At 39.5% G+C, this 71,659-nt stretch overlaps 3 protein-coding genes across 4 annotated transcripts; 1 reads left to right on the forward strand and 2 right to left on the reverse strand.

Moving 5' to 3' along the window:
- The first annotated feature begins 2,698 nt into the window (after positions 1-2,698).
- Positions 2,699-19,083, forward strand: gldc (glycine dehydrogenase (decarboxylating)). The gene is made up of 25 exons (XM_085178961.1): positions 2,699-3,119; positions 3,298-3,376; positions 6,245-6,380; positions 6,789-6,953; positions 7,135-7,212; positions 7,687-7,834; positions 7,990-8,186; positions 8,284-8,380; positions 8,464-8,569; positions 8,827-8,966; positions 9,872-9,952; positions 10,101-10,198; positions 10,881-10,965; positions 11,079-11,120; positions 11,215-11,357; positions 12,000-12,075; positions 13,768-13,893; positions 14,252-14,401; positions 16,101-16,213; positions 16,366-16,507; positions 17,009-17,120; positions 17,235-17,330; positions 17,455-17,627; positions 17,722-17,802; positions 18,372-19,083. Exons 1-25 carry the CDS (start codon positions 2,832-2,834, stop codon positions 18,510-18,512), a joined length of 3,093 nt encoding a protein of 1,030 aa, XP_085035087.1. The 5' UTR covers positions 2,699-2,831; the 3' UTR covers positions 18,513-19,083.
- LOC146506422 (monocarboxylate transporter 13) lies at positions 18,580-30,340 on the reverse strand. Of its 2 annotated transcripts, XM_085178968.1 has the most exons (5): positions 30,087-30,233; positions 28,984-29,214; positions 28,765-28,908; positions 27,553-28,335; positions 18,580-26,313 (listed from the first exon to the last, which is right to left on the reverse strand). In XM_085178968.1, exons 2-5 carry the CDS (start codon positions 29,183-29,185, stop codon positions 26,111-26,113), a joined length of 1,332 nt encoding a protein of 443 aa, XP_085035094.1. In that variant the 5' UTR covers positions 29,186-29,214; positions 30,087-30,233; the 3' UTR covers positions 18,580-26,110. The 2 variants fall into 2 exon arrangements, with proteins under 2 accessions (XP_085035094.1, XP_085035095.1); XM_085178969.1 differs by lacking the exon at positions 28,765-28,908 and having other exon boundaries at positions 30,087-30,340.
- Positions 30,341-31,307: 967 nt separating this feature from the next.
- On the reverse strand, positions 31,308-58,056 carry jak2b (Janus kinase 2b). The gene is made up of 24 exons (XM_085178960.1): positions 57,534-58,056; positions 54,292-54,528; positions 53,675-53,798; positions 53,450-53,567; positions 50,712-50,857; positions 49,484-49,775; positions 48,821-48,940; positions 48,500-48,657; positions 46,347-46,458; positions 45,805-45,991; positions 42,984-43,108; positions 42,644-42,775; positions 41,816-41,903; positions 40,407-40,534; positions 40,050-40,188; positions 39,701-39,852; positions 39,409-39,559; positions 38,747-38,883; positions 38,433-38,622; positions 38,071-38,195; positions 37,795-37,967; positions 37,560-37,677; positions 33,834-33,947; positions 31,308-32,127 (listed from the first exon to the last, which is right to left on the reverse strand). The coding sequence occupies exons 2-24, from the start codon at positions 54,521-54,523 to the stop codon at positions 32,020-32,022; spliced, it is 3,369 nt and encodes a 1,122-aa protein (XP_085035086.1). The 5' UTR covers positions 54,524-54,528; positions 57,534-58,056; the 3' UTR covers positions 31,308-32,019.
- Between the last annotated feature and the right edge of the window lie 13,603 nt (positions 58,057-71,659).

The following is a 71,659-nucleotide window of genomic DNA, read 5'->3' on the forward strand; positions in this document are numbered from 1 at the left end:
CACTCGTGAGGTTTGGTGTTTGGTTTCTAAGGGGTTGCATTATTAACAGGATGATGCATCATTAAAGAGCTCCCGCGGTAAGCATTTCAATGATTATGAGGCTCACTATTACACAATACAGGTCATGTGGATCACAATGACTTAGATATAATAAATATAGCATTGGTTTGTTACTATTGGTGTTTTTTTGAATCATTGGCTCTGTAGTGGTATTTCATATGGTACAAATGTCTCAAATGTTCAAGGTGAGGTGACCTTTAGACATCTAGAAATTTTTTAATTAAACTGCTACTTGTCCTGGCAGACGTCCACCAGATTTTGCCCAACATCAATAGATTTCTGGTTGTCGGGGCCTGGGGCTTGCTCGGGCCACTTCGGGGGTGGGGTGCCCTCGGCTTCTCGGCCTGGGGCTCCGTCACTCTGGCACAGCTGGCTGCCGGCGGAGCTCACGGGCACGTCACTGCAACCCCCCCTGGCTTCTGCTCCGCGGCTGCTGAGTGACCCCTCATCTGGGACTCTCCTCAGCTCTTTTTGGGATAGTAGCGCGGCTGCCTCTCTGTCGGTCTTCCTTGGTCTCTTATGTTCTGAGGGCCTCTGGATGTCTGGAGTTTTGATCTCCTCCATTCCTGCTTCATGCCCTGGTGGACAGGGCTGTGGCTCCCCACACCCTCTAGCAGATCATTACATGAAGGAACCTTTTAAAAACAAGCGCGTTCACGCTCACAGGTGTACACACGGGTGCTCACACACACAAACTACACCCTTTTTGGCTCCTATCTCAAAGCACACTGTGTGCTGTCGATCTTGCATGCTGCACAATAATGTTTCATATTTCGTATTTACTTTTTTCTTTCTCAACAGGTGATCCAGGTGATTGATATATGTATTTTTTTTTGTCTGCTTATTTTGTTGGTTTTTGTTTTTTGCCCTTTACCCCGTCTCTCTTCTCTGCTGTTTTTCGTTCCCTCTTTCTTTCTCCCTTTTCTTTTCCTCATTCAAGTCTGTCCCGTATCTAACAAATGAAAATAAAAAATAAAATAAACAATAAAAGATGAATCAAATAGATCATTACAGCAAGGCTGGGATGGTCCATTTGGTAAAGTAAATCCGTTGGGCATCTTTCTTCGCCTTTAGACAATAATTCTAAAAGAACCAAACGGGACAGGCAAAAAATAAAAAATAAAGTAAATAATAGATTTCTGGTGTTTGGTAGTAACTGCTGTTGTGAGTTGGTGTTTTTATTCAGCCTATGACTCATATTAAGCTGGGATGATATTCATACTACTAGTTAAGGTACAAAAAAGAAACAGTAATTTAGAGTTCAGGGTTAGCGTCGGGGAATTTAGCAGTGCAGCTGTCGGGACTGTTGCCTCGAGGCAAGAGGGCTTGAAACGGAATTTAACAAGTTCCCTTTCAGAATTGGCTGTAGTTGTGGGTGTGAGACTGTGTGTCTGTCTGGTATTTGGTGGGAGCTTTTATGGCGTGTGATATCCCTGTGACATCCTGCCAACCTGTGTAGAATGAACCTGCCTCTTTCTTAGAAAGGGCTGGCACAAGCTCACATGTAAACTGCTCAGCATTAATAAACTATGATTCACCATCAAGTTGCTACTTGATGAAAGCTAATACATCCTGTGACTATGAAACAGTGGTGTTTAATTCTTTTGGAATTTTAGAGGTCTAGAAAGTTATTTAGCAAAAATACATTATGCACAACTGATAACTGTTGTTATCGTTTTAAGATTATTTGATCAATTTTTAATCAGATGTTTGTAAATCTGAGTTTCTGCCAAATGTTTTTTCACTAGATCTTCACTGAGTCTTGTAGTGAAACTCAATTCAGTGGGAGCTTAGCAGCACATTAGCATAACACTAGAAACCTTGAAGGCATTGTTTCACCTTGTATTTAGATATTATTTAGATTAAGGAAAATGAAGGGGGGGAAAAAATCCAGATTTTACCTGGAAAGTTTACCCTAGTTTATCTCAGATATGCTTTCATCCACATCTACCAGTCACCATGATGCTTGCCAAGTGTGTCTTAACTATTAACTTTTGTTTTCTTCTTTCCAACACCCATTTCCTTGTGCTGTAAAATTGTAACATGCAAACAAAATTAAACCAAAGGTCTCCTTATTTGTCCTTAACCTGTTATTAGAAAAACACTTTTCAATGACACCTTTGTTTTAGTGCAGGCAGTATTGTACAAGTTAAATCACATACAGTCACGTGATAAACTTTTCCCCAAACTCTATGTAGTTTTGTAAGAAAGTAACCTCCATGATTCAGTAGCTTGTAGAACCACAGTTAACAACAATAACTTAAAGTTAATCTTTTCTTCTTTGCATGTTAAGTTGTTTTAGTACAGATTATGTTTATCTTTCTTTAAACAACGATTTATTGGCATGTTTTCATCTCACAGGTTATGGCTTTGTTTGTGAAACTGGAAAACACAAATAACGTGTGTTTAATGTTCAGGTGTAACCACTTGCACTCACAGCACGCCCTGTTCCTATTTTGTCTGCATTCTTGGCAGGTCAACTGATGAAATAATTCTGGATCCATACCCAACCTTATTATTCTTGCTCAATTGAAGATTATGGGCACGTGAAAAGTTGAGCAGCTGGTTAGCCGGGGCTCGTCACCGCGTCACGCAGCGTCTCCGCTCTGATTGGTCCGCTCTTGTGCAACTGTGCAGCCGTATAAACTCAGCAGTTTGAAGGAGTTGGCTGTATCTTCTGCACCGGTCTCAGTGGGTGGAAAGTCTACTGAGTTAAGGGAGGGAAAGGCTTCACCAGTTTCTGCACGCTTGTCTCGCAGTGTGATTTAGAGATGCAGAGCTGCGCCAAGTCCTGGGGGGTCTTTTTGGCCAAGTCGGTGAATCCCGGCGCACCGCGCAGGCATTTGAGCGATCAGAGCCGCGTGGTTTGGAAACTTCAGTGCAAGATCCGAAACAGCTGCGCATCCCTAACAACATCAGCCCGGGCTCTGAGGACCTCTGCAGCCGTCTCCTCCAGGCAGATAGAAGGGATTTTACCCAGACATGATGATTTTGCTGAGCGCCACATCGGTCCAGGTGAGAAGGAGAAGAGAGACATGCTGGATGTTCTGGGACTCGAGGTAAGATTTACGTCGCTGTTTCCCTCCCTCTATGAAATGGGCGCAAAAAAAAAAATCTTCCTTTCATTTAAATTAAGACAAGTTTCAGCACAAAAACATCTGCACTGAGTGGCGTGTTTATGTCACTGGGTAGCGGTTTACGCGCCTTTGTTCATTAAACTTCCCCTTTTTCCCACAGTCAGTCGACCAGTTGATTGAAAACACAGTACCATCTTCTATCCGTCTGCAGAGGAGCTTGAAGATGGATGATCCAGTCTGTAAGTTTGGCCTGATGTGCACGTATGTGTTAGTGAAACAGTAGCTGAATCTCTTCCTGTTATTATAGCGCTGCAAGCTGCTGCCTAAATCTCTCTCGATGCGCCACCAATCTCAATTTCAAATTGTAAATGTAATTCAAATAAGTGTGTGTGTGTGTGGAGGGGGAATGAGTGTTAACCTCATATTGTGCAGCTTTATTTCAAATTTTAATTTATTTTTTTAAAAAACATGTCGAGCTTTTCCCACACCCAACGGGCGCTCAATGAAGCCAAGTGAGAGGCTGAAATGTAGGTTGCCCTTCTATTGTGTGGCGCGGAGCGCTCTCCCCTGTTAAGTCTTCCTTTGAACATATTTGGAGTTGTTTTTGCGAAACTCGGCGAGCGGCACCAATCTCCTGTTGGGAAGCCGATGCTCATAGGATGGCAACTGGAGTGTAAAGTTTAGCCTTGAGCTCCGGTCCCAAGTCCAGTTCAATCTGGTTACAGCGTTCACGTTACGTTACATCACAGCCGGGGATCCTAATAAGGTGGTTTCATGATGCTGCATGGATGTTTTTTTTTCTTGCTCCTATACAACACGGATAGCCTACATTTCAGCAGCAGACACAGACTGCTGTGTTTAATCCTATACAGCAGTCAATCTTTTTAACGCTTTTTAAGCTGCGGCTTTTTCAGCTCTAAGCTGATGGCTTCCTGTGTGAATTAACGTGTATTTTCATGTGGAGCTGTATTTTTGCTCAGTTTGTTTTGTGAAGTGGGCCTGTCACTATCAAATGTGCAAAAATAGGGCTGGAGAGACAGGAGATTAAAAACATTACATATATAAATAAAAAAGCAGCATAAGTTACCATGGTTTCACAGATATGGTTCACCCTGCTAAGAATGACCTTCTTAATACAGAAAATCCAGAGTCAATGCTGAAGTTACCTGGATGACATGAAATCCTGCTTCACAGTACAGACCTCAGGTCATCAAATTAGACAGATACAACCCCTGATGAACATGATATATCACACAATGTCTTTAGATGTTTAGCGAAAACTAAAATGCAGAAGCAGTTAGTGACAAACAAAGTGTAATTTAACTACCTTTAGCAGCGATAACTTTTTAGTAATTGTTTCAATCTCTCGCCTCATTGTGGAGGAATTTGGGCTCACTCTTCTTTACGGCATTGCTTCAAGTTGTTGAGGTTTCATTTATGCACAGCTCTGAAGGTGCTTCCATTCAGCATATCAATCAGGTTGAGGTCTGGACTTTGACTAGGCCATTGCAACACCTTGATTCCCCCCTACCTGTTTCTTTTTTCCTTTAGAGATTCTGTTGTAGATTTTCTGCTGTGCTTGGGATCATTGTCCTGTTGTATGACCCAGTTGAAGTTGAAGGTCGAATCTGACTGCAAGGTGCCCGGGTCATGTGGCTGCAAAAACATGTCCTAATTTCTTTAAGACATGTATGTAAAACCGAAAGAGAGAGTACTTTGCTTTTACCATGACTGTATGCTTATGAACTTGGATAAGCATAAAAATGATTATTGATGCTCAATCAATTATGAGGAAAAAAAAAAGGGGGGGGGGGCATGCAATCCGGCAATCAAAACAGACCAATGTGTATTGGCTAAAAGTCTTAATTGGGGTCAATAAATGGTGAACTTGAATCGCACCCAACTTAATGCCAGGCTATTGAAATGAGGCATGTCTAAAACCTTTACACTTGCAATGAATGATGACTGAGCTCTTTATGCAGAGTCAAAAGAGCTAAGTCATGACACTTTTATTAAATTTAACATTTATAGTAATAAAAGGATCTTTATAAGAGGTTTCTAATGCTCAGGTACTCTAATGTGTCTATTAGCCAGAGTGACTCTGACCTGCCTGTATGTCAGCCCCTCCTGACACTGTCAGTTTTCATAATGCAACAAGCCATGCTGAAGGAACAAACTGGAGGCCGTGCTGGTTTTCTGCTTGTTCAGCTTTGAAGGGCTTCAGTTTGCAAAGCCAGCAAAGGATTCTCTCTTCAACAATAGACCTCCTGGATGGTTGTGAATCAGCTTTTTTTGCTGCCCTGTAGAACTCTGGGACCATGGGAAAGCAGTCCTCCAACTGAAACGAACTCCGGTTTGCACGTCTCATCAACTCACCCTGAGCGTCATCCCCAAATGTACTTTTATTTATAGTTTATCCTGAATTTCCAAATACTTCTGCCCCCCCATCTTTCAAAGAAGCTGTAAATATTCACTTGTATACTGGCTGTGGTCCCTCACGCCACCACCACTAGAGGTGTCCTCCTCTCACCAAAACAGGAGTAGCCAGGACTCTTGGTTCAAACGGGTGGTATTGTCCATTCCTTGGAGTTGCTAGGCAGCCAGAAAGGCCAGAGGAATCTCAGAGGCTGGTTGTGTCCTGGCAGAGCTCCCTTACAGGACTGGGAAATGAAGCTTAATGAAATTGAGGAAGTAACAATATGTACTAGATTTTGGGGCCAGTTTTTAGGGAACATAAGATCTATTTCTCTCAGTATTAAAATTGTATGTTATTAGTGATATGAAAAAGATGGTTGAGGCTCTCAGTAGAAAACAGATTAGCATTGGATTTCACTGACTATTTTTTATTTTTTTAACCTGACTGCTCACTATAATTTTCTTCATCTTGTTACACAATCAGTGGCTCACGTGAGGGTTGCAATGCTGTTCACCAGACCTTCAGACAGGTCTTGTTGTTGTTTAGCAGCAGATGTAATGACAGATGTATCACATGATGTAATCTAAGTAGAACTGTTTTAACACTTACCAACATCCTGTTTTTCTCACTTATGACTCAGTGACTGTTGTTTGGAATAAGTTTAAACAGCTGCCTTTTAAATATTTTGCAGGTGAGAATGAAGTTCTGGAGACTCTCCAAAAGATTGCATCAAAAAACAAAGTATGGAGGTCCTACATCGGCATGGGTTACTACAACTGCTCCGTACCGCCGCCCATCCAGCGCAACCTCCTGGAGAATGCAGGCTGGTGAGTGCCGTCAGGCTACCTTGGATCAGAAGAAATGTGACAAGTGGTGTGAGCTGGTTTCTTCTGTGGACAATTAATGATATTTATTCCTAAATTTGGGATACTAATTTGAAGCTTAACTGTCATGGTGCAGAGTAACGTGCCCTCAATAAGAAGTCTTGTGATTTGATTTCACTTGGGGTCTTGTGAGAACTGCATTGCTCCAACGTTTTGCTGAACAAAATTTTCTTTCACACAGTTCCAAGTCAGCTATTCCGACCCACATTTTCTCTAAATTCTTAGGGTCAGAGAAGACATACAATGGCCTCCCCTGACCAGTCTTGGGTCCATAAATGCCATCGACTTTGTGCTATTGTTCTTCTGTCCAGTCTCGCTCTGTTGAATCATTGTTTTGGGTTTTGTTCACAGGGTCACTCAGTACACCCCTTACCAGCCCGAGGTCGCTCAGGGTCGCCTGGAGTCTCTTCTCAACTACCAGACCATGATCTGTGACATCACAGGCATGCCTGTGGCTAATGCCTCTCTGCTTGATGAGGGAACGGCTGCTGCTGAGGCCATGCAGCTCTGTCACAGGTATTTACATGCTGACCTGTTTAGAGAAACGTGCTCAGTTGATCTTGAATCTAGTCTTGTGAAGTTATATTTTGGCCACTAGAATGGATCGTAGTCTGTGCCACCTGTTGTAGATTCAAGATGTAGTGTGTGTATTAAACCTGCCTTACAGTGGTCTGTTATTGATATTTGCTTCTCACAGACAAAACAAAAGAAGAACCTTCTACGTTGACCCACGCTGCCATCCCCAGACTATTGCTGTAGTGCAGACCAGAGCTAAGTATGCATCATAGACAGTCAATGTATGAGGTCTCCAGTAACAGTAAATCATAAAAAAGAATCTAAATATATTTAATATTAAAATTAGATTGAAGTAAAAAAGATATTGCAAAGGTGTTGTTCTAGGCAACTTTATTTTTTTTTAAATTCCTTGAGGTGTATTCTGTTGTGCCATCATATATCCTCCTCGGGGTTCTGTCTTTGTCCATCGCTAACGATGATTGTCTACGTCAATGTTGTGTGACTTTGACACACAACACAAAGTTTGCTCATCCAAGTGTTCAGACCTGAACGGCGAGATTGAAATGTAGCTGCAGGGGTACTCGAAGTGGTCCAGAACTGCACAAAAATACTACCTTGAAGGGGAATTTAAATTGGGGGTATTGATTTATTTGTATTTTTTTATTTGGGCACAAGTTTGATTGCATCCTGTGTCTGTATTTTGATCATTCAAGTTTTGACTGCTGTGTTGCAGCTATATTGGGGTAAAAACGATTCTAAAGCTGCCTCATGAGATGGACTTCAGTGGACAAGATGTGAGCGGTGTGCTGTTTCAATATCCAGACACTGATGGCAGAGTGGAAGACTTCACTGCGCTTGTAGATCGAGCACACAAGGGCGGGGTAAGAAAGCTTTAACCACAAAAAAAAAATGTAAAAGCTCCCCAAAAGAACCGTGGGAGCAGGGCATATAATTAGGCTTAAGAATGATCTTAATAACAAATGGGAACAGCTTTGTTCATTTCCACTGCTGAGATTGGTTTTTATCTCCTGTCCAGGCCCTGGCTTGCTGTGCCACAGACCTATTAGCACTGTGTGTGCTACGTCCACCTGGAGAATTTGGTGTTGATATCACACTGGGCAGTTCCCAGCGGTTTGGGGTTCCTCTTTGCTACGGCGGTCCACATGCCGCCTTTTTTGCGGTTAGAGAAAACCTGGTCCGGATGATGCCTGGCAGAATGGTTGGAGTCACCAAGTGAGAAGCGACCTTCAGGGTTCAAGATTGCTAATCTTCATTTCTGAGTAAACTGATGACAGTGGTAAGATGGTTGAATGCTATGCTGTTGTTGCAGAGATGCAGCTGGTAAAGAAGTGTATCGTCTTGCACTGCAGACCAGAGAGCAGCACATCCGCAGAGATAAGGCAACCAGCAACATTTGCACTGCGCAGGTACGATCCAGGTTTATATGCGTCCTTCATTTTGGTGAAATGCATTACTCTAAATTAATTACAAACAATTACTGTTTTCCTAGGCTCTGTTGGCCAATATGGCTGCTATGTATGCACTGTATCATGGCCCCCAGGGACTAAAACACATTGCGAAGAGGACACATGGTGCTGCTTTGATCCTTGCAGAAGGTATATTAATATATATGCAACATTGCAGTAAAACTTCAGTCCTCACTCAAATTGAGAAATTGTTTGTTATTTAAAAAAAATATGCTTTCCTCCTTGTGGACTGCGAATTTCTCATTTTACTTTGTGCACATTCTCAGTAATGAGTGATTAAAGACTGGATAGAGACAAATATGTCACCAAATTTCTGTTCTTTGTCTTTATCCAAACTTCTCCCCGTAAACATGCCGTGCACAGTTAATTCGTACATTTTCTTTCAGGTCTGAAGAGAGCGGGACACCGGCTGCAGAGCGAAATGTTCTTTGACACACTAAAGATCAGCTGTAGCGTGGCTGCCAAAGATATCCTGGAGAGAGCTGAGCAGAGGAAGATAAACCTGCGAGTCTACGCCGATGGAGTGGTGAGGATCAAAAAATGTTTTTGGGGAAAGCGCTGGACTGATTAAGGTGGTCTAAGCCTGCAGAAGTGGAGCGACTTGCAGTTTTTGGGTAATGCTTTGTGTTTGGTGCACTGCAAAAAAGGAGTGGACATTAATGCTGCCTCATGTATATGCAGAAACCTTTTTTTTTTTTTTTTTTTTTTTTTTTTTTTTTTTTTTTTTTTTTTTTTTTTTTTCCCCTGCAGTAGTTTTCAGGCTGAAATGGGAGGGGATAGGGGATCTTTGCCCAGAAGCAACTGACTGTTGTAGCTCCTGGAAAACTCTGAATATGGCTTATAGGGATGAAGGGAAGTTTAGCACATTAGATCTAAAACTGGATAAGATGAAAAATCCTCTAATTGGACATGTGGGAAAAATGTTGGGTGCAAAAGAGAATTCTTGAGACAATCAAGAAGCAGTGAATCCAATTTAAACTTTGTAAGAGTGGATGTGACTTCTTAGTTAGTGTAACACACTTCCTCACTCATACAGGAATAGCCAAAATATAGGAGTGCATAACAGCAGGTTCATTGGTTTAAACCTGTTGACACATCTACAAATGATGCATGTAATGTATAATGAATGGATCGATACATAAATCATTTGGCATTCCTGAGATCAGTGTCAATGTTTCCTAATTAACTTTTCTGCAGTACAAATTTTCAATTTCAGAATTTCACTGAGCTGGAATTGCAATTAGCAAGCCAATTAACAAACCCACTGTTTGTTATAGATAAGCTGTCAGAACAAGTACTAGCCTCAAGTTTTCACCTTTTTTTTATTTTTATTTTTTTATTTTTTTGAGGGTTTTTTTACTGTTTAGGGTGAAAGACTCGAGTCGCTGGAACACTTTAAAAAAATCCTCTTTTCGTCTTCTCTTTGAACAGCTGGGCGTCTCTCTCGATGAAACGGTGACTGAGAGGGATTTGGATGACTTGCTCTGGGTCTTTGGCTGTGAATCTTCTGCTGTATGTTGATGGTTACTCTCATTGCTTGTTTGTGCTGTCTAAGTTATTCATTTCTTAATATGTTACTGGTTTTTAATTTAAGCAGTTATTGTTTTATGGTTGTGGAGATTGGTAAGAGAATGACTTGGCTTTAATTTGAACCTTTCAGGAGCTGATAGCAGAAAAGATGGGCGAGCGGGTGAAGGGGATCATGGGAAGTCCTTTTAAGAGGACAAGCAAATACCTTACACACCAGGTCTTCAACAGGTCTGTTCCCAGTTTAAGGACTGTACTGTACTGTTCCCAAGAAAGAAGGAGAAATTTGTGTGTTTGTAGCATTTTAGCTGTAATAACCTTTGATTAACTGCACAATAAGAACTTTAATGGTGTTGCAGTCATATCTTACAACACCAGTAGTTCCATAAATGCAGTCTTGTATCCAGGCTTCCTGTGTCTGAGCCCTATGTTTATTCTTTGACATGATCCTTGACATAAAGAGGGTAAAACTTTTAGTTAACCTTAGGTAGTGTGTGCACAGATCAGCCACAACATTTGGACCATCTCCCTAATATTGAGCTATTAGAGTATTGTTAGCAGTGGGGTGGGGCACTTTGGATTGACCATATTCTAAGGGTGTAACAAATCCAAAGACGATACCCATGTCGAACTGTTACTGCCTCATCAATGAAAGCTGTAATGCATGAGAATTTTGATCCTTACTTTTGTAATTTATCCCTTTTTAAAGAGATTGTGGTATGAACTGAACTCGACGTGTCGCTTGATGTGTTTGGGATGTGGAAATTTGGAGATTCGGTGCTTTATGGTATTTGTGATGTTTCTGGAGCAGTCTTGGTCAGCTGCTGCATGTCCAAGATCCAAAACATAGCATTATTGCCATGCGAGCCCTCTGTTAAGTGTTCTTGTCTCTGCTTTTTGTTTTTCCCTTCAGTTACCATTCTGAGACCAACATTGTGAGATATATGAAGCGTCTGGAGAATAAGGACCTCTCCTTAGTCCACAGCATGATACCCCTGGTGAGGCTACCATAAGTCAAGGCAGAGGTTCAGGTTCACAGATAGTTGAAATTTATAGCATGCTTTATACTAGTGTGATAAAGTAGTGAAAAAAAAAAAGTTTTTATTTTTAGGGCTCCTGTACCATGAAGCTAAACAGCTCATCAGAGCTCATGGTGAGTAAAAACGGGAACTAGTTTTTCAGTTTTCTTCAGGTGTAACATGAAATGCTTTTGAGTAATTATGTCTCACTGCTGTATCCTCTGACAGCCCATCACATGGAGGGAGTTTGCCAACATCCATCCTTTCGTGCCCCTGGATCAGGCAGAGGGCTACCAGAAACTCTTCAGACAGCTGGAGAAAGACCTCTGTGAGGTGACGGGCTATGACAAGATCTCGTTCCAGCCAAACAGGTGAGGGCACAAAATTGTGTACTTGTTGGTGCACAGACCGTATCAGTTGGGTGGGCATGATATTTAGTAAAGACGGGAGCATGTTCCTTTTTAGGATGATTACTTTGATGGTTCCGTGCAGTGCAATCAAATTATCCCGAACCCTCCTTCTGGATTAAAGAACCTCTGCAGAAGGAAGGAAATGCTCAAAGCAACCACTTAGCAGTACAGTTTTCCTTTACAAACATTTGTGAAAGAACCGTTATTTCAGAGAGATCACTGAATTGGAGAGTGGTGCTGAACGTAGGATGGGCATGGCGCCTTTGCAACACAAAAGTTTGCGAAATTTCTTCCCTTTTAGATTTTCCACAGTCAACTTTTAAAGGGGAACCACAGCAACATTATGAAAGCGGTGCATAGCTGGTTTCACACTTGCAGGATTAACTTGCAGGATATTACAGCTGATAAGCGACACACCCACCTCTGCTCTCTGTCACTGCTTATCAGTGTGTTCATGGTGGAGCATGCTACATTGGCCAAGAATGCACCTAGCTTCATCCCATCTTTCCCTCCTCTTTTGGTAATGTCTGTAGACTGGTCTTTGGACTTTGATGAGGCTGTGTGTGTTCTATGCATGACTATGGTGTCTGCCTTATTTTTCAGTGGTGCTCAGGGAGAATATGCAGGCCTGGCTGCCATAAAAGCCTACCTGAACTCAAAGGGGGAGAGTTCAAGAAGTGTAAGTGTCCTGGAAAGAGCAAAAGTCTAACAGGATTGCAGTCATGGTTAATTATGTTATTTTATCCAACCCAAAATTATTTTAAGCTAGAGTCTCTAGTCTCTGCAAGAAAATGGAATCATTTTTTTAATTTAAACTTGTGTAACTCTGAGGAAGAGCCTCATCTTCTGAAAACTGTCTCGAGTTAAAATGATCCACTGAACTTTAAAAAAATACCTGGAGGTACACAAACTTTGAGTTTCTAAGTTTCAATTCAAGTGCTTAAAAATATACACTGTTTAGCCACAACATTAAAGTTGCTGCCCTGGCATTGTGCAGTTCTTCTTTTTTTGGGTGACGTAAAGGCGGGTGGAATGCACAATGCTTGGCAAGTGTTTTTCTATCAGCTCAGAGGAATCCTTTTGCAACTGGCACTAGGATGGCAGATTCTTTGGATCCTGTGGGGTCCAGGGTGACATGTCCATGGATCAGGCTTGGTCTGTGCACGCAGAGCTTGAATTTTTGAGAGCAGTTGCTTCTGACGTTTTCCTTTTTCCTGAGCAGTTTTTGCAGTGTCCTAGTAACTATGCTCCTGCCATTGGGAGAGCTATTGCCTTTTGAGGTGTGCTTGGTCTGCAACAATATATAAGCAGATGGTATGCATCAAAGCAACATTCACATGAATGCCAAAGGTTTCTGAGCAGAACTTCATATGGCAACTAAGTTATCAATGTTTAGCTGTTGGTGCATTTAATGTTGTATCTAATCAGGTGACATTGAGAAGACTTTGCTGACTTGTAAAGACTATTTACTATCAGTATTATCCTTCCTGATACTGACAGGCTAACAGAGTATTAGCACATACGCCCTACAGAGTAACCCCCTATCAGTGACAGGGTTATTGTTGTAAATTGAAACATCTGTGATGTTAAAGCATTCTCAACAGTAGCTCCTAAAGTATCCTGACATTCTTATTGATTGTTGAAGGATGATGAGATGCTACCCAAAATTAAAGACTAGCGTATTGAAGTATTTTCTCTTCTGTCATTTTATTTATTTTTATTGCTTCCTAATAAGTAAATCTTAGTAGGCTGATTCCTGGAACTAGTCAAGGTCCAAACTGGCATCTGTTTGTGCAAACAAGGAGCTGAAAATGCTGTGATCCCATAGGCTAGCTGTTTTTTAAGACTCCATATTTGGAGGTTTTAAGACTTTGTCAAGTGAGAGTTCCTGGAGTGACAGCACAGCACTGTTTTTCAGGTCAGTCATATGTCTTTTTTGGCTAACACACGGATCCATGTGCCCTGGTTTGCCTGTGAAACTGGGTTGCAAAATGCCAGACGTGTCACCCTAATAAGGAATAAAAATCAGTTAATGACCTGCAGGCAGGTTACTTATTAGTAGCAGAGATCAAGGAGAGCTGCAGTTTCCTCCCACTGAGACCTTAAAAGTTTTTTGTATAAATTAAATTGTAAAAGTAGCTTAAGCCACCAGTCTCACTAATTTAATTATATCTATTTTTGTTTTTATTTAATTGAGCTTCACTTTGGATCTGAAATATCTATGGCTTTAATTGGCTCGGTTTCTCTTGTTGCATAACCTGCAGTCACGGCAGTTTAGGCGTGACTTTGGATTATGGTTAGGACAATGACTCAAGCTGCATTTTGCTTGTTCTGCTTTGTAAACCTGAGGCAATTTTTCCCATTGCCTCAGGTTTGTCTAATCCCCAAGTCTGCACACGGGACCAACCCAGCAAGCGCTCAGATGGCAGGAATGAAGGTTCAAGTGGTGGAGGTGGATAAGGATGGCAACATCGATCTGTCTCACCTGAAGACCCTGGTGAGAAAACGGACGCTGTTGTACAAGATTTGTGTTGTCTGCAAATATTAACAGGTTTATCCAAGACACACATGTCCAGTTTCATAGGTGGATTTGAAGGGAATCTATTTTTTGGAGTGTTTTTGCTCTGCATGACTCACAGCTCAAAATAATCCTCATTTATTGTAAACTCATGCAATCCTTCACTCTGTGAAACAAGCGCTTTTGGTGCCTCTGGACTTAAGTCGATCCTCACTTTAATCCAAGTGTGTTCATGAAGGACTGGAACTTTGACTTCATGTAGATGATGTGACACAGCTTTTTTTTTTTTTTTTTTTTTTTTTTTTTTTTTTTTTTTTTTACATGTTTATCTTTCCAGGTGGACAAACACAAGGCAAACCTGGCAGCCATGATGATCACCTACCCCTCCACCTTTGGTGTGTTTGAAGAGCATATCGGAGACGTTTGTGACCTTATTCACAAAAACGGTGGCCAAGTGTACCTGGATGGCGCCAACATGAATGCCCAGGTAATGCAATAAGTACAGTGGGATGCAAAAGTTTGGGCAACCTTGTTAATAGTCATTATTTTCCTGTATAAATCGTTGGTTGTTACAATAGAAATGTTAGTTAAATAAGTATGTATGTATGTGACACACACAGTGATATTTGAGAAGTAAATTGAAGTTTATTGGTTTTACAGAAAGTGTGCAATAATTGTTTAAACAAAATCAGGCAGGTGCATAAATTTGGGCACCACAAAAAAGAAATGAACTAAATATTTAGTAGATCCGCCTTTTGCAGAAATTGCAGCCTCTAAACGCTTCCTGTCGGTTCCAATGAGAGTCTGGATTGTGGTTGAAGGTATTTTGGATCATTCCTCTTTACAAAACATCTCTAATTCATTCAGGTTTGATGGCTTCCGAGCATGGACAGCTCTCTTTAACTCACACCACAGATTTTCAATAATATTCAGGTCTGGGGACTGAGATAGCCATTCCAGAACATTGTACTTGTTCCTCTGCATGAATGCCTTAGTGGATTTTGAGCAGTTTTTCGGGTCGTTGTCTTGTTGAAAGATCCAGCCCTGGCGCAGCTTCAGCTTTGTCACAGATTCCTGGACATTGGTCTCCAGAATCTGCTGATACTGAGTGGAATCCATGTGTCCCTCAACTTTGACAAGATTCCCAGTCCCTGCACTGGCCACACAGCCCCACAGCATGATGGAGCCACCACCATATTTTACTGTAGGTAGCAGGTGTTTTTCTTGGAATGCTGTGTTTTTTTTCCTCCATGCATAACGCCCCTTGTTAGTTTCATCAGTCCACAGCACCTTATTCCACAATGAAGCTGGCTTGTCCAAATGTGCTTTAGCAAACCTCAAGCGGCTCTGTTTGTGCTGTGGGCGGAGAAAAGGCTTCCTCTGCATCACTCTCGCATACAGGATCTCCTTGTGTAAAGTGCGCCGAATGGTTGAACGATGCACAGCGACTCCATCTGCTGCAAGATGATGTTGTAGGTCTTTGGTGCTGGTCTGTGGGTTGACTCTAACTGTTCTCACCATTCGTCGCTTCTGTGTATCAGAGATTGTTCTTCATCTGCCACTTTGAGCCTTAACTTGAACTGAGCCTGTGGTCTTCCATTTTCTCAATATGTTCCTAACTGTGGAAACAGACAGCTTAAATCTCTGAGACAGCTTTCTGTATCCTTCCCCTAAATCATGATGGTGAACAATCTTTGTCTCCAGGTCATTTGAGAGTTGTTTTGAGACCCTCATGTTGCTACTCTTCAGAGAAAATTAAAAGAGGGAAACTTACAATTGATCCCCTTAAATACTTAAATTGACCCCCAATTTGAGTTCCAATAATTGGTTCTAAAGGTTTTGGAATCAATACAAGTGCCCAAATTTTGTTTAAACAGTTTAAACAATTATTGCACACTTTCTGTAAATCCAATAAACTTCATTTCACTTCTCAAATATCACTGTGTGTGTCTCCTATATGATATATTTAACTGACATTTTTTTATTGTAACAACCAACGATTATACAGAAAAATAATGACTATTAACAAGGTTGCCCAAACTTTAGCATCCCACTGTATCTGTTTTTTGTAAAAGGGTAAAGACTGAGCTTATATCATTTTTTTTTTTTTTTTTTCTTGTTTTTGCAAGTTTTTCTGTAGAATATTTAATTTAAATAAAAAAACTTGTTCTTGCTCTGCCTTGAAGGTGGGCTTGTGTCGTCCTGGAGATTATGGGTCTGATGTTTCTCACCTAAACCTGCACAAAACCTTCTGCATCCCTCACGGTGGAGGAGGGCCTGGCATGGGGCCAATTGGAGTGTAAGTCAGTGGATATAAAGGGAAAAATGGTGAATAGTTTGATGTGAATTTGTTTATTTAAAAAAAAAAAACACTTTTTTTTTTTTTTTTTCCTTCTTGTTCTTAATTTGTGATGATTCTCTGACCCGACAGTATATTCTATTTCTTATCAGGAAGGCGCACCTTGCCCCCTTCTTACCGAGCCACCCGGTGGTTTCCATGCAGTCAGTGAACATCAGCAGCTCACTGGGCACCATCAGCGCAGCTCCCTGGGGCTCCAGTGCCATCCTGCCAATCTCCTGGGCTTACATTAAGGTCAGCACAGATAAATAGAGTTGAGACCACATTGAAACATATTGGTAAGCTCGTTTCCACTAATCTGTTGGCATGTTTGAAACTGTTACTTAACCGTGTGTGATTTTTAAAGTCTACAGTCACAAGTCATTGAAAACTTCCTGGGCTCTGTTTTTGTCACATGAGTAGTTGGTCACCTGGCTCTGACTTCAACTTAAGACAACATGAACAAAAGTGTTAATTTGTGATAAACATCCTGGGAAAGAAAGTCATTAACTTTAACAATGTAACATAGCTGATACATTTTGAAGCAGCAGCCCACCACCCAAACCCCACCCTGTTTACCAGGAGGTGGAGGAAATATGCACATTATATAAAAAGAAAAGCAAAAAAAAGGGGCAGTTGTTGGACAGAGTGCTAATACTGCTAATAAAGAAAAATGTTATATTAAAGCTGTAATAAAATTTTCTATTATTACAGCTTTTTGAAGCCCAGATGCTTTAATTCTGTTTTGGTGTTTAGATGATGGGATCCAGGGGACTGCGGCACGCTACAGAAGTGGCCATCCTTAATGCCAACTACATGGCCAAGAGGCTGGAAGGTCACTATAAAATCCTTTACAGAGGCAGGAAAGGTATGGTGCCGTCTCTGTGGACGTGTAGTGATGTACTCTCATTTTAAAATAAATAAAACCGCATAACTAACTTTATCTTTTTGGGGGGTTTTTTCCCCTCATTTATGTGCACAGGTTTTGTAGCCCATGAGTTCATTCTGGACGTGAGGCCATTCAAGAAGACTGCTAATATTGAGGCTGTTGACGTGGCCAAGAGGCTGCAGGATTATGGTAGGCTGATCAATATATATATATATATATTTCCCTTTCATAATTTTTATCCGATGCATATTGATACCTATTGTTCATTATTTTACTAGTATTATATATTTTCTTCTCTACTATTTGTGTCTAGGTTTCCATGCACCCACTATGTCTTGGCCGGTGGCAGGTACTCTTATGATTGAGCCTACAGAATCGGAAGACAAGGCTGAGATGGACCGTTTCTGCGACGCCCTGCTAGCCATCAGACAGGAGATCGCAGAAATCGAGGAGGGAAGGATGGACTCGCGCATCAACCCACTTAAGGTTTCTGTGCTGAAAACCTACCATACAGTGGTTAATATAAAGCTGTGATATCTGAAGTCGTCATGCAAGTGTATGTCTTTGTGCCTGCGTGCAGATGGCCCCTCACTCTTTGGCGTGCATCTCAACGTCCAGCTGGGACAGACCCTACTCAAGGGAGTGTGCCGCCTTCCCCTTGGTGAGTACCTTTATCCCATTAGACTTATTCGATGCCCCACACTCCAACTTTACTTTTTGCAGAGCCAAAGATCAAGTTTTAATTCTTTGTCTTTGATTTTGATTCCTGCAGTCTTAAAATTAGCAAAATGACTACAACTGACTTAGTATGCAATGCATATTGTAAATTTTTGTCCTTCATTAAATTTTTTTTTTAAAAAAAACCTTCAATTATGTTTCCTTTGTTGCTGGAAAAAATGCATAATATGAAATCCCTGTTACTTTTGGGAAAGTCAAACTCTGTGAAAGCAGCTGTACTGTTTAAAGAACTTGTATTTATCGCCCTCTAGTGGTGGAAAAATAAGAAGTGTAATTTGTCTCATGTCCTGTAGCCAACAACTTTTTCAGATTACTTAGCAATAGAGTTTTGGTTATAATTAAGTTATAGATGCCCTGATTTAGTCAACATTGGTAATGGGGTTTGTTGACTGTTCACATTTTACATTTAATGCAAAGCCGGCTACTTGAAATGAGCTTTGTATAAATGCATTGTTTGAATTTTTTGACCCCTCTTTTCTCCCTTCTTCACAGCCCTTCATAAAACCTGAGACCAAATTCTGGCCGAGCATCTCCAGGATCGATGACATCTATGGCGACCAGAACCTCATGTGCACCTGCCCACCCATGGAGGTGTATGAGTCTCCATATGAGGAGAAGAGAGCCTCCTCCTAGATACTCTCTGTGGCTCAGTCCCATTGTCCAGCCAGCGCACAAAACCTCCAATTTTAAACATCTGTGATTTTTATAGAAGTTCTATATAGTGGTAAATTTCCTCAAAACCTGCACTAGGGCTCCGAAATCTCCAGGAGAGCCCTCGAGTATCTGATTTTTAACAGTGAGGCAGATCTGAGCTGCCGCTGATGTAACGGGTGGAAAAGAGTGCGAGGTGGATGTTGGGACTGGCCTCTCTCTGACTGCACCCTTTTTGTGGGGTTGTAGGCTTTTGCCCTGACTTGAACTACTCAAATTGACCAAAGGTGTGACTTATTGCTATTCCAAGCTTGCGAAAATAAGCGCACCCTTCAACACAGAGGCCGCTCCATAGCCCACCTCTGAAATGCTGTACTTTAAGCCAAGTGCAGATAATGTGACATCTGTAATTGCTCTTGGTGCCTCTGTTCTGTGTAAAATAGCTGCTTTCATTTCAACTTTTTTCTTTCTTTTTTTTTTTTTTAACTGTCAGTATAGGAGTAATTCTTAAGCCTTTTTTTGTAACACTTTATAATAACCATCAATTGAATGATTAATTGATAATTAAACTTTATTTGATTCTGTTAAGCTGTGAAGTTAACAGGCATGTAAACAGTCATCTGGATGGAAATTGTAAAGTCTGAAATGATGTTTATACTAGTTGTTTTACAGAGTAAGTAGGCAAGTGAGATGTTGATGGAGTAAACGCTGTAGACTGTAAATATGGAGGTCGTACATTTTCCTGCTTCACTGGCAATTTGGTTTTGTTTTCAGCATCTCCAACATCCCGGTTTTTGCTTTGCTGGCAGTTTGGTTCAGTTTAAGCACCAAACGCACACCAGCGGGTTTGATTAAACAGCAGTATTTTATGAATCTTTTATTTATCACACAAATTAATCTTGTAAATAACAGCCATTACGTTGTTTGACGGTAAGTTAATTAAACATTACACAATTATCAGGTCACAAGTGATGGTTATTTTAAGGTGTTACTTTTTTGTGAATATGTCTCTTTTATTTGAAAATGTTTTTAATGTAGTGACCAAGTAGGTAGTCCTCATTTAAAATCAGTTTTTCTAATCTAAAGTATTTGTCTGTAGGAAAAATGAATGTATTAAAAGCATTCTCTCCAAAGTGTGTACATGTTTTGTATGAAGATTAACAAGATGTGCTTAGTAACCTACTCAATAAGACATTTTGCCAAAAAACTATGCATATAATTGTTTTTTGTGTACTTGATCTCAACATGTTAGTTTCCACAAACGAAAGATGCTGATATTTCCCATCGTGAACCCACCCATCAGCCCGGACCACCAAAAATCTTCAGAAAGGGCACACGGTCTTATTAATACAGTGTAATTGGTTTTTTTTTTTGAGTATATGCTTGCTGCTAAAATTCAATTCATGACGAAAGTGTATAGACTTGTTTTAAAGTATTTTACAAGTGCTGTCAAACAGATGAATTTTAGAGCTTTTCCAAACATCAAAGTCTTGCTAACAATGAGTCATGTCAGTTTTACTAGACACCGCCTGCATTTCTCAACAAGTTTCACACACGTCTTCTGAGCAATCCCAGCTGTTCCTTCTCTGGCAAATCTCTCTCCAGATTTCACTTAATTTCCCAGATTTTCAGAGGGATTCAAGCCGGGGCTTTGTGCAGGCCAGAAGGTAAATATAATAAACACCTGTTATCTTCCCCACATTACGGCAAAATCCATCACAAACGGAACCCTTAAGTGCTCTACTGTGCTGTACTTCCTCGATCCACCCCCCCATGCCATCTTCATGAAAGGGCTTTCAGGAGTATTTTTGCGCTCCATCACTGTTCGGTCACTGTTCATTTCCTTTTACAACTTTCCATTTGCTTTCACGATAACCAGATAAACAAACATTCTTAACTTAACCTTGACTTATTTACCATTTAAATTATATAAACAAAAAAATTCCCAGTTTGATCATCGGTAAATTATTTGGTATATCAATTGTGACAAAATCGCCATCAAACAGATGAATGACCCCAAACTGGACTGTAACATGTTTTTTAATGGTCCTTGAAATGCTAAAAATCAGTTTCTTAGCAAATACTGACACGTTTAAACACGTTTAAACTGCCTAACCTCAAACTTATTTTCTTTTATTAAGTGACTGGTTCAACTCCAGCAGAACATGTTTTGTCATGAAACCAGCTGAAACTGGTTTGAAAAGCTAATTGCATAACATAAGTAATTTGCACAGCACATACCAGATTCCCGCCCACACACTGCAAATGTCCCCCTGAGTGTTTCAGTGGTTCTCCATGATAGGTCTTTAGCTTTAGAAAGGCAGGCCTGACCAAGACTCTAGATAACAAAAGAGGACACAGAGTTATTTCTCAACAGTTTCCGTAGCAGTTTAAAATGTCCCATAAATGCCCCATTTAGACTCACACATATTAGATAAACAGTTTAAGACAAAGAGGAAACACAAACTCGGCCTCAGGGTGTCACAAACTTGTGTACTTCTAGCGACGATCTCAAGCCTGGATAAATGGGATGGTTGTGTCGGAAAGGGCATTGGATGTAAAAGTCGGTGCCAAATCTAACACGTGGATCATCTACTTTGGCAAATCCTCTGGGAAAATAGAAGAGCAGCCAGAAGTACCCACGAGATATATAAAGATAAATGTGTGTGCTTAAAAAAAGTAACCTGAACTGTGACGGCTAATTAGCTGCCGTAGCTGTGTGTCATCTTTTCAAGTCTGAACCAGGGGCGATTCTAGGATCAGAGCTTTGGGGGTGCTGAGCACCCAGAGAGCTGCCCATCCAGGCAAGATAAACTTTACTCGTCATGATGAGACGTCTTCCCCGTCTGTCAGTCCCTGCATCCTTAAATGTCTCCAGTTGTCCCGAGTTCCCTCTGATTGTCTCCTTGGTGCATTTAAACCCCTGTTCCTCCCTGTCCTCATCGTCTGCTGACTTCATCTCCATTATCAGTCATCAAAATTTAAGCCTCTCTGTGCAAGTCTGCAAATTTCTTTATTAAATCATAAGATTCTTAAATTCATCAAGTCTCTCTGTGCCTGGTTCCTCGTCACAAAAGATGACATCACTGTTTTGTACATTTTAACACAATTTAATCCCCACATTTGTGAAAGAAAAGCAAAACACTTTTTTGAAAAGTCTGTAACAAAACCATCAAATCTGATCAAGGTTATTTAAATGCTGCAAAAGAAGAATGGATTGGAATAAAAAAAAAAAAAACAACCCATATCCTAACCTTAATTACTGCGGGAGAATAATGAATGATGCTCATAATGATGCTCATAGTGAGTATGCAGTACAGAGAGGCTGCCTCTCTGTACTGCATACCAGTCAGTTAGCTAATTAGTAACTTGGGTTCAATATCGGCACATGCACATATGACAAAATAACCAGTTTCTCTCATTACATTTCAAACAGGACAGTGGTAACAACAGCAGGCAAGATAATGTTAAGTTTTAGATTTTAAATAGGCTGTATAAATTTCAATGGGAGCAACGGGACGGTCAAATATCACAGATTTTACTACAGAGCAGGACGGATTGTAGGGTAGCAAACATCGTCTCAACTCCAAAACACATAAAAACTCAGAAGCACGTACAAAACTCCAAAACACGTAAAAACTCAGAAGCACGTACAAAAGACAACAGAAGTGCTCCAGGATGCTAGGGTGCAGTGTTGAGCTTTTGTTTCCTAGTGGCTACACAAGCCAGGAAGTATCAACAACCGGATTTGGTGTGTGGTAGTAACAGGTAAATGAACTTTTTTTTTTTTAATTATTTGAATAAATATGAGTGCTTGTCTATAAATACACAAACAATACACACATGCTTTCAATTGTGTAATTTAAGTGATCTGGGTAGCTCTGTTTTGGAAGTTCAGTAAACGCTAGAAATGTGTGTTGGAGTTTGTATGTGCTTTTTGGAGTTTGTATATGCTTTAGAGTTTGTACGTGCTTTGTCTCTAGGGGCCATATATAAACATATAGAAATAAAACCACTTTTTTTAACATTAGTAATTCCTTTTCTGCATAATTTTATATTATTGTTAGTGATTAAATAATTAAAGCAACAAAACAACCTGAAGAGCCAGTTCGGAGCCGAAGAGCCGGCTCTTTTTAGTGAGTCGAACCGAAAGAGCCCGATCTCTAAAAAGAGCTGGAAATCCCATCACTATCAGCCACTATCGCTCTGGCAGCAACGGCGCTGCAGAGCAAGGGAGAGCCGAGCTGGAACAAACCATTTTGGGAGGGGGGAGGGGTTATCTAAACTTTTGCTGTTAAAATGTTCCGTCTCAATTAAGTACTGTATGCTTTTTATATTTTTAATAGTGTGTCACACAAACAACAAATATTGTCAAAAAAAGTAAGAAATCTTTGGGGGTGCTTTGATTCAAAAATGGGCTAAAATCGCCCCTGGTCTGAACATTTACAGTTCACTACATACCATAAAAACTGCACCATAAAATATGTTTCTGATTTGACAGAAATGAGGCTTGTTGATTTTAAACCACTAAAAAAATCATAATGCATGTTTACAAAGATTGAAAAGGGTCATGAAAGTTCTAAAAACTACATATGTTGTGCCTTTCAACAGCACAGAAAGCACAAGTGGTGAAATATAATGTAAAGTCAGGTTCAGAAATATTCAAGTCTAAACCGTTCTCACTCCCAAAGCGTAACATTTTACGCTAGGTGACAAATCGTCAACATATTACGTTTTCGGCTACCCAACACGGTCCTAAATACGAGAACCGTCTGGACTCAATCTACACATGTTCACTCTTTTTCTTCAAATCGCTTGGAAACACGCTATTTAACGTCATTAAAGTCCTGGTTAAGGTCAGGAATAAGGTTATGGTTAAGCATAGGGATAAGGTTTAGGGCTAGAATACAGGGCTGGAACGTCTATCATTCCACTGGATACCATAACCCGGCGCGTACCATAAGAACGCGGAAGGTCACCTTTCGCGTTCCTCAGGAATGCCGCGGGACGTGACAAAACGTCAGCATGTTACGCCTCGGAAGTGAGAACGGGCTGTCCAAACCATATAAACTCATGTCCTTTTATCAGTAATTTACCTGCTATATCACAGTCACACAACTCTGGTGGTATTCCATATATTTTATTATGGTAAATGGCCTGTATTTACATAGCGCTTTACTAGTCCCTAAGGACCCCAAAGCACTTTATACATCCAGTCATTCACCCATTCACACACACATTCACACACTGGTGATGGCAAGCTACATTGTAGCTGGGGCGCACTGACAGAGGCGAGGCTGCCGGACACTGGCGCCACCGGGCCCTCTGACCACCACCAGTAGGCAACGGGTGACGTGTCTTGCCCAAGGACACAACGACCGAGACTGTCCAAGCCGGGGCTCAAACCGGCAATCTTCCGATTACAAGACAAACTCCCAACTCTTGAGCCACGATCGCCACGATTATAATATTTTCAACTGCATTAAAGGTCCAAAAACCAACAATTATGACTCTGATGTAATTATTTTTCCTCTTAAAATAGATTCTTCCTCTTAAAAGCATTTCACTGAGCCACACCTGGGTCACCTGATAAAAATGGGGACTCTAGTGTAGCACTCCCCCCATAAAAACTATTCATTCTTATTGCTATAAGGAAGAATCTAAAGTCTACGGTATTAACCCATCCAGCATATATACAGCTTACTCCTGCTTGTGTAATGTTAACTAAATAATATACTACTTGAGGTAGTGCTTCAGCAACCCCCCCCCCCCTCCAAGAAACAGATGAATTTTGGGAATGAGTTCCTCAGGACATCATCAGCCTTGTTATTTAAACTCTAGTCTGCTGGAACTACTTTCAGTCACTTCTGCAGATGAAGACCTGCCTCACATCTGCTACAGACGTACAGCTGCAGTGTTTCAGTTTGGTAATTCCACTTGTTTTATTTTTAAAGACCAAAGTATTTATTTTTACTCAGATGACGTGGTCCTCCGGGCTAACTTTGGATAATTATAGTGTCACAAGTTTGCAGCCCATTAACGATGGGTTATACAATTCTGATTACAAAATGTGTGACTGCACAAAAGTTCAAGCTGAAACAATACAGCTCATTTTTGTGATATCTGTTCCCTGATGTGTCTGAAAATCTGTTAAGAGTTTCAAGTAATAAGCTGGTTCATTCCTCTGATTGAACATAGAAGAATAAAGCCTAATGAGACCTGAAAAGCACGGGAATAAATTCACCAGGTCATCTCACACAGGGCATACAAAATCTGTTTAACTAGGTCAAATCACATATCTGCTGGCAGAAAACTAAACATTTAACAAATCAAACTGCCTTCCTGGCATTCAAGCCCACAAAGACTACCATGCATGAAGTGTTCAGACATAGGCACTTTACCCTGGAAATAGCTGGATTTTTTTGTCTGTAGAGTAACCACTCATTTGATCTACAAATGGCAAAGCAGTTATTTTGTACTCATTTTTATAATAGCAGATCAATCATATGGAAAATGCAGAGACTTCTCTATATTTATCTCAGTTCTTCAAGTGCATAAAATTTAAATAAGCAGCTTCAGATGAGGTGCCAACAACCAGAACCTGTTTGGGGTGTGACATCTAAATAACTGACAAAGGCTTTCAGGCCAAAGAATGAAGTACATTAAGAAGTCATTCCACTGTAAGCCAAATTATCTGCAATCGATCACAGTATCTACAGTTAACTCTTTCAACTGTTAGACTGCAAAAAGGGTGTGTTAGTAAAATTGAGTTAAACTAGTCTGCCAGTGAACATGCAACAGCATGTGAACAGCAGGATTGTAAGACTGCTTCTCAGGAGAAGCAACACTGAAAAATCACCCCAAAGTTCGGGATTATTATCTCAAAAGTTTGCCTTACACAGAAGTTTGAGTTAGTCTGTCAGAATTTTGCAATATCTAACGTGAAATCTGCCTGTCAATAAATGCTTTTTGTCAGTGGTGGAAACGAGCATCGACACATACTCACTGAGAAGCAAACAAGTGAAAATGAAGTGAAAGTGTTGATTTTGGCAGATCCTTTGTTGTCACACTGACTCTGCTGACTGAGCTGAAAACCCCATCATATCAAGTAGTCTGATGCGAGGCCATCAGTTAAACTGCAAGCAGATTTCTGAACAGGAACACCAACGAATATCTCAAAACACACAAAAAACCCCAACACTAAAACATCCTGAAACAGAGACAATTCTGCACAGAAGAAAAGCTGATACAACAGACGGGAAGAAGAAGAGTGTTGCTTCTGATGCTGCTTTCTCTACACATAAGTACTAATTTTCTATTTTGAGTAAATAATTTAAAAAAGCTAATTTTCTTTGTGTTTGTGTTCAAGTATGCCACACTTATCTGTTAGGATCCTATAATAGAGGATTCCATGCTTGGTTATTCCAGTGAAATGAAATTTCCAGGTGATGCACTTACCTTCCTACATCACTATATGTGAATATAGATTATTTATAAAAATACATGAAAAAATATCCGCTGATATCAGTATGTGCCCCTAAAAAATAGTATGCACCCCACAAATCTGCTGGGTTCTCCCTTTATGTAACAGTGTCTGACTCGGCTTTTGCCGTTTCCCAATCCTCCTGCTGGTCGATGGCACAATAAACTTGAGGCTCTGCTGCTTCTCTCCTCTTATGAACCAGGCGGTCGACCAGGACGACAAACGCTGCGGACACAATCAGGCAGACGCCCGAGAGGTAGAAGGCGACGCTGTAGTTGTTTGTGTAATCCACCAGCCAGCCTGCACAAGTAATCCAGGACAAGAAGAAACATCACACCACCAGTGCTGATGAATAAATGAACACGGGTATGCGTTCATGCAGAGAAATGTTTGAGACATTTACTGTGAAAGGGGTTTTGTTCTTTGATGACTTCTAACAAGCAGTCTTATTATTTTACATAAAAGCCGACAAGATCATGTCACGTCAGATTTAAATATTTAAAGACCATAAAAAATGTATATTTTTTTGTATCTGCTCTGTAATGTTTAACTGAACAGTTCACATCTGCTAGATGTGGCTAACAAACTGCTGAGTGCACCTGGAGCCATGAGATCACAGCTATGCACAGAAGCAGCTCCATCACACATCATAATTGTCAGAATGTTTAGGTTTACTTCAAAAGTAAAGGAGCTAGTGCCGTTTTTATGTCAGCAAAACCTGCACTCTGAATTTATATCATTTCTGCTACATAACTTTTGCTGTAACGAAACAAATTTCCCACCTGTGGGACTAATAAAGGTCATCTTATCTTATCTTATCTTATCTTAATAACTATACAAATAAAATTTAATTTCATCAAACTAAGCTGAAATAAAATTGTGTGTGTCAGGCTTTATCTTCATATGAACTAGTTCATATATAGCACTTTTCTACTATATTTAAACTTGAGCGCATTTCTATCTTTAGCAAAAAGTATCAACATTTCATATTAAAGTCGTCTTTTCCAGAATCTGAATCAGACTGGTGAAGACTCCAATCTGATCCACTGGATGGCTTTGTAAAATGAGAATTAAGACATAAATGTTTGACTTTTAACTCTATTTTCATTCAGTTTACATCTTTCCAATAGAGAAAGACCTCCCCTTTATAGCAGTTATATGCAAAGTAACTAAGTTTTTTACTTACACATATATGTCTCAGAATTTAAGCCCAAAGAGCCATGTTTTCATTTATTTACCACAGCAGCATGTCTTTATTGTTAAGAGAAACTAAGAGATACTGTTGAGATTGCATTTCTTTTTATATTAAGCTATCTTAGGGATTAAATGAGTTAAATGTCTGTACCCTGATAGAAAGGGCAGTTTCACTGGCCTGGTGCACATGATCTCAAAGATGGTTTTAATAAACTGCAGTAAAATTCATCAAAGTCAAAACGTAAAATAAAAAAAGCACTAAATGATCTTCATTCAGTGAATTGTTTTGCGACATTTGTAGTTCCATAACAAATAACAAAAAACATAATTGATAATCCGCATTACCTGCAGCAGGTGGACCAGTGAAGCCTCCAATGCTCCTTAAAAGCATAAAGAGTCCGAGTCCACTGTCGAAACACTCCAGGGTTACAATGTCCACAATAGCTGTGACGTGAATGGCCACCACACAGCCAAACAGGAAGCCGTAGAGTGATGCGAACACCAGAATGGCCCAGTAGTTTTGGCTGATGGGCAGCAGCAGGAGTACCACGCCAAGGAGAGTGGCCACCATGGTGAGCAGTTGCAGGTTTCTTACCAGCCTCATGTTGGCGATCCACCCACAAATCAGCCTCCCTGCCAGGTCAGCTGAAGCCAGAACAGAAAGAATCATAGCAGGCCAGTACTTATCCATGCCCAAGCTGCTAGCAAAGGGGACCAGAAAAAGAGGTGGGATGAAAAACCCTGCAGCTGAAAATATTGCAAACAGGATGTACAGAAAAAATTCAGGTTTTCTCATGAGGAAGCACTGGAAGAAGGTCCTTCTCTTTGCTAGTAGTGTGGTTGCATCTCCCTCTAGACTGTCTTTGGTGTCCTGTGCAGGTCTCGTGGTCTTCTTCAGGGGTCTCATGAGTGCACCGCACACACACAGGTTCAGCTGAAGGCCTCCAATGATGAGCAAAGCACCCCGCCAGCTGTAGGTGTCAATGAGCCACTTGAAGAACGGACTGAATATAACAGCGAAGACGCATTCACCTGAACTGGCGATGGCAAAGGCAATGGGACGCCATCGTACAAAGTAGTGGCTCACCATGCTGTTGGCAGAGATCCAGGAGAAGGAAAGACCTGTTCCTGGAAATAGAGATGATGAAAATTATTAACCACCCACTATTTTTTTATAAGACTCAGGTCTGCCAGTATTAGCATTACTTACATGTCCCAGATTTGTTTTAATTGTAGCGCGTCACTTTTAAGGACATGTGTGTGTCACTGTAAGTCTTTGCATACCATTTCATGCTGTTTTGTCTGTTTCAAAATGCAAACATTAAAAGAGTGCATTGCAATTTTAGTAGTAGTGCTGCTGGTGAAAAAACATGTTTCTTAACATGAAATGGAACGTGACGATTATCCCCAAAAATCACAAAATATTGAACTTTTAGTAGCAGTGATATTTTTCTTTTCTGCCCTAAAAATCAGTTTACGAGGTTAGTTTTTTCATTCAAACCCTCAAAATGGTTCAATTTGCTTTGTAGGATTTAGAGTATGTCCCGGGTGTGCTACCTTGCAGGATGCCCATGGTAAGGTAGAGCCAGGGCAAACTGAGGTCCAGTGAAGCCAGCACCATTCCTAAGGTAGCCAGCAAGCCTCCAAGCATGATGACTACTCTCTGAGAAAACTGTAAGGTTATCGCACTGGCTGCTGGAGCTGCAGAGAGAATAACAATGGCTCAACGAAAACGCCTTTGGTTTAAAAACAACAGATTGAAAACCACTTATTTACCTCCTAGATGAAGCATAGCAATTGTTGTGGAGGTCACCCAAGAGGTGGTGCTGGCCTGTACTCCGAAGTGATTCTGGATTTCAATGAAGAAGTGTCCAAAGTTTTTGAGAACAGCAGCAGTAAGGCCCATGGTGAAGAAGGCTGACATGACCACCACCCAGCCATACCCGCCGTTGGGGGGTTCAACTTTTCTGGACTTCATCTTTTAAAAATTTTCTGCAGGCTTTTGTCCTGCGGATGAAAAAATCTCCAGTTACGGCAGCGATCAGAAACTTCTCAGAAGTGAAAAACTATACAACTGTATGAATGACTACACAGGGGTGTGTCTAAAGGGAGTGTATGGGGTGGCATAACCCTCTCTGAAAGCTCTTGTCTCTTCTCGCTGTAGGCTACTATGTATTAAGTTGGATTATGACTTTTACTTAAGAAAAAGAATTCCTACATTTTAAGCTAAAAAGCAGGTATCATGCAGAAACTGTTGCTGTGAAGGACTTTTCTGCTTGTTTTTTTTTAATGTATTTTGTTAGAGAAACAGCAGTTGGTGACCTGTTGTGTGCTTCACTTGTGATTTTTCCAGTTTATCAAGATCCTCTGGGCAAATCAAATGTGTTTGGCACAGTGGCATATTCAGATGAGGAATCTGCTTGTTAAAGCAAACAAACAGGACAACCTTCAAACTGGAGAGTCTGCTGCTGACGTAAATGAACCTCCTTCCCTGTATGCTGATGCGGAGATGTGGGTAAAAAAGGGTGACTCGATGCTGATTATGCTTCACAGAAAAGAAAAAAGTCCATCTTCAAAGCAGAGGTTTTTCTGAGTTTGATATGATATTTATTTAAACTTATATTTTTCAAACTGATAGCACTTTGTGCTGTTGAAATTTGAGCTCATTTTATATTAAATATTAATGGTATGTGGAGGAGGGTATTTAAGTCTTGCGTATTAAAACTTTTGTTACATTTAATTGCATCATCTTTATCTGAGGACATTTAAAATAATGTTCGATCAGCATCATTTGTCTTATTGTTTACAAGGCTGGTACACTCACTGCATCTCCTTCACGTTAAAGGTATTGACATAAACAGAAAAAAGTGGAAAATCACCTGCCAAGCTAACGTCCTTCCCCGGGTCTTCTCGGAATATCTGCCGCTAACATACCGCCTTATGTACTGTGGTGAAGTCGCATGTGCGCTGTGAAATCCAGCTCTCCTCGGAATTAAAGTGCGCTCTTATTTGGACGTTTGTGGTGACTGAGAGGACAGAAAGAGGTTACAGTAGGGATGTGTGCCATTTAACTTTAAAGATTTCTTCGCAGTTATCAAAACCACGACAGCTCACAACCTTTAATGTCCGCTTTAAACACACAAGTCCGCCTACCATCATTAGCGAGTATGAAGTCACAGCTCAAACGTCGTCATCCGGATTTCAAAATACAATATCAATTTCCATATACGTTGCTTTTGAATTAGCAAGTAAAAAGCAATTAGACATGTAAAGAGCGATTCATATTTACCGTGGAAAGTTACATGCAAGGTTCCTTTGTAAAGAGATCGGTGTGACCTTTTCCACAAAGTCTATTTATAGCTTTTAGCAGTTTGAATCAGCAGCCAATGGACGTCCAGGAGGAGGAAAAAACGAAAACGGCAGTAAAATAAAGAATGTGATCTTTTTATTAAAAAAACAAAACAAAAACAATCACTATTTGACTCCAAAGAAGTTGATATTTCTGAATTTTTGACCTATTCTCTTTTTGCTGGTGTCACAAAATCAGAACAAAGTACTGTATGAGTATCCAAAAGTTGATTCTGTTCATCTGGACGTAGCGTTTTCTGGGAGAAACGTTTCGTCACTCATCCAAGTGACTTCTTCAGTCTCAGCTGACTGCAGGTTTCCCCGTTGCCAAAGTGGGTTAAAACGTCTTGATGCATTCTCAATCATCCAGGAAAATAAATCTCCAAAAGTTGATTCTGTTCATCTGGACGTAGCGTTTTCTGGGAGAAACGTTTCGTCACTCATCCAAGTGACTTCTTCGGTCTCCGCTGAGACGTCTTCAGTCTCAGCTGACTGCAGGGGAACCTGCAGTCAGCTGAGACTGAAGAAGAATCCCAGAATCAGCTTTATATGACTTTCTTACCTGGGCTATTGAGTGTGCATCAAGACAAAGACACTGGTGTAAATGTTTGTGAATCTTCAGTCATTTATTTTTTGCTTTTGCTTGGAAGGTTCTCATTTGTCACTATCTAATAACTGGCCCTATTAACAGCACAATACTTTATGCTGAAAAATGGCGTTAAAAGGAACTGAACACAAAAAAAAAATCTGCATAACATATACACAGTTGAATTATACCGTTTAATTTTCACACAACCTCTTACATTGCAAACAAAACAATTCTTAAAATAATTTTTGCACATACTTCATTTACAATAACATGGCAGTTCAAATATAGTATTTAGTTTAATTTTACAAAATTATAAAATTTTACTGGACATATATACACAAATATACTGTAGGTATATACAAACATAGATAGAAAAACAGCTTTTGTCTATTTCTCTGGTTGGACAAGGACAAGAAATGGCAAGAGCTAGCCCCGCTAGCTGTTTGTATAGACACAACAGGCACTCACTCACACAAACACACGCTTGCACACAAAGAACTTGTTCGCCACAAGCATCTGTAGCTTTAGGCCTGGCAACAGTCTACTCACAGTCTAACACCTCAAAACTTTTCTGGTACAAATTTGACCAAACAGATTCAGAATTCAGGAACATCACCTTCCACTTTCAAACCGTCCAAGCTCCTCCTTCATTTCCACTGTGCTGTGGGCCAACATGGGGCACCTTGCTTAAAAGGCACTAGTTTATAAGCAGGCTCTTGTTCCAAACCTCAACTCTTCCATTTGCAAGCTGCTCTGCCACATGCTGGGATCCATCAGGGGAAGGACCTCACTTTGGGCTTTGTCCCTTTGCCACAAGTAGGGCAATAACATTAAGAGCATCTCGGGTGAAGAGGAGCAGGGCACTTTGGGTGAATTTAAAACGCTTTACTGTCCCTAAACAGGTCGATGCGCAGGGCCAGCTCCTTGAAAGAAGGGCGCAAACCAGGGTCTTTGTCCCAGCACTCCTCCATGATTTCATGTATCTGAAAAAGAGTAGGACATGAACAATTAACAAATAAACAAACAAACAAAAAAACTACTGGTAGTGATTTGATTCCTGATATGGAAACGGAGTCATAACAATCCTCAGAAGGATTTCTGTTGATTTTCCTGATGACTAACAACAAAACTCTTGAATGTCTAAACTATTCTCAATGGGCAACTTGTTGAAGCTCAAACTGAACTTAGAATGGGGAAAACGATGATTTAAGTGACTGTGAATGTGGCACAGCTGTTGATGCCAGACAGGCTGGGATTGTCACATACCTGCAGAAACCACTGGTAGTCATCAGTGCTTCCCTCAGCCTCCTAGTATGCACATCTATGGGATCAATTTCAAACTCCTATGCTGCTTTTTACTCAAGTTATAACATTCACAGCCACAACCACAGTGTACCCATTAGGGCTGGGCTATATCATACCGTTCACGGTAATACCGGTGTAATTTTGGGCAACGATAGGAAAATGAAATATCGTGATAGAATATGGGTAAAACGCGCATGCGCAGTGCCTGTGTTTACATACACACATGGCGGTGACGCAGAATGAGAAGAGCAAAAGTGGATTGTTGAATGAAACGGATGAACCAGAATTGGTTTGTAAAAATGCTGCAACTTCAGTGGTGTGGAACTGGTTTAGCTTTCGTCCGTCAGATACACAACAAAGCACTATTTTTGGTAGAGCATGCTAGCGGGCCGTCGTTATTACCGTGTTGTTTGGAAAACACGGCACACTTAAAATCAATCCTTTGATTTTTCTGAAAATTGACAGTACCCCTTATAAACCCGTGTGCCTTATGTATGAATTCTGGTTGTGTTTACTGACCTCGAAACTATTTTATGTGGTAGACAGCGCTCAAAAATCTATCAAATGATTTAGTACGACTTTGCTAAGCTACGAAGCCGCACCGCTTGATGGATTGTCGGAGCATTACGGATATCGTAGGCAGAAGCCTCGCGGAGTGATACGTACTGTGCTTCAACATAATATTACCGTATTGTGTGTGTGTATAACCTCTTTTTAAGTTTTGTGGATATTATAAATGGTTGTGCTGTGGATATGTCGGCCAGTTTCCACTGGAAATGCCTTTTGGTTAAACTGTCAGCAAGGAATTTGCACTGTTACATTTTTATATAACTTTATTGCACATAAAAAACAGCTGCTTGTTTAAGTGAAAATACATTGATGGGATTTTTTGCACTAATAAACTTGTGGAGTTGTAAAGTATTTTGTCTAGAGTCAATTATATCGTCAGTTATATCGTTATCGCAAATTTTCAAATGTATATCGTGCTAAATATTTTTGGTCATATCGCCCTGCTCTAGTACCCATTTTGTAATAGTAGCTCAGAGCATGATAAGACCACGTTACAGAGTTCTAACGATGTCAAACTCATTCCCCTAACATAACTGTGAGTTTACTGTAAGAATTAGGAAGAATTAAGCCAATCATGAAGGCAAAAGGGCATACAACCCAGTACTAGGCAGGGAGTACCTAATAGAGTGGCAGAGAAAAGCATGACTTCAATTTAAAGATACAATTGCTTGATGTGTAACTAAGCAACTACTTGGGAATAAAGCCGTCCAATCAGTTTGTCTATGTTGTGGTCGAAATTTGTTAGGGCTGATAACTTGACAAGAAAAACAAACAACCCCAAAACAAAAGAACAAACAGCAGAGCACGATGATACCTCTGTAGGACATCCCAGGGGTTGAGGCAGCCTGCTGCCTGATTTGAGGAGCTCAATGAGGTGATAGACAATCAGCTGTCCTTGCTTGTCATTCCCCATCATGGCCATGAAAACCTGAGCAGAAGGAGAGGAAAAAACGTTTCAAATAGCTTGACTTTCACCATATGACTTAAGCTAAATAAAACTTAAGCTCTTGAGAAAGCACAAGAATATCCTTACAGATAAAGCAAACTGAAATCTAATCTAAGACAAGGCATGACTGGAACCAGCCTCTCCTTTACAAAATATAAAGTCACTTAGTGAATCAACAAAGTATAACTAAAATATAAAAAATACACTTAAACGTCTAATAATTTTAATGATTAATTTTAATAAAATAATGTCCCCCCCCCCCCCCCCCCCCCCCCCCCCCAAAAAAAAAAAAAGAATCCTATCTCGGGCTCTCTGGAAACAGACGCTCTACCTAGAACGTGCATTTATGTGCACACCTCGACTCAGCGATGCTTCAGGTGAGGGAGGGAGAAACAAAAAGAATGCTGCTGCAAGGCTTTTAACTAAGACACAAAAAAGAGAGCACATTACACCAGTTCATTACACTGGCTCCCAGTACATTTTAGAATTAATTTTAAAATCTTGGTGCTGACTTTTAAAGCTTTGAATTGTGATGCCCCTGCCTACATTTCTGATCTTTTAGAACCCCACGCTCCCTCTCACTGCCTGAGATCATCTAATCAAAGGCTGTTGGTAGTCCCACAAACTCGTTTTAAGACCAGAGGTGATAGATCTTTTAGAGCGGTGCCCCCCAGGTTGTGGAATGCTCTCCCTCCATTATTACATTGCCTTGATTGTATTTATTCTTTTAAAAAGCAGCTTAAGACTCATTTATTTAGATTGGCTTTTAATTAGATTTGTGCTGTGTTTTTGATTATTGATGTATTTTATGTATTTCTGTTCACTTTGTGGTTTTTATCCTGTGAAAGGTGCTATATAAATAAATTGATTTGATTTGAAAAAGAGCCTCTTTTTTCCTGGAGCAGTCAGATAACCTTGCAGTTGTTGTCAGGGTTCAAATGTTATGATTCATTTGTTTTTTTTACAGAGTATGAATCACTGCATGATGTTAAAGGCATGCATTCTCCAAAAGACACATGCTGACAGGTCTGTGAAGACGTATTTGTTCAGTTGGAGGGGGTTCCTTCAAATTTATTTAGCTTTTTTGTGTTTGAAGGGATTTCCTGGCTCACGATGAGCCTTTGGCGATGACTAAATGCTATTGTAAACATGCTCTGTCTTAATAGATTAAAGGAATTAACTGAGTTCACTTTATTTCACTCAAGCTGGATATCAAAATAACCAAGTTTAGACAGTAATATACTCACTCACTAGGCACTATCATAAACAAGCTAACTAGTTAACTCAATAACTGATAAATTAAAACTAACAGCATGTGTTCCAGTTTGTTTTATTTTGTTTGGGGTTTTTTGCTGTATAGGTGGAGAGAAAAAGACCTCTTGATGGGGTTCATTTTTGCATTTATTAAAAAAAAAAAAAAAAAAAAAGTCTTCCAATCTGTTTCAGATTGTTGACGGGGCCACTAAGAGCATACTCTTTCCCCCTTGAACACCTACTAGCAGTACCTCTTATATAGCTTACTAGGGCTTCACTTGGAATATATTGGCATAAAAGAAAACAAACCTCCATGAATGATTATAAATGACTTTTAAACTAAAACTTCATTTAAACACAGATATAAACCTGAAACTCTGGCCTATGCATTTATGAAGGGGATTAAATATGATTGCTCTATTTTTCCAGGCGTATGAAAACTCCTTGAAAACTAATGTTTAGTTTGGTCTAGAGATGGCACGATACCACTTTTTTATGTCCGATACCGATACCGATATCATAAATTTGGATATCTGCCGATATCGATATGAATCCGATATAGTGTGTTTTTTAATCAGTAAAACTGTTTTTTTAATATCTTGCTGCTTTTTGTATAAGTTCATACTCAAGTTAAAAAACAACAACAACACTAAAGCTATTCTGTTATACCTGTATGAAAAAAAAAAAACACACTGCACCCAAAATATTTCATAGATCAGCAACACTGATCAATCTAATAAAGTTAAACCTACCCCATCCTCCCTATTCTGGTATTTTAAAGAGTACTTACCAGAAATATTAAGCAACCTAACTAATAGGGTTGCAAACTCCCAGCAAAAGAAAATAGGGAACCACCCTCTTCCTCATGATGCTTAATCAATGTAATCAACTTTAATTTGAGGCAGGGTGAAAAAAATTCACAGAAATAAATTATTTTTCAAGAATAATTAAATAGATTCAACATCTTTCTTCAACAGAATTGCAGACTGCACAGATGGTACCTTCCCAAAGGAAAAAGTACTACTACTAAAAAGTACTAGGGTATATTAGACTTAACAGTTACTATATACAGTAATGGACTTCTATACATTTTCCATCAGATTAAAACTTTGGGTGTAAGATTCAGATAATTATTAAATAATTAAAAGCTAGATATTTTAAATGAGAATAAGAAAGAAGTGTATGTCTTTGTGCCCCCTTTTGCCTGTTCATGCCCTATCGGCCCCCCTGGCTAAACTTTGCTAGATCCACCCCTGCACAGTTACCAGCCGTCAGCTGCATAGAAAAAGATCCTGGTCTAGAAAGTAATATTAAATAAATTCTAACAACAGCTTATCAAGCTTAATAGTGCTGCTGTTGTTCAGCCGCTGGTTTCCTCTTTCTGGTGAGAAATGGGCCAAAAACAAAGAAGAGAGACGGACTCGCGACAGAAAAGCCGATCAGCTGATCATTAAGCAGTTTCACGATTGAAGTAGCAGCAGGAGAGAGAGAGAAGAGGCAGTTGCTCTATATATCGGTTGTTAAGCTTAACGCGGGAATGCTTTACAAACATTCAGAGATGAACTTACACACTTGCTTTACTTCTCTCTGAGATAACTTCCTCGGAGATGAAATGTTTGCTAGCACGCTACAAATACACACAGCCGCTCTATCACGTGACCACACTGCTCCGGCTCGCCATGTCGCCAAGTTTTGTGAGGTGCTTTTTTGATATTTAATGGATCGGATTACATTTTTTATTTCTCTCCGATATCCGATCCAGTAATTTAGGTCAGTATCGGACCGATACCGATACGTAATATCGGATCGGTCCATCTCTAGTTTGGTCAGGTGTAAAATTAAAAAAAACAAAATACATATTTGATATGTGTGCGTTCTGAACACCATCTTATGTATTGTGTTGTACTTGTTACTTCAAAACAGCAGACTAGCTCATTTCTGTTAGGTCTGAAAGAAAATCTGAATTCACAAAGATTTTGAGGCGATTTCCACACACTCCTTTTTCAACATGAGAACCTGTTTTAACCGATGTTCCTACAAGCTATTAAGTTAACCTGAAGGTTGTGACTCAAGGATTGTCCAGGTGTGAGTCAGGTCACAACACTACTCCACTATTAACTAGAATACAAAAACCACTATGGTGCAATGCCCAAAAGACAAAAGGCAATACTGCCTGCTAAAAATGGAATGTTGATCTGTTTGTTAGATGTCAAGCTGCAATGAGTGCATTTTGGTAATACACACAGAGATGTGCTCTTAAAACTCTAAAGTTACTTTCTTTTTTCTTTCTATACACACATAAAAACTTGAAATGCACTGTATGTATGATGTATTACTTACTGCAGGAGGACTGCAGTTCTTGTCACTGTGGGTGAAGAGCTCATAAAGTACAACTCCAAAGCTCCAGACATCCGACGCCACAGAGAACTTGCTTTCAGTCAAAGACTCAGGGGCATACCTGTGAAGCAGCACACCAGGTCACTCCATTTCTCTGAAGTTAATTTATAAGGCTACACTAAACTAAAAATAGAGAAGAGGATCACAGTTAAATTCTAAAAAACAAACATATTCTGACCAGAATATGGGGCTCTCTCCAGGATCTTTCACCATGTAGTAGTCTTTGTCCTGAGGCAGAACTTTGGTGAGGCCGAAATCCCCGATTTTTACTCTGAGTTCGCTCTCCACTAGGATATTTCGTGTTGCCAAGTCTCTATGGATATACCGCTTACTTGATAGGTACTCCATACCCTATGCAAAGATGTAACAAAAACAAACAATTATATTTTAATAACTAGTTTAAGTGGTCAGAAAAACGAACAAACAAGGGACAAACTGGCCATGTCTGCAGTACCTTGCAGATCTGAGAAGTGTAATGGATGAGCTTCTGATGCTCGATTCGCTCTCGGTTTTTTATGAGGTAATCTCGCAGACTTCCAAAGGGAAGATATTCCATGATGAGACGGAGGTTTCGTCGACCTGAAGGAAGGAAAATTTCCGTAACCGAATTGTAGGAGGACATAATGAAGCCACACTGGGGGGAAGGATACTAAGAAATATGTATGTAGAATTATTTTTTCCATTCCCACATAAGATAAAAAAAAAAAAGTAGAAAATGTTTGTACTATGCATTTAGTTAATGAAAATGTAAAACTACCTGCTTACTTTGTTTCTGTAAGAGAAAAACAAAGCTACAGAGACGTTGATCAAAAGTACCTGCACTGTAGCAAACACCCTTGTACTTGACAATGTTCTCATGCTGAAGAGATTTTAGGATCTCGATCTCCCGCTCAAAGTCTCGCATGTGCTCTGCGGTGCTGTGCTGAAGTTTCTTCACGGCCACAACCTCTCCGGTGTTGTCCTGCAGTGGGTCATATCGACACATCTCCACACTGCCAAAGTTTCCCTTGAACCGAAGAACAAATAATTGAGCCGGCGTTGTTTATTCATAGTTTGATTTTTAATTGTACTGTATCCTTTTTGAATGCACATTTTGTTCAAAAATACCTCAACCTCCACATTTATCATACCTTGCCCAGCTGCTGTAAGAATATGAGGTGTCTCTCTTCAAACTGAGCTGGATCCTGATTGTCAAACCCACTAGATGCCCACGCAGAGCCCACTGTCCTATTTGGAAGGATGTCACTGTCTACGATCAACTCATAGTCTGGGAAGAAAGAAAGGAGAAAACTCTTGTGTCTGGATGGAAATGACATTGGACTTGTCTGGCCTCCCCAGGCATGAATCATAGTTGAGGGATAACGGACACTTGGTTGCTTACACGAATGGATTTAAGCTGTTTGCGAAAATACCTAACCTACTGTGACGTCACCTTTGGTTTGTGAAATCTCTTTTTGTCATCAGGATCATGTAAAAACCAGCTGTGAAGTGGAGGGGTGAGTCTGACAGTGAAGCTGCAGGCAGACCGACCCCAGGGTAAATACTACGGATGACCAAGATTTAAAAAGAGACTTAATTTTTCATTCAATATGACCCACTTCTATGAAACCGGAAGTTTGTTTTATTTTTTGCATCCACAGCTATATCCATCTGGTGACCTTCAGCTAGAATCCAGATTTAAGGCACTTCCACATTATTTATTTTTTTTAATGTTGTGACCCAGAAGATACTACATTCATGTTTCTGGTTATGTTTTTACAACTTCAGTTTAGTTTTTGAGGCGTCTACCAACCTGGTGTGAAGAGGCTGTGGAGGTCACGGATAACGGCACGAAACGTAGGCCTGAATGTGGGCTCATAGTCCATGCAGCTAGAAATCAGATTAGCCAGTTCAGTCCACTTTGGTGCAGGAAGCTGGTGGTGATCCATGTAAAACAGGGTTTTCTGGGACAGAAAATTGGGGATTAATGCCGGTGTGCAGATGCAGATGCAGTGACTTAAAGCAACTCTTCAATTAGCATGCATTTATATGGAAACAATATATATATATGAATATATGTTTTATATGTTGCCACTCAGCTTTACCTTGGAGTTGTCTAGTGTTGCTAAAGGTTTATCGCCACCACTGCAGATTTCCCACAGTGTAGTGCCAAAACTCCACTTGTCAGCAGCCAGACTCAGTTTGGCAGGGTCCTCAATACATTCAGGGGGCACCCAAGGGATCCTCTCAATGAGAACTGATTACAGACAAAAACAATTGACCTTCCACTTTTAGCTCTTCACTTACCAAATATTTGCTGTCTTGTTCTGCAAGCAACTCATTTTAGCTCTGTTTTTGTAACAAAAAAGTAATAAAGCTCACTGCAGTTACATTAATATATTAACTAGCTCTCTACTGTCCCCTGCTGACCTTCGGCACAACGGACAAACTCACTTTCTTTGGGCAGGACAGTGATGCTGATACCAGGATCACTTAGTTTGATGAAAGGTGGGTTCCCAGCCCTCCGATCCTCTTCTCTGATCAGGAGAACATTTTTTGCACACACATTCCCATGAACAAGATGTTTTTCTTCCTACAGGAACAGAAAAGAGAAGATATCACACTTTCTTATTAACAAAACACTTCCTATGTTCTTACATTTATTTTTATAATGTACTTTAGTTTTAAAGTTTCACTTCTTTTTTAAAAAATGTTTTCAGTACTAAACAGCTGTAAGCAACAAAGAAATCTATATTTATCAATATTTTAGCAATGACATGACCTAAAATGAAGCGGCACATATTTTCATACCAGGAAGTTCATGGCCCAGGCCAGCTGCTTTGCCACTTCAAGCTTCCACAGAAGGTTAATCGAGTTCTTGTTTTTCTTCAAGTAGGTGTCCAGTGAGCCGAATTTCACATACTCCTGAACCATGATGTCTGGAAAGAAGTTTTAAAAAAATATAAATACAATGACTTAAAGATGTGGAAATTATGGTTTGTACAGTACAGCGATTTATAGATTTATTACAAAAACCAAATTCAGGAACTGAATGTTTCTAACAGAATCTCAGATGGGCTACAGCTCGGTTTTACATTACAATCAGTTTAGATACATGGTTTTAATATATACCCACTGAGTATATATAAAGAGTGGCTGTCACTTATCAGTCAGTGTGTCCTCGTCTTAAAGCCTCGATCTTTTTTCCAGTCGTCATCTTAACATAACAAGTAAACAGATCTGGTTTAAAAACTCAGCGACATTGCAGTCATACGGCAGCGGCTTGTTAACATTTTCTAAACAACCATCATTTAGAAAATGACCATCATGCTGTACTCAAAAACAGCTGGCGATTGACACCATAAAGCCACTGGTCAAGTGTTTATTGATGTCATAGCTTATGAAAGCCACGAGGGTAGCTTTCCTTTAGGCCAAAGTCCAACCAGGTCCAAATGTACTCCCCACCTCCACAACCATTTTCACTTAAAACCTCCACAGTGGACTTCTGGCTGTAAATAAACACGTTGACTCTTGAAGATTTACACAACCAACAAAACCTTAGTTTACATTGAAATATTTACTGATTTCTTAGCTCAGCAAAAACTGGGTCTTGGCGTTAAAAAGTTCTGTATTAGTATTACTAAATGGTAAATGGCCTGTATTTGTATAGCGCTTTACTAGTCCCTAAAGACCCCAAAGCGCTTTACACATTCAGTCATCCACACACACAGTCACACACTGGTGATGGCAAGCTACATTGTAGCCACAGCCACCCTGGGGCGCACTGACAGAGGCGAGGCTGCCGGACACTGGCGCCACCGGGCCCTCTGACTACCACCAGTAGGCAATGGGTGAAGTGTCTTGCCCAAGGACACAACGACCGGGACTGTCCAAGCTGGGGCTCGAACTGGCAACCTTCTGATTACTCCCAACTCTTGAGCCACGATCGCCTATTACTAGTACTACTAATCAGTACTTGGTTGTAAGTACTAATTAGTATTAACGTTAAAGTCGAGCGACAAGATCATGTGTAAGATGTGGGAATTTTGGCGACTCACCCCGTTGCATATGGATTTCTGGGACTACCTTTCTCAAGGATGTATGAACAGCCAAGTTCAGCCGGTCAAGATTGTGGTAAAGCATGGTGCATAGTTGGCACATTAGGCTTAATGACATGGCTCAAATTGTTTGCCAAATAAATAGGTACTGAGACAACTTACTCTCTTCTCCACAGACACAAACGCCGTAGTTTAGAATAAGGTGTACGTGAGACAACTGGCTCATCATGCTGGCGGCTTCAAAGAATGACTGCAGGACAAGAAAAAAAAGAAAATATATATTTGTTTTCTGATGGAAAAAATACCCCCAAACAAAACTATATTACGTCAGTGTTTTAGCTATATTTGTCTGACAAAACCTAAGATCAGCTCCAATATTACTCCAAGAATACCTCCTATTCTAAGGCTGTGCAATGAATAATCAAATTAAATTTAGGGCTTCCAATGATTATGAAACCAGGATGATTGAGATAAAATTCATTTTTGCGGATCCTGTTATGCAATGGTGATCTTGTTTTATCTTGTTTTTTTGTCTTTCCTTTACAATGATGCACTTCTGCCCCTTTCTAAAAAACAAACCCAAAACCAGAAAAAAAAACAAAACAACCCAAGTGACTCAAGGCAACAAAATAAAAAAAATTAAAAATAGATACCCTCCCCAGCAAACAGTCACAAAAATAGAGCCAAATGATGCTTTTATAAGGCAGGAAAAGCTTATGAAAAGAAGTCACATGGCTCCCGCTTGAAATTTCCACTGTTAAAGAATTCATTCAAATATGCCAGTAAAGGGACTCAAGAGCGGTGGTGTAAAGTTCCAGTGTTTTGGCTGATGATCTAAAGCACACCACAAAATGAATTCAACTAACTACCAGTACTAGTCAAAGCCTTTGTTATGCCCCCCGACGTAAATATAATAGAAAATCTGGGCAATCACACAAATTTAAAAAAATCAACGCCTCTGTAAGCAAAACATGCACAAAAGCCACAGACCTCAGAGAAGTTCCTGTGGACCTGGTCCAGCACTTTCATGACTACTTCCGTTTGGTGCTCTCCATAGTCTCTCAGCTCCTTTCGAACCCCTTTAAATATCTTCGTAAAGGTCCCTTGACCGAGACTCTCCATCTAAGAGAAAGATCATCATTGTATAAAAACTCATAACACCAGCACATTTAACTTATCGGTGAAAATATGGAGGGTATCCTATAAAGGTATAGCAATTCAAAACTATAACATAATAATGCTGAACATTAGAAACATTCATGTAAAGAATGACTGGATAAATGAGGGCATACAGACATATTAAAGCTCTGAACATGTAAACTAAGCTTACAAATTCCAGATCTTCTTTCCTGATCTTGTGAAACACCATTTGACTGATGTTGTGTCGATGTAGTGATGGGGACAGTGGCACTTCTGAACCTTTGTTGCTCCTGCACACGAGGAGGCACGACTTTTCTGTTATTGAAAAGAAAAGAAAACAATCTTACTTTCAAGTTTTACTCGTTTGCACAGCCTCTACCTTAACCTCTTAAGCCCCAAGGGGGTTTCTGAGCTTCCTGCTCGAAAATATAATGCCCAAATTTAATTGATTATTTCTCTGCAATTACAAACTCTGTCCTTACAATCTTGGTATCAAAATAAAGCTAACACTTGGGAAATTTCATCAGAGGTGTAAATACTGAAGCAGATATTACTGTGTCAAAGTTACTGAGACTGGAACACAGAAAAAGTAAGTAGATTTTATCCTTGCCTAATTATTTTTTTTAATAATTATTTTTAGCATATAACCCTTTGAAAAATATGCCTCAGATCACATTTGGTTCCAGAAATTCAGTAATCAACATATAGACATCATCTGTGCAAAGACTCATGTTTCTAAAGTGAAACAGTGAAAAATTACAGCCCTGTCAATACATGAATATCCAGACGTTGTACAAAAATGTCCAATTTTGGCACACAATTGGACACCATGCCAGTTGATTTTTTTTAGGTATTAAAGAGCAGAAATTAATAAATTTTATTAACAGGCCTAAAATCCTTTTTTTTAAATATATTTTTGAAGAATTAACCACACATTTACATGGTAATGGCCCTTTTCTGCAGCGCGCATAGAGCGTTTGATTGGCCTCTGGCCCTTTAAACTCCGAGGGGCTGTAACTTTGGTTTCTTTTGGTCAATTTGCATGATTGACACGTCTTTTTAATCGTTTGAGCCAATAGATTCATAGTAACGATGCCACGTTCACGTCACTTCAACCAATCAGACGTTGTGATGCCAAAACCCACGTGGGCCCAAATTTACTGCATGTGGCGTCTGTCCAGTCACGTGTCTGTAGGTGGGTCTGAAATGGAGGTTGTTGACGGAAAACTGCTCTGATGCGGCTAGGTAGGCATGGTAACTACTGTTAGTCACGTGGCTACCGGCTACCGGCGAAAATACCGGAGGAAATCGGGACGGTAAGCCAATTTCTGTCTTAGCGCATTTGCGCCGCTGTGTGTTATTGTGGTCTTCTTTTGCGGCTCATTCAGTGAATTTTGGTCTGATCGTGGTGAAACTTGGTGTGTGGAGTCAGTGATAGCCCTGGAAGCTAACCAGCCCATCTTTAGCCGGTTACACGAAGTCTGAAGAATTTCTGGTTTGGTTTTGTTTGTTTAGCGGACTTCTGCGCATTTACGTAACTGCTCGTTTAATCACGGCTTGTTTTCGGTGTGTTTGGTGATTGTAGAAATAGTTTATATGACATTTTAGCTGAGATTCAGAGGTTTCTGTGGATACCACACATGTCTGGACTTATATTTCTCAACCCGCGTTATAACCGATTAAAAGTGATCTCCTCCTTTTTGCCCCCGGTACCGGGGGCGTGGGGCTTAAGTGGTTAACCAAATCTCACAGTTTCTCCATTAACATTATCTAATAATAATATCTTAATCAGCCTTAAGAAATATAGATTCCCTTCCCTTATTCAAGTCACAACTCAAAACCTACTTGTTTAAACTGGTTTACTCGCTTTAATACAGATTTTACTTGGTGTCAAATCATGTTTGTTTGTTTTTTTTATATTTTGTTTGTGGTTGTATTTTGCTTTTTTTTGTATTTTAATTTATTAGAATCTATTTTAATCTACTGTTTTATTGACGTCTTTTTCTCTTTGTAAGGTGACCTTGGGTTTTAGAAAGGCACCCTCAAATAAAATGTATTTGAGGGTGCATCATATTATTAAGAAACTATTTACTAAGTATCCTGCAATAAAATGTAACAATCCAACTGAGAGAGAAGCACGGGAACTGATGACAAAGACTCGAGAAGTTCCAGGTTATGTGTTTCTTCATCAGTTTCTGGGAAAAAGACTTGTGGTAGAATTATGAAAGCAGACAAAGACCGAGGCACCTTTGAGTCATCCTGCCTGGTAGTTTGTGTTTTGTGCATTTTTCTTCTATAGTATTAGTGATTGACTAATCTATAAGATTAGCCAATCATAAGATTGCTAGAAAATCAAATTTAGTACGAATACACAATATAGTGTACGCTACTGACGTGTAACACAGACGAGCCAAAGATTGTTTTCTTTACATACTTTTTTTATGTATACATTTTAAGTATACATACTTAAAATGAGTATAACACTTGAATGTTTCTTTTGAATCCTTTGTCTTAACTACCTTGTAACAAGCCAATATAATGTCTTGATTCATGCTCAACCGGCCAGCAAAATAAATCCCAGAACGTTGATTCTGTTCATCTGAAAGTTGCATCTTAAGTGGGAGAAACACTCCACCAAGTCACAAAATAGAATCTACTAATGACAAACTATACAGTTTCACACACACTACCAAGGCTAGTTGTGTACTGAATTGAAAAAAACAAAACAAAACAAATGTCATCAATGACCACAGGCACCAACCTGACCATCCCTGCCCGATACATTTGTTAAATTTATTTAAATTTCCATTGGTTAGAAAGAACTAGTGTGTTAACTTATAAACAAATGCGAAGAGATAGAGTCATTATGCTGTCAGGATACAGTACATTTTCCATTCATCACAATTTGTGGAGTTTACAGACTGCACAAAATCCTTCTGATGCAATATCTACCATCTGTGCTCTAATAACATGCACCTAAATTGGACAAATCCAGATTCTGTTAGTTTTACCTTTGGATTTAGGAGGGCAGCACTTGCTGAATTGGAAAATGATGCTGTCTGAGCGCACTGTTTCCTTCTGGTAGCAGCTGAGCAGTTCTTGCAGACTGCTGAAGTTTCTTTTGGTTCCACTGAGGTTGAACTCTCCACTTGCAGACCTGGTGATCTGGCAGTGCTTGTGTTCTATAGCATCATACACCTGGCAAACGCAAAGAGGACACCAAATTAACTATTTTAATGATGAATTTAATGTAAACTGAGAATCCTTTAATCATGAAAGACATCACAATAATACAATACAATACCAGAAAGAATTAGTAGGTATTAATAAACACATACTGGTGCATTTCAACAACAAATGTGATAACATGACAAAAGTTAATCTAAAAGATAAACATAGAATGTATGAAAGTTACTTACCTAGAAACTAAAAATCTAGCCAGCCAACTTGCCAGACCAAACCCACTCATGGACTCTTATGTCACATTTGGGCAATACACACAAACAAACAAACAAAAAAATGAAATGAAAGACCACAACTGAGTGTCACCTACCTCAACGGGGAAAGTCAAAAAGTATTTGTTGAAATCTTTCGGGCTACATCTCAAAATGTACAGTCCCCGTTTGTTTCCAGACTTCTGAAGCCAGTTAACTGCAAACTCCATTCTACAAGAAAAACAACAAAATAAAATTGATGGAGGAAAATGCAGTATTACCAGTTAGAAAGCCTTTATTGACATTATATTTGGGATACAATACAAGTGGGATATATATAAACACCAACTGCCAAAGGGATCTGTCTACATTTTGGCCACATTACTAAACATTAAATAGGAACACAATAGTATAAACATTTTAAATACCCATATTTATTTATGAGTCTAAAACACCAAAGTGTTTGTTTTAGTTTAACCTAAAACAAACACACTTCCAATAAAAGCATAATGCAGGCTCAAATTGCAGAAATAATCATATTTAAACATCTAGGCATTATCTCACACTCTTTTACACACGCAAATATACAGCTATTACCATTTGCTCTTAAACTGACAATTTAGCATCAGCCAAAAACCTGCGGTGTCAGAAAATTTAAAAAAAGATGACAAAAATATCAATATTCATGAAATTATCCATCCATCTGTTATAGTCAAACACACATTCACACACATACTTGTTTGCCTCCGTCTTTCTCACTAACAGCATAATGTAAATCTAGACTGGGAAACAGCTTTGCTAATGTGCAAGTGTTTAACTTACACATGCTCAGTGTTGCATATGCTCTGAGTTTAATGACCGACTCTGAAACATTGTAGTCTGGTGAAAGTGGTAATGTTTAAAGATTATACATGTAAAGAATTTTCTGAAAACACACTTGTTGAGCTGAGAGGAGCAGTTTTGGTAGAAACAAAGAATAATATATAGGTTTGTCTTTTTGTTTTAGAGACTGGCTGTTCTGTCAGTCTGATTTAAAAAAATAAACTGACAAGGACAGTTCCCCATAAGATGATATTAAGTGGTTTTACTTCTTTGATCACCCATATCTACAAAATACAGTACTGTGCAAAAATCTTGCAGCCACCCCTTATTTCTGAATATTGTGTTTCTAAGGAGCCAGACTTTCTTGTACATTTTGAAAATGGTCTCCAAGATTCTGAAAGTGTTTCAAATATTTCTTTGAACATTGGCTGGTTTTTCACTCATTGACAGTGTTGTCTTTGTATCTAACAATTTCAGAGGAATGTTTTTTTTTGTTTGTTAGGCCACTTAACACTGACCTATGAATCACTCAAACATAAAGGCCAGTAACACAAGGGTAAACCACTATTCTGCTCACACATAGGACAACTCAGAAAATAACCACTTTTTAATTTAATCATTAGGCACTTTCTTTTGAGCAGCCTGTGGTGTGCAGTGTATCATTAAAATTTTTGAAGAACTTCAAAACTTTGTTTTCAAGAATTTTGAGGTCTTACAGCTAGAGATGGACTGATCGGATATTGGAGAAAAATAAAAAATGTAATCCGATCCATTAAATATCAAAAAAGCACCTCACAAAACTTGCGACATGACGTAACTCGGCTCATAACCGTAGCACGTCGGAGCAGTGTGCTCACATGATAGAGCGGCTGTGTGTATTTGTAGCCTTGAGATGGAAGCCACTGACATCAAGACAAGAAAGCTTGTTACTATTCATGGAAGGTTTCATGCATGGAGCGAAGGTGGCCGAGGACCAGTGAGTGTCAGAACCACAATCAAGCATGAAATAGCAACTAGAAGATGGCTACAACTGCTCACATGCTTAGTGAATACCTCAGGCAGCAGAAACCCAAGCAAGAACAGAAAACATCATGGAAGGAGAGAACCCTACACAGCATGTATCACCGCCAGATGGAAGTGGAAGCTGATATCTACTAATGGATGGACAAAGCTGACTGAAAGACTACATAAAAGGCACTAGATCTCTGTCCAGAAGAGCGCGATCCTAGGAACAACAAAGACACTGCACAGGACCTTCAAGCTCCAAGGCTTCTAGTACAGGACCCAAGCTTGAAGGATAAAGACCGCCCACAAGGCGAGTGGGAAATTTTATTCACCTATATAAATTAATAAAACGTCAAATACATCATGGGTTACATCATTCAAGCTGGATTTTTTTAAGGTGGAAGTTCTTACACATGTCGATGTTACAATATAATATTTTACATACGTGATTGGACCGTGGCAATGAGAAGATATGGCCTCAACCAGCCTAGGGGGAGACACTTCTTTACAAAGGTAATGATGTGCATCTGTGGTCAGTCGATAGTAGCCATCAACGAGGGACACAAAAGAGAGGGCTTCAAGCAGGCTGGGGAATTCCAGTTCCTAAAATATCAAGAAAAATGTAACAGGCCACATCCGTTGATTTGTGTCACACAAACCAACAAAGAAATGTGAATTTATCTGTATATTAAAAGGCATCAGTAGACACTTAGGTGATGGCTGTGGTGAGAGTCTACAAATAAATAGATTTATAAGATGAAATTACCAGATTCTTGCCATCTTGCTTGTTAATGGTAACCACCCGACTCTCTGCAGTGCCGTCTTTGTTGGCCTGTTTGATGCTGATGTTGGTGACATCAGGGAAATCACACAAGGTCTGTAGCTCCTGGCAAAACAGTGTAACATAGGAACTTAAAAGAAACAATTACTACAATAACAATTCAATGCTGCATTAAGGCCCTTTTACAAAGAAAGCAGCATGTGCTGCACTGACTGATACCTAGGTGGAGTGAAAGGTCCAAAAATTGCTGCAGTCTGAATGTATGCCCACTCTACACGGAATAGATGCACATGGTTCCTGTGATTTCAAAACATGCCTTTCTTATACAAAAGAAAGCTTTCGCACTATATCTACCACAATACTGCTCTCCTTCTGAGGTCTTTATGCACGTAGTTGTGTCATAAAGCTTGTTGAACTCAAGTTTTAGTTTATTGTGTGGTCAAAATTAGCACAGCTATAGGCTTCGTTTCTATCAGTCGCGCAAAAGGTGGTGGTGGTGGTGGTGGTGGTGGTGGGGGGGGGGGGTTGATAGTTTAATGGATCTAAACACTTGTTTGTTACGACAAGGACTATCAAAAGGTGTTCCAGTGAAACGTCAGTTTCTTTATCTTCCAAAATACACACTAACACAGTACTCATTGTACCAACCTGTTCCGAGTCCTTACTCAACTCCCGACACCACTGTATGCCAGTATCTGCTGCCACCAGGATGATGCGCTGGACGCCTGATGGCTCCTTGACCTGGAAGGTCTCTGTATAGAAGGACTTCTCCAGAGACTCCATGCTGATGAGGTACTTAAGCTTAAGGTCACGAACTGTAGTCCGACACTGGCTGAACTGCTGGATGAAGCGCTTGAAGCGGAAGCGGATGCGTTTACGTGTCAAGAAGTTGCAGTCCTGGATCTGAGCTCGCATGTCCTTTGGCAAGAAGGACTTGTAGCTAAAAGAGATTCAGTAAATTCTTATGTCAGCGTGATATGCCAAGTATCATGAATCCTTTAAATGTCTCACAAAAAAAAGCTCTGCACTTCCACATATTTTGTACAAAATTATAAAATAAAAGATAGCAACACAAATTTAAAGAGTTCTTCTTTGATGTTTCAAGTTCAAATACACTAAATGGACAAAGGTTTTGGCCAACACCACATAATATTATGACCACCTGCCTAATATTGTGCTGGCCCCCCTTTTCCTGGCAAAATAGCCCTGACTCTTTGAGGTATGGACTTGCGCACATGCTCATTTTTGAAGCTTCTGTCAGCGGAAAGGAGTCAGCATGGACGTCCTGACTGGTCTGAAGCTACTGAGTGGTAACTTTTGTTGGATTGGACTTGCTCCCCACGCTCATTAATGAGTCTTGGCCTGTCGCTGGTTCATCACTGTTTCTTCCTTGGACCATTTTTTTGATAAGATACTGACCACTGCAGACTGGGGACACCCCACAGTAGCCGCAGTTGTGGAGATACTGACCCAGTCGTATAACTATCACAATTTAGCCCTTGTCAAGCTTTCTCAATCAGAAATCACAACAACTCAGTCACAATGTGGCTGACAACATAAAGCTATAGAGTAAGGTCAGTGAGTGCTGAGGTGCTGTAAAAGTCACAGATGCTCTGCTGACTTCATAAATGCAGAGTTCCAAACCTCAGCAAAAACTCTGCGCCAGGAGGTTTATGGTATGGACTTTCATAGCTGAGTAGCTCCTGTATGTTTAAGTCTATAGGTGCCTCAGTAATTATGTTCACCTGGTGCAAATTTGCCAAATTTCTTTCACAGCTGTTTTTGTTAAGGCAAGTCAGCATTATTGATGCACAACATGAGTGAAATCAATTAGTAGCAGTGAAACAGATAAAACCCATAAAAGCACTCTAAGTACCTTATAGAGTGATATATATCAAGAGGCGACAGCTGCTTTTCTTTGGCTGATCTTGTCATGTCAAGTACAGCCAAACCAAGGCACTCTTCTTGTGTCTCATGGGAGCTGGAAAACTTCACCAAGCCATTCAGATAGTCATTCCTCCACTGCGATGAGAGAAAAATACCAATCATTGTTAGTTGTATCTGATCGAGCTAACGTTCAGGTGAGTGTACTGCTGTCTGTCCATATTTTCAAGTCTACCGTAACTCTACTTAAGTAATTTCTGTATACCATAAACTGTTTACGGCAATATTTTTTCATCGTTTTGATGGTCACTGTAGTGGCTATATTAATTTCTTAAAGTTCTCTCTCTCTCTCTCTTATATTTAATATAACCACACTATGAACAGACAAGTGCCTGTTTTCTTAACGACGGTAAAACATCGCGTGTCTGCTTGTTTATTTTCTACATAAACCTTTCACAATAAAGCTCAAGATCCTGTTGAGACTTTTCAAAATAAACTGAATCACGTGAAAGAGTATGCAGATTATTTACAGATGAAAAGCAAAAAAGAGCCGTCAGGTGCTAAAAAATAAAGCTTAGACTCAAACGTTAGAACAGGCTTTTCCCCGCAGCACGCCGTGTAATAAATACTCACAAAGAATGTATCGTTTCATGCATCGGTTAAAACACTCGACTCCAGGTACATGACGCCCAGCTGGAAACAATTCATGCAAGTGTAGCTGCCCGAGATTCACAGAATTCACAGAAAATGTTACATTTTTGTGATTTATATCGTTATCGGATGCTAGATGTCTTATATCGGGATATGAGATTTTGGTCATATCGCACAGCCCTAAGCAAGTGTGACAGTTTTTAATTAAACCAACAATCTCAGGATATGCTCCTATCAAAGCACACAAAAGACTGATATTTAAAATGGGTATGGACCATACAATCACAACCAGGCTTACAAACAATTGCCTCAATTTTTGTAAGCTCAGTTATGGTGTTAATCTAAAGCAGGCAGTGCTATCAGTGTTCAGTAATGTGCAACAATAAATTTAAAATTAATTCAAATTTATATTTTTATTGATCACAGCCTCATGTCAAGGTTCTTCCTCCCATTCTCTTTGCCTTGTTTTTTTTTTCCTATGTACAAATATTTCTCTGTCACCTTCTGACCCTAACAGTTTACAGAAAGGTTAGGTACACCATAGGTTGCTTGCAGTGACTGAATCAAACACTGATTATGCAGGGTGGCTCTTTATCACAACTGACCAATGAATGAGCTTCCCGTGAGGCCCTCTGGCATCATATTTGCAGCTCTTGTTTTGACTGTAATAAGAAGCCAGTGTGAACACTAAACAAGAACAAAACTACAAGATAACGTTCAACCCTTTTTTTTAACATATGGCATTGGGCACCAATTACAAGCTATTGTTACTGTGTCTTCAATAACACTGGAAAAATGTTTTTTGTTATTACACCAAACACTGAAAAAAGGGTTTATAAAAATGACAGCAAATTCTAAAATTCAACAATGCCCCCTCATTTTGGTTTTGCCCTTTTACAAATTATCAACTTTCTTGTCAGAAACTCTTGTCAGAAACACAGAATGTAAGCTGACTAGACCACAAAGAGTTTAACATATCCTATAAATGAACGCAAGCATATAGAATAGCTTTAATGGCTGCAAACACACTAACATATTTAAATGACATCTTGGGTGGTGCTTCATCTCTCCCTCTTAGGGTTTTGCCGGGCCACCACGACAGACCTCCGCCACCATAATTCCACATAATCCTAAATTCATGCAGAGTTTAACTTCAGCCACATTGCAGGCTTAAACTGTAACCATTCACCTACCCTGGAAATATTTCTATTACATTGTGGTCACTATACATTAATACATTAAAATATTTTTTTTTAATTGTTTTAACTGGCTGTACAGTTTTGAGGACTCTTCTGATAAAGTTTACTGCACTTGTCACTTTCTTTCCTAAATAGATATTTTTAATTGGTGTAATGTTAAAAAAAATTAACTGTATATAACACAATTTCATTCTAAACAAGCAAAACAAATGCAAGTATCCAATGCAGAGTAATATTTAAATATTTGTCCAATTAAACATCAGCCAACACCACAGCAGTTAACACAATAAACCTGTGAATTTTCAGCAAAAACATACAGTAGCGGGTACTGGTTTTGTTATTGATCCTTACTGGTACCCTAACTGTACCTTTCAATAGGAGGATTTTTCTTTGTTACTGACTTAATTAATAGGCCTTAAATGCCAGTTACATTTCTGGACAGTGACAGAAGAGAAATATCTGTGGAATGCAAGTAAGGAACTTGCTTTCACGTTAGGTTTCATAGATGCAGAGGTGTAAATTGCTGTATACAAATGCTAACACTACAGTCACATCTCTCTCTTTCGTGTGAGGGAGATAACGTGATACACTGAAGTTGCCAGATCAGAGAGAATAGAATAAAATATACCAGTATCTTAGTTTCTTATTCATATCTTTATATGTATCCCTGAGTAATGAGGAAAAAAATTTTTTAAACATGTGACCTAACTCATAATCTACCAAACTCATAGTTCTGCACTTCAAGGATAAAAGCTGCTATTTTTTAACACTTTCTCTACATTTCTGGTAATAAATGCTGCTCTTGAATATTTTTGTTAAATTAACCTACATATAAACAATCAACTTCTAACCTATTTGGGGTTTAGGTGAGAGCATTTACCTGAAAGAAGAGGTACGACATTACAAAGTCATCAATGACGGGGCTTTCTGACCCTTTTGTGACTCCGTATCGATAAGCCCTGGATGCCCCACCACTATACCAACCAGGGAAGTAGTACCTGTGGAAACAGGTTAGAAAGAAAATGTAGAGAGTCATTAAGACGTTTTCATTTTAAATCTCAAAAAGACACAAGAGAAATTGCAGAGGCAAAATAAGGTATGCTACCGTATTCTGAAAAACACATCTTCAGATGCAGTCTCATCAAGCTGGAAGATGTGGTTGGGTGAAAACCACAAGTGATCCTGCTCTCGGAAAAGACCAAAAAGGCTGCAATAAAGTGGTGATATACCTACAGTGACGAAAGAATGAGAGGGCACATTATGTTCTGTAAGCTTGGATTATATTCAATTAGGTAACTAACAACAAATGAATGCTTTATTTAGAGGGAGCTCTGAGGACTATGCCTCAGGATACATAGAGTAGAAAGTGAAATAGGTCAATAAGATTGTCTAAAATGTAATTTGTGTTTGTTTTATCATCAGATGCACAATGTGCAGGTGAGTGTAGTCCCACTCTGCAAAGCCATACTGTTGATGAATTTTACCTCTTAAAAAGAAAAAGAACAGTACAAAGCTAAGCAACTTTATTTTTTCTTATCATTAAAGACAGTAAAGGCAAAGTTTAAACACAGCATGGAGATGAGCAAACAAACTACCAATTTTTCTGTTATTAGGTTTTACTGTGGCCTCTTGATAACCTTATCTTGGGATCTATGCTCCAAGTTACAGAAAAAAACATGAATGGGGGTTCTTTATGGAGACTTGCACAGCGTGAGTACTCACTGCATGCCTTTGCCGCATCTATGCACAGCTCTTCAGCTACATAGTCCCCAGGTGGGTAGCTTAGAAAGCTGCCGTCGGCCACTCCCTGGTTGGTGTGATATAAATGAAGCCTTAGAACAACAGCAGCTGGTCTTGTGTCTGCAGATTCCCGATGGGCAGTCCCATTTTGGTGCGCCACTGGACATGTGTCTGTCACAGTGTCCATGGCTGGCAGGGAGGCCATCAACAGCATACAACCTTCAGTAATAATAAAAATAATAATATTAGTAAAGTTGATTAGTATAGAACCCATCAAAACCAGCATTACAAAATGTTTCCCAGAAACATAAAAAAAAGATATATATAAAAGATGCATATAAAAACCATTTAACCATAAATTAAAACTGACCAAGCAAACACAAGTGTACGTAAAAGAATGACTAGGATAGTGTGATTCCATTGTAATGAATAACTTAAAATTGACATAAAAATCTAGATATTAAAAGAATAAAATGAAAAAAAAAGTCTGTTAACATTTGACAGAAAATAAGGTTGGAGAGGATAGTTGGATCAGTGGATTTTACTGGGAGAAAGAGCTGTCTGTCATCAGCATGGTAGCAAAACTAAATGCTATTTGACTAATGTGACCTACAGGTAGCACAACAAAAAAACAAACCCAGTACAGACCTCTGAGGGACTTCATATTTAAGAAAGGAGAACTACCAATGAAACCAATGTTGTTGTTGTTGTTTTTAAATTGGTCAGATATGATGTAAACCAACAACTGAGCTTTCCCAGACATACCAACCCAGTGGCGCAGGAAAATTTTATAGTCTACTGTAACAAATGATGCACACAAGTAGCACAAAAGGAGAACACTGACCAGTATCAGCAGTTTTTAAAATATTACTTGATAATCTAATAAAGACAGTATTGCGATATCTGTGACGCTGACTAAAACCTGAAAAATTTCAAAGATATTCTGAAATAATGTTTCACGGTGTAAACAGTCTTCAACAATTTTGCTATAAAAGGTAACCTTGAGATTTGACTACAACAATTAAAGACCGAAGGATTGAGTCAAGATTTTTTTTTTTTTAAATAAGTGGTTGCACACAGGTCAGGAAAAAAAAAAAGACTACTGTTAATTACTGAAAGCAACCAAATTACAGTGAAGGTGAATTATATCAACAGAGCTTGAGAAGTGCTTCAGTTGTGAGAACCTAAAGCTTATTCACAGTGATTGGCATAAACTATGATAAAATGTTATGGCTGATGTAGGGGACATCATTATAAGAATCAGGAGATACTATTTTTGGATTTTATGTCATTATTTTTATCACTAAACAACATTTTTCACTAAACATGGTAATCTTACTAAAACCTAAAGGCTTAAAAAGACAGTCACACAAAGGAGGTCAAAGTCAGGAATCGGGAGGAATACCAATGGTGGCTGGAAGCACTGATGAAAACTTTTGTCCTGTTTTCTCGTTAAACGAGCATAAGCATACTGACACGACCTCTTTTGGCTCTTTGCTTGGAAAAAAAGATATCAGACAGAATCAGAATCAGTTTAATGCGACATGTCAGCATACAGAATGATACAGAGTTCTTCTTTTTCGTCTCCTTATTTTAAAGCACTCTGTGATAAATTCAATATTCTGATTAGGGTACATGGAATGAACTTTTACATAAACTGTTATCAAACGTGTTGCATAAAGCTGAAGTACAGAGGAACCATTGTCAGGGCAGAAAGATTATGAAAGCTGTATATCTAATTCAACAAATGGCTGCCTTTACACGTAAAGTCATTTTTTGGTCAATTACTTACACTTAAATAGTAAAGACTATAGATATTAAAGCTCTAAAATGATTACAATTTGCACTTTGCCACAACAAAGCAGCATAAGGAAATCGTCTTTCAAACAGCTGCTAATCCGCAAACCCCTACTGCTCTTGCCCTAATCAAATTGAGAGCTGAATTATGAGTGTTATGGTACTTCTTACAAAATTAAAACCTACTATAAATAGCTTCTGATTGTGGGTTAAATAGGATATATAAATAGGCCATTAACACAGTCCTGTGCTTATTTTATTGGACAACGAAAACACTAAACATCTTCAATTTAAAATAAAATTTGTTACTAAACGTCTAACAGCAAAGAAATGACAGAAATTAGCTCTGCTCAAGTGACTAGTGCTATAACAAAATAAGTGGAACTATGCTGGAGTATAAATAACTCCCTTTCCTTTGTCGTCACTTTTTTGACATCACTGAATCAAAGCGGATGCAATTAAACTGAACAACAGGGAAAAAAACAGCAGAAGTAACTCTTAAGTTCAGGTTCATATTGCTGAAATTGTGGACAGTACTTTATACACAAATTCTGTTTAACTTTTTCTTGTGGAAGAATTTATAGATTCTTATTTGTTTTGACATTGATTCTGTAATTTTCATTATTGTTGACACTAAAAAAAATGCTTAAGAGCAACTGGAAAACAAGGCTGACTACAGTTAGACCTACCTACTAACGATTTATTTCAGAAAACATCAAGAAAAAAAAAGCAATACATGCTCGTTAAAGTTTCATTTACAGAAACTGCAACAGCTAACCGAAAACAAAAGCTCAAATTAAAAGGAACTAGAAAAAGTGAAAGCGCAGCATTTTTCTGCATAAATTAATTTTTTCCCCACTTACATGTTTAATTTAAAACTACACTGGTTTGTAAGCAAAAGAAAAATACTTTGAATACAGTTTGATACTTCCCAGAGAGAAAGAGGAAACCCATGACATTAGCTTTAATAAATTCTGATGTGCAAATACACTGAGCAAAAGGGGGTTTGGCTACATATACCATCTCCTATAATTTAAGACAAGGTTCTGCAATAATTGTTTCCTCAAGACTCCTAAATGTCTCTAACTTTTATTAGGATTACATGATACTACAGAATTTCTGGACGCGTAGTACATTAACCCAAATGTGACAGGTAGCAAAGTCACAAATCGATAGTGCGACTGGGCATATCCAGTGATATTTTATAAACTTGGCTTCAGAACAAAGTCACCAAGGCCATGATCTTGCGTGCTACCGTTAGCTATAGCTTCATTAGTTTAATTAAGCTGGCGCTAACAGCCAAGACACGCACCCATATTAGCTTAGATATCATGTAAATAAAGTATATAAATGCATTTAGCAACTCCAGTATTTAAAGTGAACCGTACAACCATGTCTATGAACAATTTACGAGTGTAAACACTTACTTTGGTTGAGGGGCCAGACGTGCAGCTAGGTAGCTTTCTCCTAGTTACCTAGGCCAGCAGTGCAGCCAGGATGGGAAAGCTTCTGCCAGACACTTCTGCTTCGGTTTTTGTAAGACCGGTTCTTGATAGCTGTCCGAATAAATAATAATTCATTTATGGCCTAAAGCCACTTGGAAATATTGTTTTTTCCATGTCGCACTCGGCTGGCTAACTCGCCACATAAGCTAGGCTACCTCTGGTCAGCCCAGCGCTACTCATATCACTCCGGAGGAACTTCAGTCGTTATCTTCACAATCTTCTAACTTCAGCCAGTGCTAACTCAAACAACGTCGCGCGTGCGTACGACTTGCCCGACAGCACGAAATTCATTTAAAGACCGTCATCTCTTTGTACGAGAACATTTGACGAGGGCTACATTATTGACATTAACCAGTGAACGACTGACAAGGTTGCTAGCCACTTTCCCAACCGTAGCTACAGCGAAACCAAAGCTCAGGGCGAGTCAACAAGCCAGCCTTTCCCATCATACCAATGGTGCATTTAGGGACTGTCGGAATTCCTAAATGCATAAACGAATTGCCATTTGTATGTGCTTATTCATAATTCGAAATGTCACACGTAACAACATACACGAGAACCATCAGCGTAACATTCGAAACTTATTAAGCAGTGGCTTGAAAATTAAAATGTACAACTCTTTGCTATGCTTAACATTAACTTATTTACCATACTTACTAAACATCTGCACGACAAGAAAGGAGGAGATGAGTAATGTAACAGGAGTACTGGGAAGATTGTTGTACAGCAACGAGAGAGAGGTGGCAATGGAAAAGGCTTGAAGTCAGTTGTAAGTGAGGCTGGACACTAAGGAAGTAAAAAAAAAAAAAGGACTTGTATTTATATGTTAGGTAAAGATCGAGTTGGAAAGGATGTGCAGCTCTGGGGTAATTGTTTCCTCGAGACTCCCAAATTCCCCAGATTTTCATAAGTATTACATAATACTGCAGCAATTTCTGAACACTACTAGTGTGGCATATTCAACACTCACCCAAATGTGCATAACAGGAAAGGAGAAGATGAGGAATGTAGACACAAGTAATGGGAGGATTGGTGTACAGCAAAGAGAGAGGTGGCCAAAGAAAAGGCTGGTAGTAAATTGTATATGAGGCTGGAGACTAAAGAATGAGACAATGACTTGCATCAAGATCAAGCTGGAAAGGATTTTCAGTAGTTCAAGATGATTGAAGGAAAGAGATGGAAATATAGTCACAAGTGATGAGAGTGTGCTGGGAAGATGGAAGGAGTAATTAGAGGAGCTAATGAATAAAGAAAATGTAAGAGGATGATGAATGGAGAAATGATTGTTAATCCGGGAATGCAGAGGATTAGGAATAAGAAAGTAACGGCATCTATGAACAGGACAGGCAGTCGACAATTCAGTAGAAAAGAGTAGAAAGACAGCTGGTGCTGATGATGACATACCTGTGGAAGTATCCAGACCTCTATGAGAGGACAGCAGACTTTTTAACCATATTGTATAAGACAATCTTGAAGAGTGAGAGGAATTCTGAGTATGGTATTGATTTTCAAGAACAAGGGTGATCTCCAGCACTGCAGTGACTACAGAGGAATGAATTTGATGAGCCACACTATGAAACTATAGGACAGAGTATTTGAAGGTACACTGAGAAGACAGATGACAATCAGCAAGCAGCAGGATTATTCTGAGTAAGAGCACTACAGATGCAAACTCTGCTTAGAAAGTGTTGATGCTGGAGTAATATAGAAAAGATCAGAAAGAGCTTGACTTTGTCTTTGTAGATTTAAATATATCTAAATAATAGAGTGTCAAGAGAAGAATTGTGGTACTGCACGAGAAAGTCAGGAGTTCCAGAAAAGTATGTTAGGGTGGTGAAGAACATTCTCGATGTCCTGAGAACAGTGAGACACAGATGAAGTAGATGAGGTAGACTAGTCGACATCTTTGATGAGTTCAGTGACTGGAATTTGGGACCTTAGTGGCTGGTTCTTGAAAGGGCAGTCATTAGTGTAGAGGAAAAAGAGCATGTGCTCTAACTGTCCAAACTGCAAAGGTGACTTTCTTCATCTTCACCTGCTCTTTCCTGTTGGACAGGAAGCTGTTGCCTCACTGGCAGATGAGAGGGGATGCACTGAACTGGAAGAGTTTGGATCATTTGGTGGTAATCATTTTGAATGCCAAACTGAAATCTATAAACAGGATCCTTGCACAAGTCCTTAAAGGTGTTCTAGGATGTATTATCTTCCCATAATGATTGCATCATCACACCAACACAGACCTATTTGCCCAGTAAGTAAATAACAGGGTAACCAGCAGTTATCCTGTAATGGTCTTCAATAATCTCAACATCAGATGTTCAAATGTCTTCATAACCACATACATCAGAGCAACACGCCTGTAGCCATTCAGTCCTGTGATGGGGACTTATTAAGGGGACTGGAATGATGGTGAAATATTTAAAGCAGGATGGTAGCTGGCACAGCTCGAGGGATGTATTGAAGATCTAAGTGAAGATAGGAGCCAGCTGGTCAGCACACCCTTTAAGACAGCAGGGGGAAACTGTCTAGACCTAGTACTTTCTATCTGCGGAAGAAGCTGCTCACATGAGCGTCATACAAATTGCTGGGGCCATTTAAGGCTGAATATAAACCACAAAACCAAATCCTTATGGAGCGCTTTTGCTAATTGTCCAGTATACTGATCTGGGAGAGATTGCTGGAGTTAATCCAGTAATCATATTGCTAACTGACTATGTTTATTCTGAAATGCTGAATGTTGATACAATCATTAATACCATTGTTTTATTGAATGTTATTACGAATGTACTATTGTTTTTCAGGTTGTAATACTCATTGGAATAAGAAAAAAAGATTTCATGCACATGTAATATTGTTTAGTTGAGACCAGTAAGAAATATAGGGCTTAAAATCTTTCATGAAGTGAATATCAGTGAAATTATTTTTAAAAGCAAAATGAAGCCCTGATTGTTGATGTTCTAAAGGTATTTATATACATCTATGATTGATTTAATTGGTATCACACAGTTTCGACAGTTTCTATTGGATGAAATGTGAACATCAAGATTTCCAGAAGCCCAGAAAGGCAGCAGCTTCAAACTGAATGAGCCCTCATGGTGAAAAACTACATAACCCACACACCAAAAGTAGAATGGACCTATAGCTGCACTGATTACATTATATAAAATGTATGAGTCAATAGCTTTTGAACAAATGCCAATTAACTGAAATAAGCATATCTAGGCTACCTATAGGATGTGCCGTTCCATGTACACGTGTGATTAACAACAATGAAGCAGACTAACCTGTAACAAGTTTCGTATTAAGCCTTATTATACATTTTTTTTCTGTCAAACACTTTGTAACTCAGTTAAGATACTACTACTACTAATAATAATGATGATAGCAGTAGTGCTATTACTGTGTAGTGAAAAAGTAGAATCATAAAAGATACATTCCACATGTAAATGGGACCTGTACTCACTTGGTAGTTCAGTCACTTTAGCAAGGTTGGTTAGTTCACTGGATCTCAAAGGTGTTGCAGGTCAGAGCTCCTTGCAAGCCAGCCACATTATCCACACCCAGCAGGGAAACTCCGTATTTACAGCACAAGTGCATTGTTTTGCTGGGACAGGAAAATGGCCCTTCCCAAAAACTGCTGGCACAAAGTTGTAAATAGACCATTGTCTAAAAGTGTGGTTAACGATCTACTGTTCAAGACCATAAAAGGGGGTTGCAGAAGCAATCTGCAGAAAGGCTTTTTTCTTAAGAATTGTTGACAAATTTACTATGCTGTAATAATTAATGTGCAAACATGTGCTAATGAGAACCAAGCATCGTATTATTGAGGCTGAAAAATGTAATTAACTTTCAAACTATTTCACTGTAAACTAAAGGTCTAAAGGTTTACAGAAATCATTATCATTGATTTTCTTGTTCGAAACTTACTCTGTCAGGCTCGAAGGAGATATATTATCTATAAATGATTACTATTGTTGTGTCTTTTTAAAAAAGCTGCTTGTATCCCTTGCCGTTGACTGATGTTTGTTTGAGTCACCACACAAAAGTTTGTTGTGTCTTTCTACAGTGACAAATCTTAATCTTAAAATGGCATGACAACATTCTATTTAAGATTTTTTATGGAAGACATGCCAGTGAATCATAAACTTTATGATTCATCTGCAAAATGTCTGTACAAAAATAACATCTCACTTCATCAAGTCATGGCACTAATCTTTGTCCTCTGGGCACCACAAAGGTCTGCACAAAATTACGGGCAAGCAGACATTTCAGTCTGGACTTCCTAACAAACAGCTTTGCTGTCCATGCAGCTGGAATGGTGAAACTAATGGAGTTGAGAAGGCTTGTAAAAAAGTGGATAGGCCTATTGTGTGATTCTAAGGGACAGCTAGATAAAGAGGTACGGAAACAGGTTTGTAGTTTTACAGTTAAAATAAGGACAGAGAGACAGACAGACATATATACATACGTACATCTATGGGAGGCAGACATTTATGTCCCTTAATAAAAACCCATAGGCTTGCACCTGACACACACACACCCATACACACTTGAGTGAATTGAAAGGATTAAGACAGTCCCGGGGCAATCAGTTGACACACACACACACACACACAAATATCAGGTGTTTGGGTAAACACATATTCACGCACGTATACACACACACACACACACACACACACGGAACAAAGGAGTGTGTTTTGCTCCAACACACCAGTGGATCTAAAACAGCATCACAGCCGGTTTGCCCTCGGCAGAGAGAGACGAGGTGGAGGGAGGAAACAAATGAGAGAATGGGAGAGCAGGAGACATGGGGAAATGAGAACACCAGAGGCATAAAGAGGAAGGTTGACAAAGTGGAGGAACTGAGAGAAAGACAAGAGAAAACAAGGGTGGAGTAGTGGAAGAAAGGGAAGTTTGGAAGAGAGGAAAGGGAGGAAGATTTAATGAAAACAGCAAAGGCTTCAGTATCATTGTTCCTTTTTTTTGCAGTGCATTAGATCTTTTTTTATTTTAAAAAAATAGCTGTCTATATTATATACAGATAACCTAATAAATTATTTTTCCAATAACAAGACTGATAAATCATCAGCTTACTATCACTAAACAGCCCCGCTTATACCATCAATACTGAGGTCAACCATCCAAAGCCGATCGATCGTAACTATATTGTCATGTGTAGTAAGATTGGGGAGCAGGTGGAAGAGACCCTGGAGAGGTGGAGGTATACTCTGGAGAGAAGAGGAATTAAAGTTAATAGAAGGAAGACAGAATACATATGTGTGAATGGGAGACAGGGAGACAGGGGGAAGGTGACCATGCAAGCAATAGTGAAATAGATACTGAAAGCGGGGTCAAAATACTAAACAGTTTTACCCATTGTAGTTTTACTCTTTCGGCTTTGTAGTCCTGGTTTTTAGTTTAAGCTTAATGCACAGAAAAAGAGTTGCAATATAAAAGGTGAAATGATACAGGACAAAAGCACAGCACACCTGATAGATACATCTACACAATGTTGGTAGCTCCTCGTGTTTGGCATGTTTTACACCAGATGCCATTCCTGACGCAACACCTGAGGGAAGTGTGTCTCCTCCCAGAAATAAACCAGTGATCTTTTGCTTGTGTAAACCTATACACTATAGAGTCACTATACTCAGCCATTTGAAGTTTAAAAAAATACTTCCAATTTAATTTACACTCCAATAATAAAATTCCTTAATAGAAATTCTGATATTTATTCTCAATCATACATTTTTTAGTTCTTACAATAGATTATAACACAATTTCTGCTTAAAAACATAATATATAACACAGTAGCTGTGTTGAACGATGAATGGGCAATCATGATCCAAAGATAACTACTTGACCATGTTGGAAATATCATAATTTTGGTGTTCCTCTGAAATAAACACGTGGATAAAGTTGTTTAAAGACACAGTTATGTCCCATCACCCTAATAACTTAAGCACTATATTATTATACTATGTGTTAAGTGTAAAAACACACATTGTAATGTTATTGTAATGATTATCACATGCGAAGTTAGCTTCAGGTACTAAATATACCTACAGGACAACTTTTGCACCGTTTCCTTCGTGTTTCACTAGCAATTTGCTGGAAGCCTACACCTCAAGCTGCTTGGAATTTTTGGCTGACATGAACAGAACCAAATCAGCTGACTTGAATCATTCCTTTCTTGAATTCCTGCTGGTACTACCTCCACCAGGTTACCATGTTAAAGCACTAGTTTTCCCCTGACCACCCTTTTCTTTGTTTTTGTTGGATTTTTCTTTAAAAAAAAATGTGGTTAAAAACAAAACAAAATAAAATAAAAATGATAATCACAAATTATTCAGCTGTATTTAGAATATTCAATATCATTTGTATAAAATAATAACAATAAAAAACTGTGTGCATTTGTGCAATCAGGAATAAAAAAGTCCTAATAGAATTCTCATTTTCAGTCTCTCAATAAGCATTAGTTGTATTTTCGTTGTAATTTTACTCCCAGTGAGAAAGCAAATGGCGTAGCTCTACCTTGGCATAAAAATGATTAATCCACACAAATATATAATGGTAGAGGCTGCCAAATGACCTCTTACTTTAGACATACAGTCAGTGCAAATGCAATTTTCCTTAATGTTATCAATATGTTTTCTTATCTGAAGTAATAACAAAAATATCAGTTTAAAACCTTTAAAGTGAAAAAAGGATAATATAAAAGAGGGCATACAATTTTGGCTTTTGCATTTTGCGGCTGGACTAAGTTAGAAAAAGCTAATCAGACAATGAAAGTGGATCTCTGACCTTTTCATTTCATTCAAGCCAGAGATCTGAATCATCAGATTTACAGCTTTCTTAATGTCAAAGACATTACCCAATGTTTTCCATGTTATACTGACAGGGTGTGGTATGTGTTGATGCATTTCCCTGACATGTCAGTAGTGTGCCAGTCTGCAATGACAGCAGAGCCATGATACAATAGCATTTCTTCACTGTCAGGTTGCTCAACATCTGTTAATGCAGGGGTGTTCAACACCAGCCCTCGAGCTCTACTGTCCTACAGCATTTAGATGCATCCTTGTTCAGACACACCTTAATCAAATGAATGGCTTGTTACCAGGCCTTTGCCAAACTTGATGGCATGCTGAAGAGGTAATCTAATCATTCGATTCAGCTGTGTTGGAGTAGGGATGCATCTAAAAGCTGCAGGACAGTAGCTCTAGAGGACTGGATTTGGACACCCTTGTGTTATTGGATGGTGTATCAAGTAGCTTAGATGTGTGCTTCTTGATTGTTTCAGTTTAAAAAAAAATCTTGCAGATTTTTTTCCACATAAGGTCAAAACTGACTATGTGTCACATTAATTAAATGATTTGAGGACATTTGTTTTGCAGACATCAAGATGATTGAAAGGTGCTTTTCATAGGCTTTACCACTAGATGGGGATAAATACACACAACTTGTATGGAGTGGGAGACTGAGGAATGCACACACCTACACACACACACACACACACACTCACACACATACAAAAGAGTGAATATGAAACTGAAAAAAAGCAGAGAAGCCCAATGACAAGATAGAAAATTTGAAAGAACAGAGGTAAAAATGTTCTTCTCTCAGTCCCCGGTGGTTTTCACAGAGCCTCCAAAGGCCTCCCATGCCTGTAACCCACCACCTGCGTCTCTTTTTCCCTCAGCCAAACACACACACACACACACACACACACACACACACACACACACACACACACACACACACACACACACACACACACACACACACACACACACACACACACAGTGCCATTTTCTTTTCCAAGTCCTCTAAAATAAATTGAGTTGTTGGAGACTTGAGAACAGCATCAAGCCAGACAGTCAGATGCTTTTCCACATAAAAATAAACTGGTCCTGTTCCTACATTCTGTCAGCTTCTTAGTTTCTAATTACTCAAAGTAGTACTTACATTTCCATTTTGTCTGTTGTTTATTGAACAGATTGAACTTTGCAGTTTCAAGCATTTTCAGCTCTAGCGTGCAAAAGCTCCCCCCAAACATCTGTTAAACTAAAGATGAAAACTGACACTTCGACACTTCAAGTCTAATTCTGCCAAGAGATAAGCAACAGTTGTTTTTGCTAGAAATCTGTCCTGTCATACAGTCACAGCTACAATTGGAAAGCTTATTAACTGCTTCATCACTCAATTTAGCAAATAATGTAAGGGAACTACATGTTTCTTCAGTACCAACTAATATCTTTTCAGCTTTTTTTTAGACAAATTAGAAATCACTGTAAGAGAAAGGGACAGTTGGACTTCACAGACGACAAAAAGTTGGAGAAACTGACCTTAATGTTGTCAGTAACACATGGTACCTTTTCTCTGCATACTAATTTGACCTTTAAAGAATGAAAAAAAAAACCAGACATCTTATTCAGGAAACTGACCCACAGATGGACAAAATTCAGTACAGACATAAAGCTACATGTATTTCTGGACAACGTTTGCAGTTAACTTGTTTTCTTATAGTAACTGTGCCTTGCCTATGTCATTCAATCATTGTACTTTATTAATAGCGAGGAGCTTAAAATACATGTACTTAGGGTGCTGGTTTAACTCACTGGGTTGAGTGAGCCTCTGCATAAGGGTAATGCAGAGGCCTGCGGTCATTTTCTGCTCGTCTTTCTTCTACCTTTTCTGTCTTCTTTCCAAAAAAGAAACATGCACTTTTACCTTTTTAGTCCAAACTGATGAAGAGATTTACCTAAAAATAGATCTCAACCATCCATCCATCCATCCATCTTCATCCGCTTTATCCGGGGCCGGGTTGCGGGGCAGCAGCCTAAGGAGAGAAGCCCAGACCTCCCTCTCCCCAGCCACCTCCTCCAGCTTATCCGGGTGAACACCAAGGCGTTCCCAGGCCAGCCGAGAGATATAATCTGCCCCAGGGCCTCCTCCCGGTGGGACATGCCCGGAACACCAACCCCAGGAGGCACCCAGGAGGCATCCTTGTCAGATGCCCGAACCACCTCAACTGGCTCCTTTCGATGTGGAGGAGCAGCGGCTCTACTCTGAGCCCCTCCCGGATGACTGAACTTCTCACCCTATTTCTAAGGGAGAGGCCAGCCATCCTTTGGAGGAAGCTCATTTCCGCCGCTTGTATCCGCGATCTCGTTCTTTCGGTCACTACCCACAGCTCGTGGCCATAGGTGAGGGTAGGGACGTAGATCGACCGGTAAATTGAGAGCTTCGCTTTTACACTCAGCTCCCTCTTCACCACAACGGACCGGTGCAGCGTCTGCATCACTGCAGCCGCCGCACCAATCTGTCTGTCGATCTCCGGCTCCCTTCTCCCATCACTCGCAAACAAGACCCCGAGAAACTTGAACTCCTCCACTTGGAGCAGGAACTCATCCCCGACCCGGAGTGGGCACTCCACCCTTTTCCGGCTGAGAACCATGGTCCCAGATTTGGAGGTGCTGATCCTCATTCCCGCTGCTTCACACTTGGCTGCAAACTGTTCCAGTGCGAGCTGTAGGCCTTCACCCGATGAAGCCAACAGAACCACATCATCTGCGAAAAGCAGAGATGAGATTCTGAGGCCACCGAAGTGAAAGCCCTCCGCCACTTGGCTGCGCCTAGGGGCCTGGCTCCGGGGCGGGGCCCCGGTAACCCTATCCCGGGCGGGGTAAACTGTTCCCTCGATGTTTTCTTCATAATCTCAACAATCCTATAGAAAATATCATTTTGTTCTGTACATGTTTAAACATTCTGTCTACCGTACACACAGAACTGTCTCTTTCTCCATGAAGCCTTTGTCTTAAGTTGACCTTACCTTAACCTCAACCGAATTCTTACCTTAACCTTAAAATTAAAGCGCAATGCTGAAATCTGAAAAAAGCCCAAATGTTCTTAGTTTCTAACAACGTTCTTATTCTCAAGGTCTAAAATTTAAATCAGTCCTCACAAAGACAGAAGTATGTGACGACACAAACACACATAGATGCGCACGATACCCACTACCTGAAACGACTCAGCCAAGCCGAGCTGGGAGGCACAATTATGAGGAGCTGCCTTCTTGACCTTCTATCTGCCAACCAATCAAATTGAATGATGATTATCATATGAGCGATAAGCTCTTTAAAGCACTTTTATATAACTTTTTCTTTTTCCCTCTGACTGTTTGTCTTTTTCATTTCCCTTCTCCAGTATCTTTCTCTCAGCGCTTTACCTGAATCTCTCTCTCTCTCTCACACACACACACACACACACACACACACACACACACACACACACACACACACACACACACACACACACACACACACACACACACACACACACACACACACAAATTTTCCCTCATCTCCTGTTATATCTCTTCTACCTTCTCACTTGCTCTTTCCTTCCACTTTGGAAAAGGGCTCCCAAACGTCTGCGTTAAAAATGTCATATCATAACTGATCTTATCCATCACAGTCCTGCACTGCAAGAGGCACATTTTTTAATGGTGTGCAGAAAAGTTATGTGATACATAACTGAGTAATGCTGAAATATGTATTATGTATACCTTCAGTGTTTCACTGTTGTAGTAACACATTGAGAATATAGGAGCCTTAGCCTTCAGGTGTGCTCTCAACTTTGAATTCATTTACATTTTTATGCACAAAATATGTTTAAAGTTTAAACCCTCTAGATTTTTTTCTTGAACTCAAATACATTTTTCCCCCCTAAAACTGCAATTAAATGAATAGGCAGCATGGTAGCCGAGGTTTGCACTGTTGCCTCACAGTTCTATATATTATGACTGAATGTAATTATATTTAATGTCCATCCATCCATCCATCTTGTTCTACTTATCCATTTAAGGGTTACGTGGAGGCTGGAGCTGCAGAGGGTCTTGGGTTTGAATGCATTAAAGGCAGGAATGGTTGTCTCTCTGTGTTGGGCCTGTGCTAGAATGGCGATCTGCCCGAGTGCCTTGCCTTTTCCCTTTACCCTGCCTTTTGCTCCGTGACACGTGGCATTGACTCCATCCAATGGATGGATAAATGGATTGCCATTAAATATAATTACATTCAGTCATTATATATTAGTAGATTTGTAGTGAGAGTCCATGACTCCAATGCTGATTGGAATGCAGATTGTCTGCCCAGGCAGGGATTTGTGTATAAATGTAGTTCAGTGCAATCTAGCCTCATTAGCCTAATAATGTCTATCAATCTCCTTCTACGTGAGAGCTCTATTAAGTCACTGCTAATGAAAATTGAATAGTTCCTGCTTTAATATCTGTTTAATAAAAGGATGATCTGATATCGTTGTGTTGTTCCCAGATCTTCATGAAAATGTTGTTCCACGTTCAACATCGCAAGTGACCAATCACATTGTTGTGACGTTATTCTTTTGCGCGCCAAGCCATTCGTGCATTTATGAAATTCCAATGTTGCAAGGACAATATCAATTCTGCTTACCGTTTAGGGTTACGGTTAGGGTTAGGGTCAGGGTCCGTTGATCAGCAGACAGAGGCGGTTTCTCGCAGCTTAAGTACAGTTTTTGGTGTTACGGCGGTTTTTCCCGAAGTCACAAAAGTATGACGTCACAACATTCTGATTGGTCACTTGCAATGTTGATCCTGGAACAACATTTAGTATGATGATCTGGGAACAACACCAACACGACGATATCGGATCGTGCTTAATAAAATGGCTGAACTGGTTTGAATTTTATTGTGAAGAAGACACCAGAAACAATTAACTGTAACAAATTATTATTAACTTTATATAGAACAAATATAAAAGCTGAATAGTTCAGAGAGGGATAAAAACAAGTGTTTCAGTTGTTATGACAGTAAATTTCTTCACAGAAAAAATATAAGTGACAAGGTGAACATGTAAAAAATGTAAAATTTTAAAGGGTGCATTTTTTGTGCATTGTTTTGGGAGATGACAATAAGTATTTTAAAGCTGTCTGTGTTTATCCCCAGCATTTTTTGTTTAAGTTAAAGTATCTTTTAAATTTGATCAGACCTTAAAATTCTACAGTATCTCCATAATTATTAGAGGAGTAAAAACAGGTTTTTTTTAACACTATAAACAACTTGTTATTAAAACATGGTTTTATTTATGTTGTTTTTCCACAGCTGGTCAGGATAGTTTATAAGTGCAGAGGCCTTAATTTTTAACAGCTCATACTATAGCCCTGAACTCAGAAATCCAGTTAGACCAGATGCTTAATTTCAGATGATCCCATAAAATTCTGAAAATGATGACGATCTGTCCAAAAGTGTTCAAGCGGTAGCTTCTACCATCTGTTGAGCTAACTGTTTGGTCAAGCATCATACACAAGAACATACACAGATTGTGATTAAAGCGAGCCTTTGTGTTACACACAGAGGATCTTTGGTTGATATCTGTTGAGCAGAATCTTCCTAATTTCACTGTTCTGTGAGCTCAGTGTAACTGAGACTAACACGAATTTTTTAACATTCACTTGCCAAATGAAATATAGATCAAAGTGCAGTCACTGAGTGTAATCTATGTAAAAAGCATGTTGTGTTCACTGCATGCAGAAACTCCTCACGTGCACAATTTTCTCACAACAGAACTGATTGAAGTCTCCCACACAAAAATAGTGCATCCTTTGACGACATATGAATATGGTAAAAGGTATTTGTCGTGTGTAATGAGCTTCATATTTTGTCTGGCCTGTGCATCTAAGAGGAGGCATCTAAGCGTGAAAGATCATGTTTAAACCACTTCATTAGCTTTCAATGAAGCAAAAATGCAAAAATGGTTTGGAAGAGCCAGCACACAACGGACTAGTCTGTACAAAAGATGTGATTTCTGGCAGGAGGAGGACTTTTGTGTGTGTGTGTGTGTGTGTTTTCTTGTGTGTTGGGACAAAACTCTGTTTCCAGTCACATTTTATGAACTTATACTTCCATTTTGGGACACAAATCTCATGGCTGGGTTAAGGGTTACTACTCGCAGAACAAACACACCACGCTCACTTGATGTGCATTCACATCCCATTTGGGCAACAAAGTTACACCTCTGCAACTTAAACCATTATTAATTTTAGGGTAAACTTTTGCTGGGGTTTGTTTCACTACTCAGGATGAACAAATAATTAGAAATTTGCCAGTGCAAGACTGCAATATCTATCCGGATACTACTTTTATTTTATATTTATTGTCTTGTGTATTGTAGTTGTATGTAAAGAACATCAATTTTGCAGGAACCAATGCAGTACACACGCTATCAGAGGGAGATAGTACTTAATTGTATACATTTGCCACATTAGTGGAAAAGAACAAGCTTTGATGTATTTCTGTGGGTATGTCTGGGGTTAAGTGTTATGCCAGTACTTGACTGGCCTTTAAAACTAAAACAACATGTGAATGAGGCTTGTATGGCTCTCTGCACTTAATTAAAATGAACATTAATGAACAACCAGAACTAAACGTCAAGAGTCACAAAGTGGTAAACTGCTGAAGATAAGGGATGTTTCAATTAAAAGGCTATGTCATTTTGATTTGAGTTGATGAACATCAACAAAGCCCAAATGAAAGTGTTGTAAACCCAGTGACTGATTGTTGCCCCTGTAATAAATTGCCTTGGCACAGTGTTCATAATGACATTAGCAAGTCGTACAGATTCTGGCTCACTTTAATGTGTAAAGACAGGAAACTATAGAAGCTTCCCTACAGTATAATTCTCCTGTTATTTAGATTTAACCTGCTACAACATGTCCATTTATCTTTTACGATAATGATGGGAGCTTACGTAAACTTTAAAAGGTGAGCTCCAGCCTGGAGTGCCTTTTCCTCACACTTGGTTTAGTTAAAATATCCCTTTATTTGAACCACTGGCCACGAGAGAGTGTTTGAGCTAAAAATAGCTTTGACATTTAGAGCAGAAAATACAGATCAATGGTGAACTGAAACATAGCAAATATATTACTGTAAGTGTAACAGTGAAAGGGTCACATCTATAAAGTAACAAAATGAATTAACAGCCTTAGCAAGAAGAAGAATAAAATGAAGGCAT

The sequence above is a fragment of the Neolamprologus multifasciatus genome, chromosome 12 (assembly GCF_963576455.1).
Source record: "Neolamprologus multifasciatus chromosome 12, fNeoMul1.2, whole genome shotgun sequence".
In the NCBI taxonomy this organism is placed as follows: Eukaryota; Metazoa; Chordata; class Actinopteri; order Cichliformes; family Cichlidae; genus Neolamprologus; species Neolamprologus multifasciatus.

What these genes read in the sequence shown, in the direction of transcription:
- gldc (XM_085178961.1), top strand. Translation starts at nt 2,832, where the DNA reads ATGCAGAGCTGCGCCAAGTCCTGGGGGGTCTTTTTGGCCAAGTCGGTG. An exon ending in GAGTCTACGCCGATGGAGTG is followed by an intron (nt 8,967 to 9,871) that starts GTGAGGATCAAA and finishes CTCTTTGAACAG; the next exon opens with CTGGGCGTCTCTCTCGATGA. An exon ending in TGTCTCACCTGAAGACCCTG is followed by an intron (nt 13,894 to 14,251) that starts GTGAGAAAACGG and finishes TTATCTTTCCAG; the next exon opens with GTGGACAAACACAAGGCAAA.
- LOC146506422 (XM_085178968.1), bottom strand. Translation starts at nt 29,185, where the DNA reads ATGAAGTCCAGAAAAGTTGAACCCCCCAACGGCGGGTATGGCTGGGTG. An exon ending in TACCATGGGCATCCTGCAAG is followed by an intron (nt 28,336 to 28,764) that starts GTAGCACACCCG and finishes CTCTATTTCCAG; the next exon opens with GAACAGGTCTTTCCTTCTCC. An exon ending in CACTGGTCCACCTGCTGCAG is followed by an intron (nt 26,314 to 27,552) that starts GTAATGCGGATT and finishes TTACTTGTGCAG; the next exon opens with GCTGGCTGGTGGATTACACA.
- jak2b (XM_085178960.1), bottom strand. Translation starts at nt 54,523, where the DNA reads ATGCTGTTGATGGCCTCCCTGCCAGCCATGGACACTGTGACAGACACA. An exon ending in CATTGCCACGGTCCAATCAC is followed by an intron (nt 46,459 to 48,499) that starts GTATGTAAAATA and finishes TTTTTCTTGTAG; the next exon opens with AATGGAGTTTGCAGTTAACT. An exon ending in AGAACTGCAGTCCTCCTGCA is followed by an intron (nt 33,948 to 37,559) that starts GTAAGTAATACA and finishes CCTTCTGCTCAG; the next exon opens with GTTTTCATGGCCATGATGGG.